The 52120-nt window shown below is 40.0% G+C and overlaps 4 protein-coding genes and 1 pseudogene across 6 annotated transcripts in view; 3 read left to right on the top strand and 2 right to left on the bottom strand.

Moving 5' to 3' along the window:
* Window positions 1-859, bottom strand: part of PFK5 (phosphofructokinase 5) — an 8211-nt gene extending 7352 nt beyond the window's left edge. The window contains exons 1-2 of the mRNA XM_010268069.2: window positions 220-859; window positions 1-78 (exon numbers count right to left, since the gene is read on the bottom strand). The exon at window positions 1-78 is cut by the window's left edge and continues 13 nt beyond it. Of these exons, the coding sequence (XP_010266371.1) occupies window positions 1-78; window positions 220-509 (368 nt within the window). The 5' untranslated portion in view covers window positions 510-859. The remainder of the gene's footprint in view (window positions 79-219) is intronic.
* Window positions 860-23474: 22615 nt separating this feature from the next.
* Window positions 23475-27021, top strand: LOC148791254 (FHA domain-containing protein FHA2 pseudogene; annotated as a pseudogene).
* Window positions 27022-27512: 491 nt separating this feature from the next.
* Window positions 27513-31477, top strand: LOC104603913 (transcription factor bHLH143-like). Of its 2 annotated transcripts, none has more exons than XM_010268080.3 (4): window positions 27513-27794; window positions 28187-28861; window positions 29066-29228; window positions 29345-31477. In XM_010268080.3, exon 4 carries the CDS (start codon window positions 29362-29364, stop codon window positions 30424-30426), a length of 1065 nt encoding a protein of 354 aa, XP_010266382.2. In that variant the 5' UTR covers window positions 27513-27794; window positions 28187-28861; window positions 29066-29228; window positions 29345-29361; the 3' UTR covers window positions 30427-31477. The 2 variants fall into 2 exon arrangements, with proteins under 2 accessions (XP_010266382.2, XP_010266391.2); XM_010268089.3 differs by having other exon boundaries at window positions 27608-27794; window positions 28253-28861.
* A 9221-nt stretch (window positions 31478-40698) lies between these two features.
* Window positions 40699-44772, bottom strand: NPH3 (Phototropic-responsive NPH3 family protein). Of its 2 annotated transcripts, none has more exons than XM_010268110.3 (4): window positions 44432-44772; window positions 44166-44235; window positions 42684-43976; window positions 40699-41454 (listed from the first exon to the last, which is right to left on the bottom strand). In XM_010268110.3, the coding sequence occupies exons 1-4, from the start codon at window positions 44542-44544 to the stop codon at window positions 40894-40896; spliced, it is 2037 nt and encodes a 678-aa protein (XP_010266412.1). In that variant the 5' UTR covers window positions 44545-44772; the 3' UTR covers window positions 40699-40893. The 2 variants fall into 2 exon arrangements, with proteins under 2 accessions (XP_010266412.1, XP_088743708.1); XM_088887582.1 differs by having other exon boundaries at window positions 44166-44298; window positions 44432-44738.
* Window positions 44773-49146: 4374 nt separating this feature from the next.
* Window positions 49147-49872, top strand: LOC148791253 (uncharacterized). Its single transcript, XM_088888135.1, has one exon. It carries the CDS (start codon window positions 49147-49149, stop codon window positions 49870-49872), a length of 726 nt encoding a protein of 241 aa, XP_088744261.1.
* Window positions 49873-52120: the final 2248 nt, after the last annotated feature.

Raw genomic sequence — 52120 nt, 5'->3', positions numbered from 1 at the left:
CTGTCGTTGTTGTTTATATATCCATGCCACTTCTCATCTGATGGATAACCATCTGCAAACTCCTCGGACACGGGGAGCCTGAAACATAAGAAGGATATGAAAAACAGACAATTTCATGATTAAACAAATAAATAAATAAAACGGAGGAAAACCATGGAAGAGGATGAAGGAACTTCAACTGTATTGGGAATTAAGTAAGTAAAAGAACAGAAAGAAAACCTGCTCTTGAGACAAAAGGTAGATGGAATGGGTTCGATATCGTCGAAGAGGTCAGTGAGATGAGGAAGGTTGAATCGTCTCTCGAAATCCCCCTGAAACTTGGTTTTCCAATGAGGGTCACTGAAGTCTATCGCCGGATTCCTGGTCTCAGTAAAGACACGACTTTTCTGGAAAATTCTATCGAAAGATCGCAAACGCGGAAGGCTGGAGCCTGAAAACCCGAAAAAACAAGGAGGTTTCTTCAGTGGAGCGACGAATTTTACGCCGATCGTCGGCGAAATGGAGTCCATCAAAGGAAAAATCTGTCTTCACTCTCTCACTCCTGCAGTTTCTTGACTCTTTTGGTGGAAATTAGGTTACAACCTTTCCAAGGGAACAAAGAAATAGACCAAAAAAAACTCGGAAGAGTATAAGCAGAGAAGCCTTTTCGAGGGAGTGAGAGGGCAAAGCACTACAGCAGGAAAGGAACTCAGTTGGACCGGAACGTACGGCTTTTTCAAGTGTTCGTTTCTTTTCAATTCTGTGCAAGTGTGCAGACTGACTGAGTGAGTAAGCGGCTTCTCTGGGAAAAATGGACGCACAAATTACCACTTGACTTTTAACCAACCTGTGCTTATGGGTAGACACAAGGGTCTGAAAGAAAGAGTGCGGGAAAGCCGGCTATGGCTTTTGCTAAAAGTTGACCTTAGCAAAGTTCGGATTTCCGCAAATCGGCATGCGACGGGGGTCTGACGACACGTTTACTTCGTAAATACCTAAACTCTATGAGTTTGACAGTACACATTGAACTGAAGCAACACCTGTTACAATCTGAATGGAAATCCGGGGAAATGTGTACAACTTGGCTGGCAACAGAATGAAGCGAGAAGAAAGATTCCAATCAAACAGCCATTATAATTTGAAATTCAGTTGAAAGTTGGAAACACGGATGGCTTGAAGTTGCGTGGGAGCAGATGAACCTTCTTTTCCCATGGGCACATGTTACTTGATATCACGTCACATGGGCCTTGCGTGGTTTGTGACGATTTCTATCTCTCCAGATCTAATTGGGCCATCGTTAACCCTCCACGGCCACTTAAGTGGTTTCTTTCTCTTATTCTTCTTTATGCATTTAAAATGATAAAAGTTGACTTTGATTTTTGTACATGTCTATCATTAAGGGAAGTTATTTTTTAAAATTTCCACGAACTATACGACCGTTTTTCACTGTTACACTGATGTGGAGCCTAGTGATGTCTAATTATCATAAACGATTGCAATTATTATCATTTTCGGTTTTACAAACAAATAAATTACAAATATTGAATGAAAAAACGTAAACGAAACAAAACACATACTAAAGAATGATATGCATTGTAAAAACTAGCTAGAAATAACAATAAAAATAGATGCAAGAAACTCTCATTTTATTCCTTTGCAAAGCGGACATTCTCTCTTGACCTTGATTATCTATATTGGTTCAATTTGAAAAGAGTAAAAAAATGCAAATATATATATATATATATATATATATTACAAATACATATAAAATAATACAAAGTATAAGGTTTTGCACGCTATATATTTGCATTTATAATTTGGCAAGCAATTGTTTCTTTTTCTCAGTCTTGGCATTTAGGTTTGTCTTCAGCGAGGGGAGATAGATGATGGTGGAGTTTGGGACCGATGCCGATTTTTCATAAATCGGCACGATGACAGAGCCACATCAGCGATTTAAAAATTATTTTGACGTTTGGCTGGTAGAGATCAACAAATCGGTTAGAAAACGATTATTAAAATCATGCTAAGAAGAGAAACCGGTAAATTCAATGGTTTTTCTTGTGAGACAGATTCCAATTCCTTTTGGATGATGTAGCATCTGACATAAATAAGAGAGATGATTCCCATATAAAACAAAAATCACTACTAATAATCACTATCAAATAAATTCATAATAACTGATTTATGAAAAACCAACTGATCGTGAGAGTAATAGTATCAAATAAACAAATTCTTTGGTTTCTTTCTAAGAAACCAATTATTACAAAAATTAGTGATTTTTAAGAAATATTATCAGAGAAATCAGCATCAGTCCCAAGCACAGGTAAACACATGGTGACACGTCCATAATCGGAGGTGTATATGTTTGTGTACAGAATGAAAGAAAAGAAGAGACCAAAAACCTTTTGGGCTTTTGGGTGAAGATTATGCCAATTTCCCTATTCTGAGAATTGGATAACCCTGATTGTAGTATTATTATTTTTTTGTGGTATTGAGATGAGTACATTTTATACTGGGCAAGGGGTATGAGGGGCTACGACCTCCACTATCTATTCTAATTTTTATTTGATAATAATCAATAAAATTTAAGGTGACCACCCCCTGGACCTCAAGTAAAGTTTGAGGCTAGAAAACAAACCTTTTGGGCTTCAAGAATTACGTGATAAGTGATAACAACGGAGATGAGAAGTTAAAATCTTTCTCTTTCGTTAGATGGCACGGCAAGCCAAATCTATAAGCTTCACCCGTTTATACTTTTATTTGGATGTGAACCGCTACCTATCTCAACTAACCCTACAACTACTTTCTTTTCGTAACATACAAAATCTTAAAAGTCACATGCTCAACTGTTCTTTACATGTCGGGTTGGCCCAACTGTTTTGGGTTCGGGTTTCGGGTTTGTCCCATCGAACTTTTGATAAAATCTCAATCTAACGTGCCACTTAACCAATCAAGAATGCAACATGACTGTTGCCTATACATGAACGTGGGAATCAGGTATTGGGGCCCATGGAGTGGTGTAGTCAGAATTTTTTTACAGTGGAGTCGTTCAATGAAGGGCACTTTTTTTAAATTACCTTTATCATTTATAGTTTAGCTTGTTGATTAATTCTATTTTTACTGTTTAAATATTATCTTAAAAATACCTCTAATTTTTTTTTTTTATAATTGTCTAAACCGTTAATTCCGTTAACGGAAAGGCAGAAAAAGATTATTTTATCCATTATTTTGTTTCAAATTTTTACAATCCCGGTGCCTGTTGGTTGTCCAGAAAACGTCATTTTCTCCTTTCCATCGGTTGTTGTCGAGTCACTGTCAGTTTTGTTGCCATCTCCATTGCTGTTGTCATCTTCCATGGTTGGGAGAGCCAGAGCAAAACGATCCAGCATCTGAAGAGAGGAGCTCTGCTTTATCCGAGTTGCTTCCTGCAACAAGGCTAAAATCTCTCCATCGGTTCTTCTCGGATAAGTTGTCATCGCTGACCATGTTAGGAAGTGTTTGCAACGGTCATCACTGTCACCTTCGCACCTCAGCCCTTCTGTGTCTCCACCTCTGCCTCCATTTCTCTATCAATTTTTTTTTCAATAAAGCGATCATGGATGAATCTTCATTGTAACAAACATTAGATTTACACACAGAGGGTTTGTAGCGGCATTCACTGTCTTCATTCTAATAAGCATTCAATTCAAGTAAGATTTATACACAGACCCAAAACTAGACTTCTCTTGCAACTCTGCACAACACAAGCAAACCAACATTGGTCCTGGATAATCAAGAAAGAAGCAAACCCACTCTAAGCCTCAAAAAAAAAAAAAAGGAAGATTTAAATCAGAATCAACCATCACTATTGTTTCTAGCAAAAAAATCCCTACTGCAACTCATTCAACTATCATGAAAAGACAAAAAGAACTGAAAAAAGCTGGTAAAAAAAAAGAGAGCAGAACGAGACAGAGACCGAGAAACAAGGAGAAGAGATCAGATGAATAGAGTCATTCTTAATCTCCACTGGATTCTCATTAGGAAAAGCCCTCATTGGATTCTCGTCTACCTCTGTTCAGGGCTTATTCGGGGATGTTGGTTTTGCTACTTCGCAAAGGTTGGTCAGTGTCATTTCTCAGAAACGTCCGATGAGGACACCTTTCTAACAAAGATTATGGTTTTCTACAAAGTCACGGTGAGTCGCTTCCTGCAATAAGACTAGCAGAGACAGAGCACTCCTCGGGAAAGACTTGTTCTACTACGTTTGGCACATCGACAAACAAAGCATTCAAATCGATCTCCCTCTATCAATTTGGAACAATAGCTTGACATTAGATCTTTCGATGAATTGCATGAATGAAATCGATGAGAGATTTTACTCTAGCCGTTGTTGAACACAATTCCAGCCATTCCCTAAAGATGGTGATTCCATTTCCTTGCTAGAAAGTTAAAGGGAAGAGTGAGAGAGAGAGAGAGGGTAATATTGGATTTAAAAAAAAAAAATATTACATGGTGTCACATGTGTACGGATGCTGATGGAATATTAAGGGAGGTTAACGAAAGGGGTAGAATAAGTCAATTGTGACAATAGTTACTGATGAAGGGAAATTTGGCCCGACCTCGCGATCGTCCGACACGTGGCAAAGGCAAGCAGCTCGGGACAGTAGAGTGCCCAAAGCGAACATCGGAAACAAGTCCAAGCTCACTACCGAGCCCGAACTCCAGACCGCTGTACTTAGTCCGAGCTCCCTGTTAAGAGCGAGCTCCCTGTTAAGGATCCGAGCTCCCTAAATAAGAACCCGAGCTCCCTAAGTCCGAGCTCCCTACTAAGAGCCCGAGCTCCCTGTTAAGGGTCCGAGCTCCCTAAGAACCCGAGCTCCCTAAAATCCGAGCTCCCTATTGAGCAAGCTCCCTACTGGGAGTCCGAGCTCCCTAAGAACCCGAGCTCCCTATTGAGCAAGCTCCCTACTGGGAGTCCGAGCTCCCTATTAAGAGCGAGCTCCCTACTGAGAACCCGAGCTCCCTGCAAGGAGCACGAACTATACTGGGCCCCAAGCCTCACAAAGCTGACCCGAGCTGGCCCATGGCAGCTCGAAACACTCCAAACCGAACTCAAGACACCTCGCTCGCCACTCCAACACTTCACTTCCGAAACACCAGGCCAACCAAACGTACCCAACACCAAAGACATCCGTATCCAAGGGCGACGTACCTGACTGATTTGGGATCTGACGCCTGACAGCCACATTACAAACGGCTTCCTGCTACCGCCACCTGCAACCGTTGTCACTAGCCGCAGAGACGGCTCCGACAAAAGGAACAGTGGCGGTTCTGCCCGGCTAGAGGAAATGACATCCGAACTGGCAGGAGTTCAGAAGTAATCATGTCTGACCTGACGGAAGCCTGGAAGTGAGTGCGCGAGGTGGTTATAAAAGGCTTCTACCCCCCAGGAACGAGGTATGCTAACTTTCGCGCTATCTGGTTTATCTTGCCTTTGAAGGATTCTAACTTGAGCTTCGGAGCCCTTACGCCGGGTTCTCCCCGGAGCTTCTCTTCTCCCTCCGTTTCAGGTCCCTGTTACTCAGTTCAAAGGCAAGATCATCGACAGTTAAGACCGGCCAGATTGTGCATCATCAATTACCGTATAGAATTAGTCAATTAGCTAAATAGTAAGGGTATCGATAATATTTTTATACATCAAATGATTTGATTAAAAGTAATAAAAATAATTTAATATCACACTACTCCAACAAAAAAAATAATAAATGACATTTTACAATTGTCCTCCACCATTGTATATCTTAAAACAAAAGGCTTAGATATAGTACAAAAGGAACCTATAAAAATATAATTCCCAGAAGAAAAATTTAAAAGCATATAGAATTACTAAGTGAACTAAACAATTATAAGTAAACAAAAAAAAATAGAGAACTCATACTTTATCTTTCTCAATTTTATAATTAATATGATAAGTGTGTTTTTTATTTTAATTTTATAACAAGTCTTGCATAAAAAAAATAAGAATTAAAATTACATTACAAATTCATATGCATAAAATATATGAGAAGACTATTCAATTTGGAATGATATCTTTGTCTTTTATTTTTGTTTTTTTATACAAGGTTAAAATCCAAGGGATTTTTGTCTTTTTAATACCTATGCTTGGCATTTTCTTTCAACTTCAGCCACATATATGTAGCTTCACCCTGGGCCCATGTACAAGGAAGATGTGTTGTTTTTACTTGAGACCACATAAGCTGAATTTGATAGCTGTTTTACTTAGGTATGGGAACAATCACTTTGCTTCTCGCCAGCTATAAAGTGTATGTGGTCCACCACTCAATCTTTCATTTGCATCTGACTGTTGTGGGGAACAAAATGATTGATCTATGAGCCAATAGCAGGGCAAGCATCACACCCTAAGTGCTTGTAGACATAGCCCCTCTTACTTAATTACAAGGTTGGGTCAGAAGAAGAAGAAGGTTAGAAGGATTAAAGGGAGGAGAGCACGTGGCAGGTTAATCGGAAGAGGATACCTAACTTATTTTTGAATTTGGAAGGTTAAAGCCCAAATTCTGTTTAGGTTGAAATTCCAGTTCTTTGTTTTTGTATGAAGTACTTAATTTTCAGTTTTTTTTTTTCTTTTGCTTTGGCTCCGCTTGTAGTACGTGCATTTTATTTGTACCAATATAAAGGCAGAATAGTGCAGATAAAGGTGGATATGAGTCGAGCTTTCCATAAGTTATTTCGGCTTATTTCGTGAAAAACTCAACTTGACTTGGTCTAAATCGAGTTTTGAGTCAAGTTTGGGCCCAATAATCAAGTTTGAACTTTTAGGCTTTTGAGTCGAGTTAAATTCAAGTTTAAATCTCTAGCTTAAATTGAGTTTGAGCCTCATAGTTTTTGGTGAATCAAATTGGAATAGCCAAATATTTGGCTTGTGATTTCTTTTTGATAAATTTTGCTGTACTTTTGCTTCAGATTTTACTTTTATTATGCTTATTTGAATAAATTAATGTAGTCCTTAGCTCTTGTTTTTTTTTACATGAAAAAGAATAGAGGCAGGAACAAGTGAACAAAGTTATCCGTTGGGGACAGAATAAGGTAGGAAGGAAAATGAGAAGTTAAACACAAACAAAATTTGCACTGCTAATAAGTTAGAAATAAGACAAAAAAAAAAATCCAACGTTTTACATAAGGTAAGAGTGCAAATTTGATTTGCACTGCTAATAAGTTAGAAATCTTGATGGTTTCAAATAATAAAATTTTGTGGTGCTTCCTCTACTACATACTGCTGCAAGATCATATGGGGGATGTTAGCCAATATGAATGGCTTTATTTTCTAAATTAACAAAAAAAAGCAATAAATATAAATGCATAGCTGAGTGAGATTTATGTTGTATTTGATAATATTGATATTTCTACACATCTAGTTGAGTTGATCAATACAAATTGATGAGAAATATATTATCATCACACTATACATTAGAGTTACTTCAGCTGAAAAGTGATGGTGGGGTCTTGCAGAACTGATCATTAACATTTATGGTAGGAACATCAAACTGAAGTACTGAATGTTTTATGTAGAAACAACAATTTGTCTTCTTAAACTTGCTTATTAGAAGAGAGGCAAAACAAACTGAAGACATGGGAGAACCTCTGTTGGGCATGAACTGTTGATGCTCATTCAAATTAGTAGTAGTAGTTGAAATAAACATCATCATGCATCAGAGAGATATAATATCATTTGACTAATATATATTGTGAGAATAAGGCCATGCCATGCGCGAGCGAGCATGTGGCAGTAAGCTCTACCCAAGATGGGACATTGAACTGCCTAACAGAGATATGCCTTTGATAGGCTGGATTTGATTTTCTCTCATTAGTTAATTACTTACCAATTTAATTAAAATCGCTATCGGTATTGAATTTTTGGTCGTGCCCCATGTGAGGGAGCTGAATTTGGACGAGAGGGAAACTTTACAAGTTACATCACCCAAGCTAACCAATTACGTCCGTGTCTATATATAAAATAGTTTTTTATAAAATTAAAAAGATAAAGAGATGGATCATTCATCAAACTTTAGCTAGATATAAAGCTTAATTTGGGTTGAATTAGTTGGGTGTGTCTCGACAGCTATACCTCTCATCCCATTGACAATCCTTAGCCAGGGCAGTGCTGATCTGCCAAAAAAATTCTAGCTCACATCCTTCCTGCATGAAACCTATCATGTGAGGGTTCAATGATTCAAATGTGTGGAATTATTGTAGGGATTATGACAACCGAACTAGTGTAATGGTGGTAAACAGTGATTGAATTACCTCTTCTAGGTGTGGATTCGAGTCGAGCCAAGCCAAATATTTGATTATTCGAGTTCAGATTGGCTCAAAGCTCACAAGTTCAAGTTCGACTGTAAGTCATGTTTTCATTAAAAAATAATATATATATATATATATACACATATAAAAAATGTTTTTATTTTACATACAAGAAAAAGAATTATAAAAATTATTTATTATTATACATAAAAAATAAAAATATTATATATATAAAAAATTATTTATTATATTATGTTCAATTAGGCTCGAGAGCCTCACGAGTCAAGCTTCATTGGGCTCAAGTTTGGCTCGATTAGCAAATGAACCTATATCTCAAGTAGGGTTGTTCATAAGAAGACCCAAACCGACCAACCCGGACCGACCCAACCCGAATCGACCGGGTTTTCTTTAGCACCGGTCGGTTTCGGGTTGTAAAAAATCATAAACCGATGGTTCGGGTTGGTTTCAGTTTTCATATGTGAAAACCAAAACCGACCCGAACCGAACCGACTTAATAGTTAGTAGTTAGTTCCTATTTAGTATTTACAACTTACTTAGTTCCTACTTAACTAAGTTGTCTCTATCCTAGTTACAACCTAATTTAATTTCTAGTCTTCTAGTTAGGAATGACATTAATGGCAAGTATTCTAGTTTTTATGGTCTTTTACACCAAATAAGCAACCAATTACAATTAGAATTAGGTGTCCTTTTTTACTTGTATTAGAAGGTTTTTGAAATATACAAATTCCAGTCTTCTTTCTCTAATACAGTTTGACTTTCTATTTTCTTGATAACTTCTATTCTAACTTGGTCCGCCCCTTACCAATTTCAGTCTTCTTTCTCTAATAGAATTAGGTGTCCTTTTTTACATCAAATTTCAGTCTTCTTTCTCCAATCTACCAATTTATTACCATGGTTGAACTTAGATCCGAAACCGACCCAAACTGACCCAACCCGACTCAAACCGACCAGGTCGGTTTTGCTTAACACAGGGTCGATTTCAGTTTCAATTTCAGGTAGCCTGACCAGGTTGGGTCAGTTGAAAAAATCTCAATAAACCGACCCAACCCGACCCATGAACAGCCCTATTCTCAAGATCGAATTCGATTTAAACCAAGAAAAGCAGAACTTTTCACAAACCCTAGCTCGTGAGAAACTCAACTCGTGGCCACCACCACTCTTCCCTTGGCCTAACCAAGAGTGAAAACCTATAACCAATCAAACGCTATCATAAAGGTACGATAAGTAATCATCTGGTATTCGTCAAAATTCACGGAGAGGTAGTTTTGATAATTTGATTGGTCAAAGTTGATCTGTTATCATACCTTCCCGGCATGACAAAGGAAGTACTTAGACCGATCAAAAGTACTTATTCTATAACAAGGGAATTTTAATGAAGTACTAAAAACATAATCATTAAATTGTCATTGAAGCAAATTGTAAAGTAAATATACAACAGCCGGGAATAGCAAGAAATGGTTTTAGGTGGGGTGCAATTTTAATATTTATTCTCCCTTGGATTCGAAAACATATACATCTTTGGAAACTAACATAGATATGATCACAACCAATAAGGAAGAGAGAAATATCTTTAGCAAACATAGAAGTTGGGTATACCTTGAGCCCAAAAACGTAGGCCCAAATCCATCAACGAGAATTGGACTTGAACACAACTTAGTGAGATGATCTCGAGATGGCCCAAGTCACACCTGCAAAACCTGCTTTCTATTGGGCTAACCGTCTCAATGACTCTGACCAAACCTAACTTTATTGAATTTAAAGAAAAAAAGGCTTATAATTACGTTGGTTTTACTAATTAGGGGTCTTGGACTTCTTGAGATGATCGTGAAGGCTGAGTCATTACCTCTCTAGGGATGAAACGTCTAACTTTGTTGAATATTACAGTTCAACCAGCAAAAGCTCTTGCAGTTATGAAGATTATTCTGGAGACCGATCATCTTCTTCGGATAAATGCCTCACAACGAGCAACTGAGCAAGGCCATCCGGTCCTTGTGCATTCAATGGTATTTGGGCTGGTTGTTGTTCTTTTGACCTTGTGATAGACCGGACTGGTTAATTACAAGAAGCTGTACCCGCGTTGTTGGATATGGGTCAGTTTGGTTTGTAGCAGGTTGTTTGACCCGTCGAACCGACTTGATTGAATTAGGGAATCGGTCACCCGAAACTAATAGGTCATTAGTGATTAATCAAGCAACTCAGGTCGTACCATTTTTGTCAATTGGTTTAAAAGACAGTTCAGGACTAATTTGTTAAACTAGAAAACATGGTTTTATTGGATAAAAATTTAAAAACAACAAAATTAATTGATAATCGCAGTTGGCCAGTTTTTCTTTAGTATCTGTCGATTTCGGATTACAAAAAAATATAAACCGATGGTTCGATTTGGTTTTGAAAACCGAAATCGAGCCGACCCAAACCGACTTAGATATATATTATATATATAATATATTTCAGATATTATATATATATATATATATATATATATCTGATATATTTCAGTTTTACTATATATGTATATTTCAGCTTTATTTCAGAAATATACATATTATATATAAAATTTCTGATATATAAAATATCAGTTTCAATCCATCAAATCATTTTTAATTTTTAGACATCCAGCCTTTGTTTTCTTAGATTTGAATCCTTTATCGTTCATACCGAGAGAATCATTCACAAAACCGACCCACTCCAATTCAAATCGACCAGGTCAATTTTACTTAGTAATGAATCGGTTTTGGTTTCATTTCTAGATAAACCGACCAGATTGGGTCGATTGGAAAAATGCCAATAAACCGACCCAACCCAACCCAACCCTTGAACAGCCCTATAAGAAATCATACGGATCACTCAAATTAGGTCAGTCGGGTCGAGTCAATTTACAAGGCTAAACTGAAACCAACCCGATCTCTTGGGTTAAACATAACATAATGCATGAACCGAAACCGACAGAAAAATAATTGAAAGCTGACTAAATCGGATCTGTTTGGTCAGTTTGATCGGTATTATGAACAGCTCTAATTCGTCTAACTTAAATTTTCTTTTTAATGAATCGATGATTTTTGAAATAGGGGCTACGAATTGAATCACCCAGAGGAGAGTCACCCGTCATCTGATGGACCGATTTCATGGCTTCTGACAGATCAGAACTCGGTTAGTTCTTGTTTCTGGACCACTGCAAAACGACGCAAACTGAAGCCTTTTCTTGAACAATTCGTATGCACACTTGCTCAGAATTTTGGCCTTATGAGTACTGGGCCGGGCCGATTAGTATCTGTCACGTTATTTTAAGTTGCTCATGAAGATGATGGCAACCACACAACTGACAACTGTCACAACGCCCACGTGATGCAGCACTGAATTGGTATACCAGTATTAAATTACGAGAACAACTGTAGAGGGTTCCGCTGCATTTTTGCCACGTGGCCATGGAGTATCGAATAAAGGTCGAGAATTTCAAGTAAAAAAACGTGTGTGAAATTTCGCTAAAGCTGCCACGTATAAAATTCCTCGCCGTGAACGCCATCCCTCTCAAGTCTCAACTTCAGGGTAGGTGACTAGGTGGGGATTCTTCCTTCATTCATTTTGATTCTTCTCTTCCCTAATCGGCCAGGCCAGTCACCACAAATACAAGAGTTTTGACGTAGATGGACTAACGCGAACGGGTTCTAGTTCAGGGACGGGCGGACGGCATTAAAGCTGGCTGGCCCACCCCGTGACCAACGAAGGATATCAACCGCCAGATCCCCACCTGACACTGCTTGAGCATCACCACATGTCCTGACCGTACGTTAAGTTAGCATGAAAAACAAAACAAAAAAAAAAAAATCAGTAACATCGAAGCCGCTTTCGTTGACATGGCCCCAGGCGTGAAGACAGCCAGCTCCCTTGAAAAAGACGTCCCCACTGACAGTAACAACCATCAATACTCCCGACCACGACAACAAAAACAACAAAACCAAAATGACCGAATACCCAGAAAGCACGCCGTTGGCGGCTGCTCTTTCTCAGTTCCTCTTCCTTCCGCAATAGCCGCTGATCATGGCCCATGGGCCTCCCTCAGCCCAATACGACTGCCTTCGTCTTCACACGTTTCATCCAATTGGCATCCTCCACATGAGAGAGAGAGAGAAACTCCTTATCACTTCTCTGATCCTCTCCCACAAGGCCACAACCTGACAATGAGAAAGAGAGGGCCCCTCTAGCCTCTCGCGTGCCGGGAGGACATTTAACTATGGTTTGACCGGAAACACCGCTACCCAGTCCCCACCACCACTCTTAATCGATGAGCCAAGCGTGCAATTATGCAAGCGACACGTGTGCATATGCAGAGCTGTCCTATGCAACCCCTCTTTTCACGCTCATCATTGTCTTCTCATCTGTTTTTTATGTTCGAGCCGGCTATCTCTGATTCGTCTACGTCGACGCGTGAAGCGCTTTTTTTAATTCCAGGACACTCTTTTAACATACAACTACATACAGAGAAATCTAGAACCGTTGAATTGAACGACCATTAATGATCAGTCAAACGCAGTACTCTGATAAATCGAATCCTACGGCTTGAGAGTTTCAGCTACGTAGAGCGTAGAATGTAGAGAGAAAGGTTGTTTTATTGGTTTAATAGTCCGGAAGAAGGGGAGTAAAAGTACAAGGAGAGCAGGAAAGAGAAAGACGGCGTGGGTAGTAATAAATTAAGGGAGGAAGGCGTGGGGATGTGAGTCGCGTGAATGCTTTTCTCAAACAAAGTCGACTCTGCGTCACGATGTGTGTTTTTTTAAGCTGAGCGAGAGATTTGGTGGTCGGAGAATCGGAAGATTTTTTCCTTCTAACCTTTTTATTTTTAAATAAAATAAAATAAAATAAAATAAAATATTCTATTTTCATTGACTGAAATATCCTTGTCAATTATGTCATAAGACTCAGTGCTTTTTCTGCCACGTGGAGGATAAAGGCCCTAAACCTTTTAATTTTTCAACGGTAACAGCGAGTCTGCAGCCGCCAGCAAAAAACAACGATAGGTACATCACAGTTTTGTACCACCTATTCTTGCGTCTTTAACATTTTTAAAATATGTGTTGAAGATAAACCGTAAACATGGAAGAATAGCATAAAAACTGGCATGTTCTTAGCCTGGGTTTGTTAGTTGCAGATTGGGGAGTAGGTAACAGCTATAATAGACCCTTAGATATTTCACAGAAATTAAGGACCCTTTTACCACCAACGTGTATTCGTGTTCACACACACCAACATGGGAGGACGTGAGTACCGAGGTGATAAAGATCGGCCCATTGGACCTTAAAAGATAGGCCAATCCTACTGTTATCTTTTTCGATGTGACGGGAGGTAAACATCCCATCGTTACCCAACGGCAACTTTATTTCTTTTCAACCTACCGAATCTTCTTACACTATGGCTTGTATTAATATTTTTCAATTTATGGTGCTCATTTAACTAATACTTGCCTAGAGACTGATTATACTAATTGAATTGTTATTTGACATGGATTATAAGTTCATTTTCCACCAAATTGTTTGATTGTAAAAAATCATTGACCTGAATAATAATTAGGTGACTTAACTAATCAAACTATTGAATCATTTGATGAATTAATGTAATAGACATTAATTTTCTCTTTTCATATTTTTTGTATTCTATTTCCGTCATTTAATAAACATGAAAATGGTTTTACTTCTAATACAGTTTTAAATTTTATATTCCCTTTCTATAATTAATAAAAATTCCTCTTATTTAGCATACTTAAAAACCGGTTTTGTTTCCAAATCAAAGATGCCCCTAATTTGACCCTTTCATGACATGATCTATTTTCTCATAATTGATGATATTTGTTTATTTTTCTTCTAATTTTGCTCTAGCATATGTTCCTGTAAGTTATAATTCAAATAGCAAAAACCCTGCTATCGCACTGATGTTGGTAAGGCTTAGCTAAAGTTAACAAGATCATGATTACAGATAAACATTGTTCTTTTCCTTTTTAAGAAAAGTAAGAGTAGTGAAGATGTAAATGGTTATTGAGCCAACAAATTGGACAATAGAAAGAATATAATTTTGAGGATTTAATTAAGAGTTATAAAAGAAAAGGTATAAGGGCTTGGGCCATGTTTATTTTTTAAAATAAGCACTTATTTTGTATTGGGCATTTGGTAGTATTTTCCTCTATTAAGCACTTAAATTACTTTTGTGGAAGTAATTTTATAAAAAGCACTCTTATGGAAGTACTTTTATGAAAACATTTTTATAAAAGTACTTTTAAGAAAGTATCCTTACAAAAGTGCTTTCATAAAAGTACTTGTATAAAAGTGCTTTTTGTAAAAATGTTTTCATAAGAGTGCTTTTATAAAATTCAACTAGGAATAACTTATAGAAGAAAAAAATTGAACAAGTTCTTATTGTATAAGCACATAGTTTGGATTCATTTCCCAAATACCAATAAGTGCTTAATAACTCAAATAAACACTTATTTTTAAGCACTCCCAAACATAACCTTAATCAAGTAATAATACATATTAAAATGTTGATCATTCTTTGAAAGTGCAAATCAGGTGACATGAACATTCAACCCACGGCCTTGCTTAAAACAACAAAAACAATAGTTGTTAAGATAGCATCACATCAGAAACCCACTAAACATAATAGCAAGATTAATTACTAATTATAAAATCATCCCCATGAATATTACCCAGTTTATTCCATCTAATTCCCACGTTAATGATCACAAGCCATGAAGCCAAACTGACCATCAAACGCATATTAATTACTTTGAAGTTTGAAATTGAACAGAGTGCTCTTGTTTCGTTTGGTTGGAATGCAAATAAATTTGCACTGATGCAAAATCTTGACAATGCAAATGATTTGAGTGTAAATTCTGACATATATTTGTTCCAAATTTTAGCTTATTTTGTTTGGTTGCAGTATAAATAAAGTAAATTAAAATAAAAAGCAGAATAAAATATAATCTAATATAAAATTAAACAAGAATTTACAATTTTTTTTTTACATTTGCACTTCCACGTATTTATAGTAATGCAAATAAAATTGTATTGCAATAAAAAACAGCCTTAAGCTCAATTTGGAAGGCAAATATGTAAAGTAAAAAACCATATAATTTGTACTCCTTCTAAACTGAGCCTTGGCAACTAAGGAAGATAAAAAGTGCAACAATTACATGTTGTACAAAGCAAAAGAGGACGTGTACGCCTGTTTGATAGTTGGTTGAACCTTGAAAGGCAGCTCCGCTGCCTCAAAAGTCAAAACTCTCATCAATGATCATATTAACTCGCTCGGATCAGTTACTGAGGCACCGTAGGCCTGCTGTCACACACTCACACGTGTATGATGATGAGTGATATATTCAAAGTTGGCCCTCATCCAAGCTCATTATCTCAGGTCTCAACATCGAACCCACTAAACTAAACTAATGTCCACAGCTATATAGTACAAAAAAAAAAAGAAGAAAAAGTAACTGTAACAAGCTTTTTTTTTTTTGATTAAATAAATAAAAATATCATATAATGTGGGGATGTGTGGAAGTGGGTGGTCGAATGAAAAAACAGAAGAAATGTGGGAGCAATGGATTCCCTTGGCTTTAGGTTACTTTTGGGTATTTTAAGGGCACACCATGTAATCTTTGAGTGCGGCATTGGCTTTCCAAGCGTGGGTGCTTTTGTTGGAGAATCTACAACCAAATGGCTCCATGGTCTCATGTCCCACCCCCCCATTCAAACCTGTGCTTAATGCTCTCTGTCTATAAAGTATGAACACTATTTTATTTTTCCCCTTTCCATTTTTTGATCACCTCAATGGCACCCGTAACTGGTGGGCTATTTCAGATTTCAGTAAGGTGTTATCATTTGGTTATTGGCAGTGAACGGCCCACGGGCTGCAGCTCAGATTTGTCAAGCTCTTTCTCTTGTATATACCAAATCAATGTTGTCAGACTTGGACGGGACTACTGGGCAGTTTGGCCGTTGAGATTGGTGGACAGTTATATTGGTTTTCTTTTTTCTCACACTTATCAGCCTGAGAATTTTTAGCATTGCAGACTAGTGCAAATATGTTTATCAATTTGGTTTAAAATGAAATCACCATGTTGGCAATTCTCTCTTTATTTTCTGTCAAACTAAACATTGGATTTCTTGACCAGGATGATGATACCCTGTACAGGATCATCATTTACATTTTCCCTATGGTTGTGTTGGCAAGCTTGGTTTAATTTTATTTTTTTATTTATTTATCACATTGGGCCTTGAGCTTAGTGGCCAAGGCATAACAGCCACCATTCCCTATTCATTGGGTTACTTACATATAATATATACAGGAATCAAATCTTAATGAACTATTAACCTATTGATGAGCTAAAGAAATAAACAAAAAAAAAAAAAGAGTAAAGGTGGACTTAAGATTTAATAGGATGGTGTAGACTGTAGAGAGAATCTGTTACTCTCTAGATGAGTAGATCTCTTCGGCTAAATTTAGGGGAGGTTTTAGTAGTAGTGCTGCCAAAAGTGTGGACCTTGTGGGAAGGGGGAACTTGATTAGGGTTGTTGCTTGTTCCCTCCACTATAAACAAGAGGGCATGACTCGAAGCTTATTATTTCCATTACTTTGTACCATAATACTTAGATTATTGGTGTTGGTAGATCTTTCCTTCTGTGCATAAGATCTCGCAGGTTATGGAATGATGATATCGCCTCTCTCTTTTCTGTTTTTTATTCGTTTTTGATTCTTACCTATCCACCTTGTTTAAAGCTGTATCGTCTGACGGCGGCAGTGACTGAACTCACCCCTTCTTTCTCTAATTAAACAATTAAACATTCCCAACCAAAGTGAAAGGGGCCAAGAGGAAAAAAAAAAAACCTGTTTCCTACCTCCTACCCATTAGTATGTTAATGTTGATCAAGCTTAATGGTTGTCTAGGTGGGCTTCCCATGTCTCTATTTATTTATCTTTTTTGTAGGTCCCATGTTCCTTTACTGGGCCTTACTGGGTCACCCTTCACTTGACCAAAACAAACCAAACTTTTATTCAGGCCATTGTTCTGATAGGGCACTCCCACGTGTTCAGTGGCCTAATACAGTACAGATGCTCTACACCTGCCGTATATAGAGCATCCTATGGCTATAATCTTATAATTCTATATATGGGTCGAGTGATGGTAGGGCAGAAAAAAAGGTAAGGAGTACAGAGAGATTGTACCTCTCATCTATTCTCTCCAAATAAGTGCATTCAATTTCAGATGTTGACCTGAAGCATCAGCAGCAAGAACTTAAAAGCGGAGCTAGGGTGGGTCACTTAATGGTCTACAGATAATGAAAACCCCAAGTACCTCCTTTGGCGGGGTGTTTGGGCAGCCCACTGTGTGCAAAGGCATGGAATTGGGTGATCATTTGATCACCACAAGCTCTACTATGTGGACCACCATTCGTTCGTTCGTGTGCCTTTAAAAAGGTGATGGACTGATAGGCACCATTCTATTCTCCACCCTCGGTCCAGGGTTTGAACTTTGAACGATTAAAAGAATAAAAAGAATTATTAGGGCTTAAATTAAGCATTGGATGCCAACGCAACGTTCCTATTTTAATTTATTGTTTTTTAATGCCTTCATACCACTTCAAAGACTAAGGAGCACTCAAATTCTATTAGAAATATTGGAAGCAGATGAGAGATGTGGGAGAAAGATTTGTTGAAGGAAAAAAAAAAAGCTGAATTTGGGAAACATTGATTATTAGAAAAATCGTTAATTTGTAAAAGCACTTTTGAGTTTAGTATATGCTAGCTCTTTATTCTTTCATTATCCAAACCTAAGAAGATTCTTCCTTGTGTGTTTCTTATTTTTCCATTGACGATTCAAAGAACAAAGTCGAAGGGAAAGACTTGTACCAATAGTGATGCAGTTAAAACCGGCCACCAATCAAAGACCGCCACATGGCACCAATCACCTTGAAAGACGATCTAATGCCCTCATTGCAAGTGAATAGACCTGCTCAGGGCCGGGTAGCCCGACGGCCCGGCCCGGCCTGCACCCTGGTCAGGCTTGGTCATGTAATTAGGCCCTCGGGCCTAACACAGTAAGTCCAACTGTGTTTCGGGCCGGGCTCAGGATTTGTTGAAAAAGCCTGGTCTGGGCCGATTCAGTATTATATATTTTATAAAATACATATTATGTATTTTATAATAATATAATACTTATTGAAATATATATATTTATAATTTAATATATATACATTTTTTTCTTTATAATCTCTCTCTCTCTCTCTCTCTATTCAGCCGCTTCAGCAATAGTAATAGTATGGGCTAAATTCCGGGCTCGGGCCCAGGCCCGGGCTTCGGGCTTTTATGAGGGCTGGGCTCGGGCCCAAATTGTAGGCCCGATGATCAAACCGGACTCAAGTTCGAGCCTTAGAAAAATCTATTAATATGAAATGAAAACCCAACCCAAACCCAACCCAGCCCGACCCATGAACAAATCTACAAGTGAACATAGTGTGGTGGTGCTCCTTTCAACCAGGTAAACAACACGTAGACAATCATGTAGAGGCATTAGGGGAGCAAATGGATTGATCCGAAATCCGATACTACTTGGTCGAATTCGGATTACCCTTGTTCGGATCTTTGGATCGGATCGTATTCAAATTATTCTTATCTGATTCGAGAAAAATCCAATCTGATATATTATATATTTATATTTATAAATATATAATATATATGTTATTTATTTATTTATAAATATATATTTATAATTTTTTTATAAAAAACATGTATATATATGATGAAAATAATTAAAAAAATATTTATATTTTTTATTTTTATTTTATTTAAATTAGTATATTCTATTTTTCTTTTAATAATTTATTAATTTTTAAAGAAAATAAGTCGGAACAGATCAGATCCAAAGGTCCAACTTACTGATAGGATTCGAATTCAAATCAAGTCCTATCAGATTTGATCGAATCTGACATGAATAGTATTGGATCAGATTCAAATATACTTGGATTCGAACCCGATCCGATCCGTTTGAATCCCTAAGAGGCATATTGTTAAAAGACTAGATATCACGTGCAGAATTGAGACCATTGGATGCTACACCTAGCTCAATTGTTCAAACTGGTAATGCCAATGCATTTAGCATAGGCCCATTGCTAACCATATGCATGCGATGTGTCAATTATGGATATGATAAGTGAATCACGCTTTGACTATATGTGTTTGGAACCATAGGTGTTTACTCACTAAATGTTAGTACTTGATTTATTTGTAAAACAGAGAAAAGCAATAATGAATCCATTTATTGACACTTAGGTGAATAAATGCCTACCCGTTGGGGAAGCACTAAAATGAAGTTCCCCCAAACGGTAGGCATGCATATAAATCAATGCTTTACTTTTGCCTGTGTCTATGCATACAAATCTGCATAATTAGGAAAATATTGGAATGACACTTATGTGGCAGCATTTATTCAATAAACACCCACGATTCCAAACACAGCCTACATATGAAACGATATGTTATCTTTGGATGAATCTCCCCTTTTATAGACAGGTCAAACCCCATCCATTCCGATATTCTAGATAATCCGACAACTTGCTCTATGACCATCTTGACATATCTCACCTCATACTACATTTCATACACCTCATGCTAACCAAACATGTGCAAAACTGAATCAGAGTGTATTAAAGCACCCATTTGACGTTTGCATCATAACGAAAATGCAGCTTTAATTATCAAAACCTAATGTTAGTTTTGTTTTTAGGAACAAGTGCATGGAATTGGAATTAGAATGGTATATTTCGATTCTTACTATTTGTTTGGCCGGAATAGGATTCCCATTCCCACTTTTGGGAGATGAATTTCCCCTATATGGGGGAATGGCCATTTTAGGCCTCCTAGGGGATGGAATTTTATTTCAGAGTCTGTCAAGAAATAAAGAGCTAATGACAAAAAGTCCCCCAATCATAATATTAATAAAATAATAAGATATTATATGAATAATAATAATAATAATATATAAATAAATAAATATATTAGTAAAGTAATAATAATATAATGATATATTAATAAAATATTTATAAATTAATAATAAATATATAAACCTCCCCTAAAATTTCTGACAATCATAAAAACCTCTCCTATAGTTTTATAATTTTATTGTAACAAATACCCATTCTCAATTTTTGAGAAACTCGATAAAAACCTCGACTAGAATGAAAAATATATACATTTACGAAATTACCCCTAAAGCATTATTCAAAGTTATCACAAAATACCATATTTGCCCTTAATCGACCAGCATCTCACTCACGATGCACAGATGTTACGGTTCAGCACAGGCTTAGCCTTGCCTACGCTTGGCAGGCTTACGTTAGGGACATGCCCGTCATTTTCGCCTGTAAGATTTTTGGGAGAACTGATGTCATCTTCAGGCAGACCACCAGAAGCTTAACGTACTCTTTGAGGAGGGGTGGTCGACCTCCTTGGGTGCCTAACCTTGGCACTCCTAGACCTTCATCCCCTTGCGGGGCGACCCTGGTTAACGGCTAGCATGGCTACCAGGGTTCCTCATGGGCGCACACTTGCTCATGGGGACAGTGTTGGACCGGCACTGCGCTACCGATACTCAAGGGAGGCTTGGCATGCGGGCCTGGCTCAAGCATGTCCCTTTACCTCGCCAGCCCCTTGCCCAAGCTGATTGAGCTATCCCGTTGCCCTTAGCGCACGGGTGTGTTCCGGCCCAAGCGGTTGCCTATCATCAGGGCACACAGGTGCCTGTCATCATCGGCATACAGGAGACCCTTCACATCGGTGCCAAGTCACCTTATCGGCGCATGGTCGCCTTCCATGATGGTTGTCCCCCTTTAGCACGTAAGCGGCGCCTCCCATGGACCGGTCTGAGCCAGGAGAGTGCCCCGGCCATTGGACTTGAGGTCATGATCCAGTGCTACTGACGTTGGTGGAGCCATCCCATCGGGCAACTCCTAGCCTCTAAGCACAGAAAGGCTTGTCCTGGCCTGCCTTGGTCAGGACGCCGCACGGGTTTCTTCCGCTGTAGAACTACCCCCGTGACAGTTGGTATCAGAGCCAGGTTGGCTAATTGCAACAAGCAGTTGGTTTTCAGCAGATTAGCCCAGAGCCAGTTGAAACGGTCATTTCGACAAGCAGCATTTTGTGGGGTGCGGTCCCTATTCACCTCCACCCAGGATCGAGCAGAATTCAGATCAGGCCTGACAAGAGGCCATTTCATTGTTCGTGTCCCCATTCCATTGACATTAAAACAGCTTCCCTTGCGGTTGCAGACGCTTTGGTTGTTGTCCTCATGCGGTGGCAGACGCGTGAGCCTTGATAGGAATGTGGGTACACTACCTGAGCAGAACTCAGATCAGGCCTATCAAGAGGCCATTGAATGTTCGCGTTCCCATTCCAATGACCCTAAAACAGCTTCCCTTGCGGGTGCAGACGCATTGGTTGTTGTCCTCATGCGGGGGCAGACGCGTGGGCCTTGTTAGGAATGCGGTTACGCTAGCCGTTGGAGCATGGCGGCCCTACACCGGCAAAGTTTTAGGTGGACATGCTCAGTTTTCAGGTTGAACACTTGCAGCAGCAGAAGCTCATCTTAAGGCGAGTGCATGTTCGGCAACTCATGGGTAAAAGTTGCCACACTCGCGTTCGAAGCGGTCAGGTCTCCTTGAGGCAGTAGCAGTGGGGCCCCCTCGGAGTGTCGGCGTGGCGAAGCGTAGTTTCGAGGGCCCAGAGAGCATAAGCCATGGCTAGGTTTGAGTAACCCGCGCAGGGCGAGGTGAAGTCGGCAGGCCAGCATGGTGAAAGGGTACCCGTGTCATCGCCAACATGAGGAGTAGACCTATCAACGTGTTCGGTAGCATCACAGAAAAGCTACCATGAAGACGGTTGAGCCTTGAGGTAAGATGATACATGGGGCGGACCTCCGCGAAGCACCACACACATTTCTTCGAGGGCCCTTCTTTCACAGTCAACGGCATAGCCATTGCGCGGTTTGAGTAACCTCGACACTGGGGGTGAAGTCCAGGCAGGCCGGCATGGTGAAATGGTTCCGTCCTCATAAATGGACACCAATATAGGCAAGACCCGGGTTGGCCAGGCGAGCCCCGAACTGGCAGAAGAGTGGATGGCGTGGGACTCAAACGCCCATTCACGGAAGGAGTCATTGTCGAGGACGACAATGAATTGAGTGGGGGAGCCTGTTACGGTTCAGCACAGGCTTAGCCTTGCCTACGCTTGGCAGGCTTACGTTAGGGACATGCCCGTCATTTTCGCCTGTAAGATTTTTGGGAGAACTGATGTCATCTTCAGGCAGACCACCAGAACTTAACGTACTCTTTGAGGAGGGGTGGTCGACCTCCTTGGGTGCCTAACCTTGGCACTCCTAGACCTTCATCCCCTTGCGGGGCGGCCCTGGTTAACGGCTAGCATGGCTACCAGGGTTCCTCATGGGCGCACACTTGCTCATGGGGACAGTGTTGGACCGGCACTGTGCTACCGATACTCAAGGGAGGCTTGGCATGCGGGCCTGGCTCAAGCATGTCCCTTTACCTCGCCAGCCCCTTGCCCAAGCTGATTGAGCTATCCCGTTGCCCTTAGCGCACGGGTGTGTTCCGGCCCAAGCGGTTGCCTATCATCAGGGCACACAGGTGCCTGTCATCATCGGCATACAGGAGACCCTTCACATCGGTGCCAAGTCACCTTATCGGCGCATGGTCGCCTTCCATGATGGTTGTCCCCCTTTAGCACGTAAGCGGCGCCTCCCATGGACCGGTCTGAGCCAGGAGAGTGCCCCGGCCATTGGACTTGAGGTCATGATCCAGTGCTACTGACGTTGGTGGAGCCATCCCATCGGGCAACTCCTAGCCTCTAAGCACAGAAAGGCTTGTCCTGGCCTGCCTTGGTCAGGACGCCGCACGGGTTTCTTCCGCTGTAGAACTACCCCCGTGACACAGAGGCAATGTAAGGGTTAGCAGCCTGAAGGTCGGTAGCCCTAGCCAAATGTAGAATGAGAATTAAGAATTGTGGTTCCATCCCAACAAACATTGCACAGGTGGTTGTTGGCTTACCATTCTCAATCCATTCTTCACCAACTTCATATTATCAGACTCATAGTCCAATGTACGAATTGCTTACAAGCTGTATCCATGTTTTTCATGAACACCGACGTGGACAATTCCAGAGCAGGTGCAAAATAGGCAATTCCGAAAAGAGGACCCAAACCATAAGAACCACGAGCTCCTTGTAGCCGCTCTTTTATATACCGGAATCGTTGGCAATGCTCCTAGATCGGAGCTCCTCATACAAGTGCTCATAAGTCATAAGCAGCAGGGATATGAGGGACATGCCATCGCCAGTGATGGATCCGGAAAAAACTCACCTACAAGGTTCTCACATTGAGATAGAGTTCCGAGAGCGGCTTTGAATCCTTTGATGTGTCGATGGCAATTCTGGTGAGATCAGAGATATAGAGGTAAAGGTGTTAATGGTATTTGAAAATTTGATTTTGAATTTGATATTCGATATAATCGGATTGAATTTGGATAATTTGAATATTTAATTGGTCGAATTTGGATATCTTATTCGCATCGAATAGTTAATCGGATTTAAATTCGGATATGACCTGATTCGATTCGATAAATATCCAAATTCGACCAATTATTTAATTATTATATATAATATATAATATATTTTACATAATTTATATATATAATAATTAAATTATATAAATAATTTATATATTTATATACTTTATATCAATAAAATATTTATTTTATATATTTATTAATTATCTAAAATAATTAATTAATCGAATTTGAATTGAATCGAATCGAATATTCAAATATTTAATTTCAATACCTGTCAAGTATCAAATCGAATTCGGATATCAGATTTGCTAACTAGATTCGAATTCTGATATTGCCTAATCCGATTCGAATTCAATCCGTTTACACCCCTACATATTGTCTTCTAGGACCTGGTCTAGCAACTCCATGTTGGGGTCTAGCTCTGGAACGATAACGTGGTTCTCCAGGTCCACCTTGGTTCGAAGATCGAACCCATTACATCTCCCGATTCTCCACACTCTTTCCTCGCTGGCCACCAACATTTTTTTAGGGTAAAATACAAAAACCTCACTTGTGGTTTCTAACAATCATAAAAACCTCCCTTCAAGTTTTACTTTAACAAAAACCTCCGTTGAACTTTTGGAAAACTCTACACATACCTCCCTTTCGTTAGTGAGTCAGACGGAAAACACTCAACGATGCATTAATTTTTGGGAGAATTACTGATAACCCCATAGTCAGAATTTGTAGACTCAAAGTACATTTGGGATAGGTGCCAACTCGAAATTGATGCCAATTCACAGGTAGATATGGTGAATAGAATGTGGTTTTTTGACCTTCTAAACGTTTGTAGCTTTGTAGTGAGAATAAAAAACCTGCACTAGGCCTATCCGTACTTTTCCATTAATTTTTTCAAAATAACCATCCTACCCTTTAAAGGATTCTCGAGCCCAGTTATCATTCTCACATGACATGAAAACGTCATTCCCACAAATTAAAGATTTGAAGTATGTTAGACTATAGGCAATAGCACCAATAGGCTAAATTATGTGCAATGCAAGTTCCTCATGTTGGTAATCTAAGAAATATGTAGACCATTCCTGTGTGGTGGTGTCCCTCTTTCTTTCAACCTTCTTCCTTTTTTATTTTTTGAGAGAGATGTTGAGGTCAGCCTTGCCAAGCTCCAAGGCAAAGACTTCGAATACTACATGCAAATCTATTCCATAATCCGTGGCAAGAACAACAAGAAATCAACTATGGACGTCGACCTCGCCAGCCTCAGCGGCATCATGAACATCTCCCACATCTTCTACGATTTCCAGCGATGCCGCTTTGCCCTCAGAGTTGTTGGGAAGAATGGATGCTTCATCAAAGGCATCCTCCACCTCCCCAGTAACCATCCCGTCAAGCTTGACTCCCAAGACCTTCTCTAGATTGGCAACAAGAAATTCTACCTCCTCTTACTGTCTACAGCATCCTTGGAAGTTCTCTGCCCGCCACACCCCTCACGCTCCTCCATCCCTTCCGTCATCCGCTACACATCTGCCCTCTGCATGGGTTGCGCTGCCTCCACCACCGCATCACTCTTTCAAAAAGGGGCGGGGTAGGGCGTCAAGTGATTATTTGGGCGATGACGAGGAAGAGAACAATAACACTGTGGTTGTTGGTGCTAGCAAGAAATTATGGAGAGAAGGGCATGAAATGTTTGGATATGGCGGATCGAGAGGAAAGACAAGGTCATTTGGACAATTAGAGAAAAAGTTAGAAATTAGGTCAAGAGCTACTATTCTTTCTGATCTTTGTGGTCCAGGAGAATAGATGCCCATGGCAAAACTTTATTTTGATCTTGTAGAGCAATATGGAAATATCTGGCATCAAAGGACCGGCCTCTCAATGAATCCAAGGGAAGGCTATGGTTTGGACTAAGGAATATCCAAAACATTTTGTCATCAATACACGGTCCAAGGGGCGTGTAACGTTAGAGTTTGTCTCCTTGGTGTCCTTGCTTTGTTGCCTTAACTTGCATGGCCGAGTATTTCCAATGTGATTCTTCCTGAGGCATGGCATCGGTGACCCTCAACCCCTTCTCTCTGTTTTTTCAATAACTGGTATTCTTAATTTATGGGTTGCTTAAAGGAAAAGTCTCCTCCTCAAAAAAAAAAGTGTAATTAATTATGATGGGTAGCAAAACCACATGTGATAAAGATAGTAAGAAATCATCATCCCTGTTCTCCATCTTGAGCATCTTCAAGTGTTAGAAGCTGCACAGCAAGGATGATGTAGGTGTCGAAGCAAGAAACAAGGCACAGCTGCATCGCAGTGATGAAGACAGAGGGCATTGGGTGGGTGAACCAGGTATAGACGAGAAAGCCACATAGTTCATTACAAAGTTGTATGCAACCCACATCTCATATATCAAACGACAAATTGTTAAAGTTCGATAGATTGACTCAGCAATCAAGGATGGAAGATTGAAAGAAGAGGAAGAAATTGGCAAAGAAATAACATGTCGATAGGGGTATTTCAGTAAAAACAAATGTAAACCATTTGTAAAAGGGGAAAGTAGGTATTTTGGGAAAAATTGATTCACCGGTTTAACATTTTCCGAGAAGGGAGGTTTTTGTTGTATTCTTTAAAAATCTAAAGGAGGTTTTTGCTAAAATTAAACTACAAAGGAGACTTTTATGATTATCAGAAACTTTAGGGGAGTTTTTTATATTTTACCCATCTTAAAAAATGAAACAAAAAATAACGTATGTAGATGTTTATGGCAGTGCAATTGTTTCAATCTTTTCAGATTGTAGTCCAATTTTGGGGGTTTTATCTTATTGAGACGATGGAGTTTAACAGGGTTCCTCTCTCAGAATAGATGAAATTTTTGAATAGGATTCCTCTCTTGGGGATGATGGAGTTTAGGAATAGGATTCCTCCTCTACTTCACAAGCCTCCACATTGTTCAGAAGACCTTTGAGGACTGCCAAGCTATGAGCTATGAGATCCATACTAAGAGGCTTTCGTGTTCCCATCAACAAGAGAGATCTGTCCATGGACTTCGGCTTCTTGTATGTAAAAATAATTTACAAAAGGGGAAAATTGATATTTAGAAAAAATTGATGAAGGAAGGTTTAAATTTCTGAAAATTTCAGGAAAGGTATTTGTTACAGTGAAATTATAAAGGAGGGTTTTATGATTGTAGGTTTTTGTATTTTAAAATTCCTTTGCCATAAAAAATTACCCCCCCCCCCCCCCATTGTAGAGTTTTAGGAGGCCAATATCAAGAGTCCACCCAACTTCTTTCTTATTATGCTACGCTGCTTCTAATGTCACTTCACTGTCTCTCAGAGATTAGACAACTCTTCGAAAGTGAAAACAACTCTTACTTCCTCATATTACAGGTAGTTTGAGCCTTGGAGGTTTTAAAAATATTTTACCAATCATATAAACTGGTTCAACTTTCGAAGGGACAAGGGGATGTATGTATGTGAAAATTTGATTCGAGGGGGTTAAAAGCATTTTTAAAAATTAGGGGAGGTCATTACTTTTGCAATGCCAAACATAGGCGTGATGAATAAAAATTTTACACTATAAATTAACACATCTGTGCTTAATGCTTATACCATTATTAAAATCCATGTACAGCCGTACAGGACGATTACTTGCTTTTTGGGTTCACCGAGTCGCTTTATAAAATCTTCAGATCCCTGTGCTCTGCTTCTCCACTTCCGACTGTGGCTTTACATTTGGTTTGGAGTCTGCCTCTGTTCCCTCCTTTGGTCTCTCCTGTCTTCCTCGGCTATCGTTTTCGTTGGATCGCTTCTTTCGTTTTTAAGAGAAGGAATCAGAGCACTTTTCTTTCATATTTTTTCTCGGAACCTGGGTTTCTCCTTGATTCTTTTCATCGTAAGTCGTTTGATCTTGTTTCTATTGTTCCTGTGCTTTTGCAATGTTTTTTTTTTTTTTTTTTGTTAGTTTGTTCAAAATTTCGCTTTTTTTTTTTCTGTTATTGCAAGTTATTCCCTCCACCCCCACCCCTACCAAAATAAGAAACTGGCATTTTTCTTTTTATTCCTTCTGAATATATTGGGAACTTTTTTTGTGAAAGGTTTTCGCTATACATGGTGCTTGATCTTTGAGGTTTTTTGGTTAACTAGATTACTTATCTCAATTGTACTGGTTTCTCTTTTCTTTTTCTTTTTTTTTTCTTTTTTATTCAATTCTTAGATAAGGTTTTGCGGAATATAATTTCTCATAATTTTTTTTCATACTTACATTGGCTCTTGATGTGTTGCTAGGGAAAAAGATCTGGCTTTGTTCCCAGGATTTGCTTTTGAGATCTGATTCTAAGAGTACTGGAACAGGAATTTCGAATGGTAGTAGGAAGAGGACGACCAGAATAAACAGACGTGGCTACTTCTGTTAATCAGTTTTCCAGAGAGGGAGAACAGCATGCGGTGGCTGAGTCTGTCCGTCGATGTGTTCCGGAAAGTTGTCTCTTTACACCTGTATTGTAGAGTTATTCTGTAAATCTTTCCCATAACTAAACCCTAATTTAGCTCCCTTACCTTCTTTTTCACTGTCCATGGCATCCGATCTCTTTGTTGTCCTCCCAAGCTATATCCGTAAGATTGGCTGAGCAAACATCCTCCAAGAAATTTAAAGACAACCTTTTGCTAGTTTCATTCTGGGTCAACCCATTTTCTTTTAAATCTATTCTGTTAATCTGTTCTTTTTAGTTTGGCGTCTTTATTAGTCTTTCTGTCTCTCGCTCCGTTTCGTTCTGTTCTGTTCGGCTTTTATCTAGTATTGGGGTAGGTTGAGGGATTCTTCAAGGGTCGAGAGAAGTTATGGTGTGCCAAGCAGCTAGCCAAACACGATTCCGAGCGTTGAAACACGAGAATGGGATTGCAGGGAGCGCGACCATTATTGTTAGAGTCATAGCTTGCTTTCAACCTTTGCAGGATTGCCAGGTTAGTGTATATATATAATCGTTTTTCCCCCTGTAGCCAATTGAGCTGATTTTGATATATTTTTTTAACCCAGTAGTTCTATGATATCTTGTTAATGGTCACTGGTGACTGTAAATCCTTGATACATTTATCAGACTGTAATCTTCTCTATTGATGATGGGTGTTCAGACTTTGAATCTTACATTTTCTTTCAATGTTTGGCAGGCCGAATACTTCCGTCACCTGCTTAAACCTGTTACGTAGATTGCTTCCTCGTTTGCTTTCTTTAAAATTAAACTGGAGGCAGTAGATATTTTCTGTAATCTTGAAAGGTGGCACTATTAATCAAAGTTGCTGATAACCTGATACCGTTGTCATCTGTCTTCTGGTGCGTTTTGCAATGTTTTAATTTTAGAAAAATAATATTAATTGAATTTGGCTATTTGATCTTTGTGGTTTTCGCAAGTAGAAACAAGTGATGATGTATTGTGTTTTGTACCTTAGGTGATTGCTTCGTGTGAATGGGAAAGGACTACGATTTTTGGCTTCTCCACCAGCATTCTGCTTGGCAATCACCTAATCTGAATTGCTCTAGCATTCCGGTGGATCCCAGCCAACAAAATACTTTCCCATCTTTCATAAACCCTTACGCGTATATGGTTTCTGCAAATGGAGCTTTGCCAGGATTTGAAGTTTCTGGGTTACCTCACTTGAAGATAGCCCAGGCAAATGAACGGCATGGGTGGTTTTATTGCTTACCACGCTATCGCCAGGCCTTTGTTCCAAGCCCGAACTATGTTTCTAAAGACAAGTATTCTGCTGATCCAAATGGAGCCAGTGGTGACGCCACAGCCAATGTGGTATCTGGGTCTGTTGAGAAGAGATTACTTGTTATTGATCAGTCTAGTAATAAAACGAACTTGATTTTTGGTTCTGTGGTTGGTACTTCTATGCACCATCCAAGTACCAGGACTCCCAAACCTGAAGAAGCATTAACTGAAAGAAGCCCTATCTATAACCCTGGTCCCCTTGTCTCCAGTGGCTTGGATGGCAATCAATCAAGTGCTGACCAAAGTGAGATGCAAGAAGATACCGAGGAACTTAATGCGTTGCTATATTCTGATGACGAGTATGAAGAAGAAGATGATGATGATGAAGTGACAAGCACAGGTCATTCCCCTAGCGAAATGACAGTTTATGAGAGGCGGGATAAAATTGAAGGAAGCACAGAGGAAGTGGCTAGTTCAGCTGGACCAGCTAAAAAAAGGAGGAAGCTATTTGATGGAGAGTCATCAATCATGGACACTGCAAGTTCTGTAAAACCCAATGGATCATGGGAGTATGAAAGTGATGCTGAATCAAGCCGTGTAAATAGAACAACAGGCAACAAGAGATCATGGGAAATGCACCACTTATCAGGCGATATGCAGTTGAGGAAGGAGAAGATAAGGGAGACAGTGAGCATTCTGCAGAGCATAATTCCAGGTGGGAAGGGTAAAGATGCCATGTTGGTTCTTGACGAAGCAATCCAATACTTGAGGTCTCTGAAACTCAAAGCCCAAGGTTTGGGAACTAGTACTCTTTAAGTAGAAAGACTTAAACCAGTGGTGGCTACAGAAATTGTGTTCGGTTTGTTCTTTGTAGTGTCTTAGTAGTGGGAAAACTGGTTTGTACTTCGTAGTTGTACAAAGGTTATGTAGACTTGAGGATGGTTCATGGTTGTGGATTGGATTGTGCAGGATAAGAATTCCCAATATGAAAGACGAGGGAGGCAGAAAAAAGGGAGGCGGGAGTGATGGATTTGTGTGATTGAGTTTGGAGTCGGTTGTTTTTTGTCTTGGAGATCTCCATTCCCACTCTGCCTTGCATTTAGAGCATGATTCGTTGGGAAGAAGTTAGAGAAGGGAATGCTGTTTTATTGTTCACCGAAGAAGGAAAAAAAAACACCCTTTGTCGTATGCTGTTAGAGTTTGAAGGATGGAAAGAACTGAGGGACTGAAAGTGGTGGCAAAGTTGATGAGGAGTCGCCGGCGACCGAGGAGAAGGGTGGGGGGCCGGGTATGGAATATTAGTATTAGTGCATGCGTGTTTGGTAAGTCGGGACCCAGTGTTGTCAACCTCTTTTTGGGGCCATGTCGGTCATGTTGAACTGTCCGAGATTAGATGGCCTTGGTATAGAAAATTAGGATGGTGTAAACTGTAAAGAAAAAAAGGAAAAAGCGATAAAGCAGAAAGGTTTGTGTTTATGGGTGACGGAGTAAGGAGGGCACAAACACAAACGCGAGGGTTGAGGGGTCTCCATTGTTGTGCGGGGCTCACCAGTCACCACCGACGTCCCGTCCGACCATCAAATTATGCAATTTACAGTGGTATCCTCCATCGATCATAAGCCTTATCAGTATTCTCCGTGGTATCACGTGTGACCGTGGAATGAAAGCGCCAGCTGCTGCTACTACTATTGCTAATGTTTAAAATGGGTCTTCTCTTTTGCAAGGGGACCCAGCCCTAGGAGTCTGAATGATGTCTTTGATGTGTTTTCTTTTGGTGTTTTGTGTGTTGTTGCTAAAGACTACTGCCGCATGTGGTTTGTTGGGTCTGTGGTAACACTAATAATAATTAACGCGGGTTGTGTTAAAATGGTCATTGATGGATGATGTGGTGGACTCGTGGGCTGGTGGGTGGTGGGTGGTGCTGATTGGAGTGTTGATGAGACAGCGGGGGTTGTGTTGGGCCATGGATCACACTATTCACTGGGTTTGGGATTCCTCTGTAGTCTGTGTACGCATTCACTCTTTAGCGTTGTCTTTATGCTTCTCGCATGCACGCTTACGAGTTATGAGCTTGAGAAAACGATGTATGAGATTTTCTCTTTTTCGTCTGGTCGGAGTTTGGAGAGAGAAATCACAAACCATTTGATGCCTTCCACTTGATTTCACTAGTCTTGTCTCCTATGCCCGAACCAACACCCTATATGGTCACGGTGTATTACCATTAATTGCAGTTAAATTGTGCACCCACCGGTAATCTGAGTATGCAACAGACATTATGATCGAAAAAATTGAAAATTTTAATCAATTCCAGAAGTTCGTTGGACAACCAATACCAGTTTGTTGGCCGCTCCTCTTTTTCTTAGTTAGGGTCCCGCACATTACATCAGTCATCAGGTAGAGACTACTATGGAGAAAATGGACACGAGAAAGAAAGAAAGTGATCTCTAATTTCAAAATAGCTCAAAACTGGTAGCCCGTAACATCAACGAATATTTCAAGTATCAAAATTCAAAGATAGATTTTTTTTTTTCTTCTGACAATTTGATGAAAGTTGTTTAGCTAGTGCGATTAGCACTTCAGAACAAATAAACCTTGTTTTATGTCAACTGGTGGCAGCTAACTGGCAAAGGGTACATGGGGAGGAGTCTTATCGAGGCATTATCTGTGCGTAGTGATGGTAGCAGGGTGGGTTGGGCAATGGGGAAGGGCTTTGTAGATTCTACACCTTCAAAAACCGCAGTTGGCTGGATTTTCGAATCCAAACCCTCCCTTCATTTTAGGGTGCAGTAGGTTGGTCCATAACCTACATCTAATTTTGTTATTTTTTCTTGTATATAAATAATAAATCAGAAAAAAAATATATGAACAAACATTAAGATTTCTAATTATTTGATAGAAACATGTAAAATACATATCAACTATCAATTATCTTGTTCAAAACATTATTAAATTCAATATATAATACATTAGCACTAGGGGTAATAGGGGTTATGTATTAATAATTTAGGTATCGTTTGACAAGTCTTTCTTGAAAGATCTGTTAAAAGACATAACGGGCTTTTACATAAATATTTTGACAGCCCACAGAGCGTTTGGTTGTAGATATATCTTTCCGCGTGAAGATGAAAAAAAAAACAAAAGTGAAAGCTTTATTTGGAGTTTCCCTAAAATAACCTCCCATTTTCGAGTCTTTTCAATACAGTCTTTTGATGGCTAGATCTTCCCACAACTAGACTAGAAAAGATGAAAATATGGGCTGCCATGCTTCTAAACAGCCAACAACCCGTGTGAAAAAACACACCAAATGGGACCTTAATTATAAACAATAAGGGTATCTCAGTAAATCTAATATATGAATACCCGCCAGATGGATGGCATTCCTATCTTGCCAGCTCGAAAATTCATATAAGATTCAGAATTTTTCATTGAATGACCGATCTAGCAAAAATTTTCGGGGTAATACAAGTGAATAAGGTTACAGAAAATGGGGATAACCTAACACCTTACTTCATGGAAAATTGTCTCGGTAGTAATTGTTTACCAAAAAGAGGTTGTAATTTCCCATTACTTTTTTATTGTTACAGGAGAGCAAGTGCTACAAAATTCAAAAATCTGGAGATATACTAATCAAATGTCTTTTCACACGTGTTGTTATTCAAACCTTTTTTTTGGTAAGTTGTGTTACTCAATCTTCAGTTCTTATCTATGCATCCATCATTCTTGTCTTCCCTTTTGTTATAAAACCTGGTTTCCTTCTCTAAACTGGTTGGTTATAGGCTATACTTATTGAAATATTTGCATTTCTTGCTTTTTTTTTCATGTGTCTTTAGCAAGTTGGGACGAATCACTACAAAATCTGACTCATCCGACCCAATTATACATACATCTAAAACATTAAAATTTATATAAACTATTATATTTAAGGCTGTCAATGGACTCAAAAGTCCGGTTTCCCATTCAACTCTCAATCCAATTGCTTTTTGATTTAGACGTTAGAATTTGCATCCAGTCAATAATCTGTGCACTATGGACGTGATCTTAATTTTTCAAGATTAATTATTTTTAAATTTCATTGCATCAGAAATAGCAAAGGTTCCACTAGAATCTTTCATGGGCTGTGTTACTCTAAGGTCAGGTTAAGGGTTTGGTTGGGTCTAGCCCTCGAGGTTGTGTTTGGTTTGAAGGAAAAGGAAGGGAACCTCTTCATTAATTGACTTAATTTCCCTTCCTTTCTTTCAAACCAAACACAGACTAGGGTTCGTGGTACCCTTACCTCATAATGGGCTTGGGTTGACCGCACCTCAACTGAACCCGGCCCAAATTGTTCCCCTTGATTTGTCATGGTGGTGGTGCAATCGTGCCTGGCAAACACTTTACGTTGATGAATCTCTTTCCAGATAAATGTTGTTGAAGTTATGATAATTGCCTAGTTTAGCAGCTTTCCATGCAGCAGGAAAATAAGTAAATAACTTTAGCCACGTCAACTATCTTGATTCTTGAATCACAAAAATCTTGGTTGGGTATCCCACAGGTTTCCCCTAGAGAGTAGAGGCCAGAGTCACACACCACTACGTAGAGCAAACTCACCTAATGCGCCAACTTTATCTTGACCTTTGATTGCTTTTCACATAACCATTATGGTATTGTTTTGTTTGATTTAATTTCCTCAGGCTGCATTTGGAAACAATGCAAATAAGTGTGAATGCAAATATGTAGAGTATAAAACGGTTCATATAAATTATAAAATTGGGTTAGTTTTGCACTGATAAATTTATCTTCTTACTAAATAGATTTAAGCTCAGTTTAGAACCAGTACAAATGCAAATATATACAACATAAATGCATACAAAATAATACAAAGTATAAGGTTTTGCACTCTACATATTTGCATTTGTACTCCTTCCAAAAATCAGACTTGGCTATAATGGATGCAAACATGAATTCCAATAAAGCATATGCTTTTGTTCTTTTATCAAAGGCCCACTTGAATGCAAATTTACTTCTTTTTTATTGATGTCCTTTTACATCTTATTGTCAATGTAAATATGCATTGATCTGTCATTTGTCAATGCATAAATATAATGTTGCCAAACACAGGCAAAAGTGAAACAGAGTGCAAATTTACCCTGAACTGGGATTTACACTCCATTTGTATTGTTTCCAAACGCAGCATCAGGATCATTTTCATGAATTGGGATTTGCTCCACACTCCGACCTCACAGCCTTATCCCATCGTGTACGAGAGATGTTCCCAATGTGCGAGACCAAATCTGCTCCTCACACAGGGCACCTTACACCGACCTCACACACACATCCTCCCATGCATTGGGCACATCTTCCGTACTTATAAATTATTATTCATGGGAGATGTTCCCAATGCACGGTGGATGTCGGTGTGAGGCGCCCATATGTGAGGAGCAGATCCTATCTCCTGATGTGCAGCCAGGACATGCTGTGAGGTTGGTGTGAAGACAAGATCTGGACTCCATTTTTATATACTTTTACATCAGGTGAGCCTGTGCAAGGTTCAAAAAATTGTTACGTATCGGCCTGTATCGGCCGATATGTATCGTATTGGGCCCTTCCCGATACGCCCCTATAGGGGTTGTATCGGGTCAGGGCCTGGTTCAGAGGGTAGCCTGGACTTAAACCGGCTCCTCTGAACCAAAACTGGAAAAAAAAACTGGAAGTTAAAAAAAGGGCCGATACTAGTCAATATCGATACTTTGAACCTTGAGCCTATGCGATGTATGGAAAAATCTAATTTTATGTTAATTATAATAAATTTCTTTTAATTATATATTCAAAATTAATAGTAATAAATTACATAACAAATTCAGTTAGTTGAATTAATTAATGAAAATTACTGTAAAATAATTATATTTTTAAAAAGAAAAATATTAAAAAATAGTAAGAGAAAAATGAAAACAATAAATCTAGGAATTAAGAATTATATTTTATTAATGGCAAATTACTTTAACTAAATTGGTAATTACAAATTAAATTTAAATACAGTTATATTAACATTAGTGCTAATTATATTTGACCCAACCCACCAATCAAAGACCCGATCCACCAACCTAGATGACTTCATTGTCCTCACCCGACAACGTTGCTATAATGTTCGCTGTCTCGCTGAAAGCAATCACAGTAGCATGTCAGGGTGGACCATCATCGCTATCCAAAGGGATGTCATTCCCATTCAAATGCTCCGTTCGAGCCAATAACCAACCCAGCGACCCGCCGACCCGGATATCCTCCTCTTCTTCACTTGATAGTTGAGGCCTATTTACCGATTAGACTTCAAATATCCAAATAACTACTTCATTGAGTAATGGGAGTGACAGGTAGCAATTTGGATATTGTGAGAGACATATTGTTGGGATCGAAAGGCAGCACTCATGGAGCAGTAGGAGTGGGCAATGGGAGAAATATTATTGGGTTTGGAATGGTGCAATGGCAGAGTAGTAGAGAGTGACGACCGACGAGCAGCGGTTTGTGGTATCTGAAGTTGTCGGAGGGAAGAAATTGATGAAACAAGTGCTAGAAACGAAAATTAGGAGCCGTGTGTCACTACTACACAGTACATTTAACAAACTAATATCGATTCCCATAAAGGATCCAGGTTCTTTTTACCATCTTCACACGCACCTATCAATTTGGACTTTGGAGCCACAAATTAACTATGAAAGAATGAGAAAATGAAGCTATGGCTACCGATCCTTCTCGAAATTGAAATTGAAATCTTTATGTTTCAAGTTTGTTGTTCCTCCTCTGAACTGATGGGTGACTGGGTGTATTCCGCTAAAATTTATAGCAATTTCAATTCAAACATAATAATAATAATAATAATAATAATAATAATAATAAAAGAGCTTTAATTTTGGATAAATTTCTTAAATTACCTTTATGATTTAGTTAATTGACTAAGTGTACCCTTACTGTTTAAAAATTGACTATTGCTACCCCTACTGTTTTCGACAATTAACTAATACTTCCCTTACCGTTAGGACCGGTTAACAGAAACACTAAAAAGACTATTTTACCCTTTATTCTTTTTCAAATTTTCAAAATAATATCAGAAATATTTACTAACTCGAGCAATTTATGCTTGTTCGCCGATTTACTTGAATAAGAATGAATTTGTGGGAAGGTGGTCTGTGATTGAGGGACTAATGCCCTAGTTGAGAAGGGTGCGGTTGTACGTGATGGGTGTGGATTGGGGAACACGGAAGCGACAACCATTTGCTCCCTGGTGGTGGCGGTGGCGGTGGCGGTGGCGGTGAGAAGGAAGATAGGAGATCTAATCAGGGAATACGCCTGATCTAATCCGAATCCAACGACATTACTGAGTGGAATCGTTTTACCAGAGTATGTGATATGTGGCGTAGGTGGTGGAGGAGAGTTTCAGGATTTCCAAAGGTGAATGCTTTACTTACGAAGGGACCTAAATGTTTGAAGCTGCAAATAGCGGAGGAGACGAGGAGTTGATCAGTGGCATACTGAGATCTCCGACAGTGAGTATCTGATCGGTGGCGATTTGGGTTCGAATATTCCAAACCTACTGCTGAGAATGTTGTGAGGATGCCCATGTTCTGGTTTTAGCTACTAGGAAGAAATCAAACGGTATTGCTACTGAGATCTTCATCTCCATTGAGTGCGAGATAGGTTTGGGAAACAAACCCAATCAACATTCCCAGTGGCGCCAATGCATTCTTTCTCGATTTTGCAATGATTGAACTTGAATTAACAGGACCATCCACTCAAGTCAATCAACGATGGCCTTTCGGAGAAATCTCTTGAAATGAACTCTTGAAGCAAATAAGAAGTTTGGGCATATATTGCTCTGTAGCAAAGGACCTACAGTAGATAAATTCTTGAAAAGCAGAAGAAATTTCTAGGGCTTTCTCTATTCTATTACTATTAGAAGCGTGTAAGAAGTTTCGGCATATCTTGATTTGTAGCAAGGGATCTATAGTAGATAAAGTTCTTGAAAAGCGAAAGAAGTTTCTAGAGTCTTCTCTGTTATATATTAACAAAGTCGTCGGTGTTAGGCTTTCCATATCATTTTTTTATTTGGTTTAATGTTTTATATGCTTAGAAGTTGTTCATATTACGGTTTCGATTGAAGAACGACAGGGTTGATTTGGTTTAATTAAAGGATGAACATTATTCCACGCACCGGAGGTGAAGATGTCAGCGGCGAAAATTGTGCCGCCAGACTTCCAAATGTGGATTCCGGGTCTCTTGCTCACCGCATACTAACGAGTATGATTCTCTTTGTTGCAATGGCATTAATTTGTCTTGTTCTTAGTGCGGTGATCAATCCTGATAGAGTTTCTTTGTCTTTTTTCCAGGCCAGTATTCTTCTCTGACGCAAGTCGATATAATCAGCAATCTCAGTCTTTCAATCTTTGAGGTTAAATCTTTTGTTGATAGAGATGGAGGGTAAAATTGGATTTTTAAAAAATTTATATATCACATGCAAATGAATTTTGATGGAATATTAACGGACCTTAACGGTAAAGGTAGAGTTAGTCAATTGTCATAAATAGTAGGGGGAGGGTTAGTCAATTTTCAAACAGTAAGGGTACACTTAGTCAATTAACTAAACCATGAGGATAGTTTAAAAAATTTACCGTTTTGATAATTAACAAGTTGGAAAGAAAACATGAAAAATTTAAACGAGAATAAGAAGATGGTGGATCCCCTGTCCACAAGAACTCTACCCATGTCTACCCACAGAGATGTTCCTCATGTGTGTAGACATGGGCAGGAGATCCGGACTCAAATAAAAGTTTTCGGAGAAACTGCAATGAGCATTGGTTAGAAACAATAATTTAGGAGCATTTTTAGGGGTAGGAGATATTTTAAAAAACATTTAGGTAATTGATTCTAATAAAAGGGAGAGGGGAAAAGAGGGTGGCATGTTGAGAGAGTTAGAAAAGGCATAAGAGATATATGCTAGGAACGCAGGGTTGGAGAAGGGAAGAAAGAGAGGCCTATGTTAATTTGTCTTAATATATAGTAATAGATAATAGATTCCCCGTGTACATACTACATACACTAAACGTTCTCAATTATACTCCTGCAGCTTGGACTCAAATCAATTTATTTTTTGAGAAAAGTAGTCATTTTGTTTCTTTTAAATTATTCCACATTGCCAAAGCAAGAGGACTGTTTTATATGATTTTTTTCTCTATTCCCCTTTGTTTTAGTGTTTGTCCACCTTATACTAATTGATGAATTCTCTCTTATTCCATATTGCCAAAGCAAGAAAACTGTTTAATTTGCCCATGATTTTCTCTCTATTCCCCTTTGTTTTAGGGTTTGTCCACCTTACACTAGCTAATTGATGAATTCTCTCTTCTAGGACTCCAACATCTAGCCTGGATGAGGATCCATATTTGCCTTTGGCATGTTAGATAGTGTATAGATTTGCAAGCAATCAATGTGGAGGTGTCTCCTTTAATTTGTGTCTGCAGACTGCTGTTGTGGAGGTATCTATATATCCTTGTGGAATGCGGTGAATTAAGTCGGTCCTCCAGTTATAGGTCTCGGTTCTGAGTGGCAGAGTGGGCTATGATACCATGGAAGATTAGGCATAGTTGCGAAGTTCCTCCTGGTTATGGTTTCTTCTCGTTTCATTCTTACTTCTTCAGATGTCTTAGCTCATTCTTTACTCGGCACTCAGCCATGTAGCCAACTCCACTTGATATATATTCCCACTACATTCTATACTCTTGATTTGTCCTTAGTGTTCTAGTTATAACTTTCTTTCTTAATGTAATCCGCATTTTTTTCAAAGACTCTTAAGGTCATGTTTGGTTTGAAGGAAAAGATAGCGAAAGGAATGGAAACATTGGAAAACCTATGCAAAGTTTTCCTACATTTCTCTTCCTTTCCTTACTTTTTCCTTCAAACCAAACACAGCCTTAAGTTTACTCCAACTAGAAGGGTGGCCATCTTAAAATTTTATTAATCAACTATTATCAAAAGGGAGGAAGCTAGATTTACAAAGAGGAGGACCTTGTATGGGTCTTTAATTTTCCCTTTCTTTTCTTACATTTTTCTTCAAACCAAACACAGCCTTTTCCTTCAAACCTTGTATGGGTCTTCTTTCAAAAGCTTCATTAGGTCACATGTAAGGATCTCATTGTTAATGTAAGCTACTATTTTCATTTAACTCAATAATTAGTGAATTTTAAGAAAAATGGGTAGGAAGAAACTAGATATTGCGTGAACAAGAAGCTGCATGTATATACATCTGATTTGTGCTGTGTGTGGGAAAATTCAGGGTTGAACTGCCTTTTTTTTCACATTTGTTTTTTAGGTTTTGTTTGCTTGCAGCAAATCTGAATCAGATACAAATTGTGCATCCAATTCAGTTTTGCATCCAATTGTTCATAATTATAATTTGTGCTCTAACAGTTGCAAAATTTGTATATTTTTTTTCTCATTTGCACCCACTGGTAATGTAAATTTTGTATGGTAAAAACTGATGCAAAAAGTTTCACCCCTTTCTACTTTTCTCCCAAACAAATAACCCCTTATTCTCTTTCATATAAGGTGAGAAGCACATCTTTGTACATCTTATTTTATTTCTTACAAATAAAGACGTAGTCTAATCTAAAAGATAAAGTCAAATATGAAGAAACCAGGATTTACACCCAACCGATTCATGCATTTACACTGGTGCAAATGAAATTCCCGAAACTGTGTCTTAATAATAATTTGGGAACTTCTGGTACGGAGGTTTTATTGTTGGGAATAGGGACCATAAGACTCGACATGTTATGGGCAAATATTAAATCCAAACAGTGTTAGACTCATGGCAATTGCCAAATTGCCATTCATGGTCATGGATTTTCTTTTCTAATATAAAAAGTAGTGGGTATGGGACCGGTTAGGTTGGGGGAGTGAGAACATGGTCCATCTAGTGGGCCCCCCACCATTGGAGAAAGCTTCAATGCAAGGTTGGTACAGGACCGACAATGGTTGGGTTGCTTTTGGAGTGACAACTATATTTACCCATCCAGATGGTCCTCTCTCTCTCTCTCTCCAACTGCAAGAATTTTGTACGTACAGTTACCAACCCATTCCTTGAACGTTTTGTTTATTGATGAAAAAAAATCTATTTAATTTCCCTCAAAAATGAAAAACTAGGGGTGGGGAGGGGGAGAAAGGAAAAGGCAAAGCAGCTGAAGATCTAAAGAAATTAAATGAAACGTAAATGGCGTCATTTTCTGTATGCTTCGTTCAATAATATTTCTCATTGCTCGATCAGGAAATAGAATTCCTCCACCTTCTGGGTCCCTTCCTTGTCTGTTCAGAAGAGGCTTGTATTTGGGATCCAGCATCCTGGATCTCTGAAGATGTCATCTTTGTGAACCTGCTGAGCTTCTTCCACCCATTAGTCCATGCTGATGAATGTTTCTTGTTTGACATCTTATCAAACTGTCTCTGCAAGCTATCCATGTCATTTTGTAGTTCAAGGTACTTGGCCTTCATGCTCTCAAGCTCGAACTTAAGTGTGTTGATATCCTTCTTTTCTGTTGCCCATCCCTCCTGGAAGGACTGAGGGGTCCCCTCCAGCAAAGCTTTTCTAGTCGAGACCATGGGCTGATAATGTTGAGCTTCACCCCCACTTTCCTTCAGGTTCAGGGTGCTATTGGCTATGGCATTGCTTATCTTTACCTGTTCAGAGAAGAGTACTTGCACCACCACTCTCAACGGGAGCCTTTCATTTTGGGCAGCATGCATGCAGGCATCCATAGAAAGTTTCTGGCAGTCCATCACGCGACAGAGTCGCTTCCTTTCATGCTCTGAGAGCGTTGGGTGAGCCTGTGAATTTTTGGAAAAGATTGGAAAGTCCAATCAAATTGGGAGATTCATCTATATATAAAATTTGCTGCAATTAATGTATTGTATAAAGACTATCACTTAACCGTTTGAATTTGCAAATGGGCAGCTACCTATAATACATACTATAGTGATAGTTAATTACATTAATTCCCATGTACGGATACCCAATTCATCTTGTTGGTCAATATTAGCATGTAGTGGTGGAAAGAGTTGTCACTGCTAGCTAGTTGACAGGAGGAATATATATACTACTTCCTCTATATATATCCATACAGGTTTATGCTTCTCAAGTAAGTTTCTCTGGGAACCATTCATTCTGGTAAAAACAGAACAATGTGTACATTTGCTACCACCATCACACAAGGAGAGCTCTCTTGACAGCCCAGGCTGTCGAAACGTAAGACAGCCAAATTAAAGTTTTGTCTCCTATTGGCATTAACTGTTAGGCTTTTTTTTTTATTTTTTTTTACAGTACAAATTTTTGCACCCCAGTTAAGTTTTGCATTTATCTGTTTATAACTATGATTTGCATTCATAGCTACTTGATAGAAAAATTAAGAAATTTGTACTTTTTATCTCATTTGCACTCATTGGCAGTTCACCTTTTGCATCCCAAAAATTGATGCGAAATTTTCACCACCTTCCCCTACATCAATTCCCTCTCATATAAAATGGGGTCCCAACATCTTGCTTCTTACCTCACTCCTAAACAAATAATCCTCCTCCTACCTCTATTGGAGATAACATCATTTTATTTTTTACAAACAAATAAAACAAAGTCAACACTGAAGCAGAAGGTAAAACAGAATTTACACTCAGCCTATTTGCACCCCCATTCATTTACACTATGCAAATTAAATTGGCACTGCAGACTAACTGAGCCTTAGTGAAATGTTTTATTTATGTATATACAATTTCAAAGCATTCAACTGTTATTGTTATCATCTACACTTGTTATTATTAGCATCACCAATGGTTATAGAATGTTCACAGATGAGATGATTAATATCCGCGCATGATAAGTTATTGTATGTATGAATGGTTTCGAAATCATAAATACAATTAAAATATGGTTAGGGAATAACAGTTAGGCTATGTTTGGTTTGATAGAAAAGAATAGAGAAGCAGAAAGTTGTTAAGGAACTCTCTTATTTTCTACCAATAAACCAACACAACCAAAAGGTGAAGAAGATTGAGATCTAAATTACCTTAAGGTAGGAATCCACTGCTCGGTACAGCCCATCATCGCAGGTTCTTGCCGATTCTGGTAAGGCCTCTGCCAAGACCTGGAACTTCGTCAGGGAGAGGTTTCTGTCTCTAGACACCTCTGTAAGATAGCTGTCCACAAGTTTGGCCACTCTCGTCTTTGCATTAGGAACATTATTCCTAGGCATTCCTTCAAATCCGTTCTTCTCGGAAAATGATTCGCCTGGACTAGAGTGTTCCATCTGTTCCTGAACCAGAAAATGCTCCAGAAGCCTTTGAACAAGATCCACATCGTATAGGGTCTCACCGTTGTAAGAAGGAATGAGAAGGTCTGACAAAGTAGCCTGTTCGAATTGCATTCCCACCCGTTTCTCTAACTCAGTGACGAGAGCAGGAGCAACCTTCAACATGTTTGCCATTCTCAGAAGCTGCAGAAGGAAACTGCAGGAGACACTATCCTTCTGTGGAGGAATTACGCTTATCAGGCTCTCCACAATCAACCGTTGCTCTTTGATTTGAGAATTCCTTTGCTCTTCTTTTGTGCCTGCAGACACGACCATGTGCAGTCCACCTATCCAGCTACTAATACTGCTACTGCTATTACTGTCTTTGCCGCTGCTACCTTCCTCTCCAGTACCTTCTTTTGTCAAGCTCAAGCCCGGAAGCCATTTTGATGCATAGTGCATAATTGCTGCTCCGATCAACTCAAACCTCATTCCTTTAACCTTGATTGCTGTAATAACCCTGACGAAGTGGTCGATCCTGAGGATTGAGACATCCTCAAACCACCAATCTGGAGGGACCTGTTGATTCTTACTGGGGCTTGATTCCTTCATCTCATTCCATTTTGGGCTGGAGGAGATATGTGTAGGTTTCCCTGTGTATGCCCATTTGATATCTTTTGGGTTTGCACAGGCCTTCCAAGCAATGGATTCGCTGCATCTACGAACAATTTGCAGGTTTTCTGCCCATGGGGACAGCTGCTCACTGCTTTTTAGTACTAGAATGGAATCTCTCCATGACGACAAGACTACGTAGCTGAGAAAGGCTTCAGTCTTGAATATAAGGTTGCCTTCTTCCAAATCCTCTGTCATCTCAAGGTACTCTGCAGCGCATCTCAGACCAGAGATGTTGGTGGCAGTGAGATCAACAGCAATCCCATAGCAGAATTTGGCTACCAGTTCAAATGCATCAGCACCTCCTGGAAGATCGTCCAAGACTATCTTGTTGGTATTCCCATCTTCCAACTGATATATGATTCTGCTCATCCTTCCACACCGCAAAAGCAGGGGATACTTGAAAGACACACAAATACAAGCAACCAGAAGTTAAAAGAAACCTTGAAATTCGAAAACTCGGTTGATAATTTTCTAGGATTCAACTTCAAGCCACCAACATATCCATTTGAAGCTTGGAAAAATAATTGGAGGCTCTGGGAAAACTAGAGAACGAAAGCTTAGACTCTGGAGCAGAGAATTAACTACCTTGTGTAAGTAGAAACTAACATCTTCGACATGAACCAGAAGGTCACTCGGAATATCTGTTGCAACAAACCTAATGATAGAGCAACCCCACCAGTTAATTAGCAACTTGCTTGCTCTGTCGATGTCAGATATTCTAACAATAATAGATGGAGAAGAAAAGGAAATCACGTACAGAATCCAGTCATATACGAGTTCATTTTCAAGCTCTAACAAGACAAAACAATGTATTCAAGCATGAAAATTAGAATGGAAGTGGTCTAAATTACCATGACTGATCTCTTCGTTCAAATCCATTAGTCTGGACTCCATGTTTGTTTGAAATTACGACTCCATTTGTGTACTTCCTCTGTCCAGCTGATTCGCTCTCCAACTCCCACATGATGGAAACCTGAACCCCAATAACCAATTAAGCTTCTCTTAATGGAGAACCCCAAAGAGAGAGGAAGATCACGAAACTGCACAGAAACACGGAGCAGGAAGCCGGGTTGGTGAAGTAATCAAAAGAGAAGAAGAAGAAGAAGAAGAAGAAGAAGAAGAAGAAGAAGAGCACATGGGAGTGCTTGGAATTATATCAGATTGTCGGGTTCTTTGAGATTTTTCAGTGCCCTTACAGGCTGTAGAGTGTGCAGTCTCAACGACGTTTTGGGATAATTTTCACTGCATCGTTATTTGTTAAATTTTCACTTTAAGTCTAATGCAAGTATAAAAAAAATGGTGGTATCTTATTGAACGGCATAGACATGGAATAATTTTTCATTGTATTCTTTGAAAACTCATACAGATAAAAGAATTATGCAATAATATGCACACTTAATAGGTTATATGAAGAAAAATATTAAAATCAAACAATAACGAGAAATGTTATACATCATACAATAATTATCATTCTATTTTAATTTTTATTTTTAATTACAATATTGAAATGTTGTATTTATTTATTATTTTTATATAAATAATAATTATTAATTTTTCAATAATAAATACATTTCGATGATAGGAGATTAAAATTGAAGTAAAAGAGCAATCTAAGTATTATTTTTGTTTGGAGAAATAGAAACATATAAATGCATATTGAGCCCTATCTTTTGATATTTAATATGATGAACGACACCTTACCATGGTTTTTAAAACTGAAACGGTCAGGGGTCTGGTTATCGGGTCAAACAGTTTGACCGTTTGAATGAAATGCTCTGCCAGTTCTGATAGAAAAATATAAAAAATAAAAATAAAAAACAGTTAAAAACCATTCAAACGATTAACCGCCCAGTTCAATGGTTCGTTGACCAAAATCAACAGTTTTTTGGGAAAATTTGGTTTTTGAGAAAAACGACTGACCAATTCCCGATTTTTCTGGTCCGGTCTAATTTTGAAAACCATGCACCTTACACTAGAACATATCTTACCAATATGCACAACTACTAGTATGATACATACCCAGTTATAGATATCTATCTACTATGGCACAATATGCCCATAGCACTTGGGAAATATTCTTGGCCTAAAAGCTTACAAAATCGGATTTACCACTATCATTAAGCTGAAGCTTGGGCCACTTGTGAGGCCCACAATATAGCAAGCAATTTCAGAAACAGGTACATCATTATAGAAGGTGATTCAAAGTTCGTTATCCACTGCCTCAACGACAAAGCCAAACCGCCATGGAGATAAAAGCATATAATTGAAGACTGCAAGACCATAGATATAGCTTAAAAGGAAAAATTCAGTATCAATATGTTTTCAGAGAAGCAAATATAGTTGCAGATTAATTAACCAACAAAGCTCGTAAAATTTCTATTTTGAATCGGCTGATTCCGAGACCTTTAACATTAATTTCTTGCTTAGATTTTTGAGATGTGCTACCCCAGAACTGTATAGCCCCTCTGTTATTATCCCGTTTTATCAAATAAATAAATAAAACTTAGTCTAATGTAGAGAGCGGAAATTGCGCAACTTTGATTTGTGGCCTTGTGTTCTTTATCTCTTTGGATGCGCATTTCATGATAAAGGATTTGTTTTTCCTTTTGTTTTTTTTTTTACAATCCCAATACATATGCCTCGTTTGGTGAAAGGGAAAAACGGATTTTTCATGCTGCAGATCTGCGTGGCTAGTGAAATTCAGAGTTGCGAATAGACAGTATATACGAGGCAGCTAATGGTGGGTGGTAGGTAAGTGCAAAATATAACGTGGAAGAAGGAAGGAATGCTCACCATTAATGGAGCCCCCGGCATTCTAAGCATAGAGCACGTTCTCTACCTGTAGACGTGTTAACCAACTCGTGTACTCGGTCCAAATAATAAAGGCTAGGAGGTTGGTTCGTTGAATGGTTTTGATCTTTGAAGTGGGCCAGTATCTCTTGATTGCATGCTGGCCCATCTACCAGGCCCACTTGGTGAGAATGTGTACACACAATGTAATAAAGAGTTGTATAGTAACCAGATCAATAGGCGTTTGCACATTGCACCACTTCATAAAGAACCTTTACTGTGTCAGGGCAGCCTCACGTGAAATCGTCCTCCCACAGGCCACAACCATCTGGCTGAAATAGGTGGGTCTAAAATGATTCTGTCTCATTGAATATTGATTTCAATTCTCACGAAGGGTGATTTGGTGTGACCTAGTAAAAAGGAGACATGTGGACATGACCTGATTAAGAGGTGATAATTCAGACCGGCAAGCCTATTTTGAAATAATTGAGCTCGAGTATTCGGTCACCACAGCACAAGGGCCGCTTCGGCATAAGGCTTACCTCAGTGCAGGGCCACCTCGGCACAAAGCTCACCTCGGTATTCAATCCAATTCGGAACTAAATGACCGAAGTATTGACTCGGGACCAACAACTCAAATCGCCACGTAACTGATTCCCACGTAACCAACTCCAGAGGTCTCTCCAACAGATCCTGAATCTCTCAAGATCACGATGAGCTAACAGATCCTGACTTTTTTGAGATCACGATGAGGACTCATCCCGACTCAACCGGAGTCGGAAGTGGAACGATAAGCCTTACCTGTATACTGCTCCTTTGGAAGCGGAACGAACTCTATCTCCACACCCCGGATATCCCGGGGCTCTTTCGTGAGCTCCAGGCTACGTCAGTAGATAAAGGCACCAAGCCCGATGGTGCAAGGTACGCATGATTTTTCTACTCTCTATCTCTCTAAACTCTCAAAGCTTTTAAGCTCGCATCAGTTTACTAACTTAAGCATCGAAGCGACTTCGTCGGGCTAGCCACCCCGAGTTCTCTGATCTTTTCTTGCAGATTCACCTAGCTCGCCGTCCAACTGGAAGTCAAATCATCCTCCAGCAGGGAGTAGTCAGATCGTGCAACATCAATTGGCGCCGTCTGTGGGAAATCAATCAAAAAGTCATCCCTCTTACAAGCTATCAACTTTCTGAATCAATGGCATCTTCCACTCACGCCGAACAGAGTAGCAAGATGAACGTCTCCGGGGGGCAACCTCAACTTCCTTCAGTGTGCATTGGCTAGTTCACCATCCCGCTCACTGTGCCCCACCTCCCCCAGTGGTAAGCACAACCATTTCTGAGCCGTTTGTGGTTCCCCCTGGAGTTGGACGGTCATAGTTCGATGACCTGGTGCAATGTGTGTGGGCCATTCAGGTCCAAATGCAGCAGGTCCAGCAGTTTCAACAAAACCAATAGTACGTATTCTACCAGCAGCAGTTCCCCCCACTGTCGTAGAGTCAGCAGCCGGTTCCACCTTGACACCCGAGGGTCCAACAGAACCAGAACCGACCACGCGTGAACCAGGATATCACTCGATCTCCCCACCGAGTCGAAGAGACTTCCCAAGTCTCACTTCCTCCTAGAAGTCAAGTCTCACCTCGCGTAAGGAGAGACGGTCAGATCACTCTGCCTGCTTCACAAGGGAACCTCGGAAACAGATCCGGGGATACTTAGCTGAACAGGGCTAATCTTCCTAGGCGCTCGCAGCAAGATGGGTCACTTATAGGTAATTGGTTCAGGGTTCTGAGTGTGAACTCAAAGTAAGGCCTCTCTGTCCATGACAGCCAGCCCCAGAATCCCACGAGGAACTAGGAGTTACCTCATAGAAGAACAGTACCGGAGCATACTGAGGTTAGCAGCACCAATGCTGAGCCGATGAAGAAGCAGCAATGGAGGCGTCGCAAGGCACGCCGAACTTTAGCCCAGAACATCCAGCTTGCGACACTGAACCAACAACAAGAACAAGATAAAGGTAAGGAGGAGGCGAGCTCAGTAGCTACAAAGGCAGCTCCTCCCCTACTTTCCGGGTCGTCTCCCCTGTCTCCCGAACTCTTGGCGACCTCGATGCCCAAAGATTTCAAGATGCCTCCCCTGGACAAATATGACGGATCCTTTGATCCTAATGATCATGTGGACTCCTTCCAGTCCCAGATAAACCTAGTTGGGGCTGACGAGTCTTGCATGTGCGTGGCTTTCTCCATCACTTTTAAGGGGGTAGTTCGGACATAGTACCGGAACCTCGCGCCGGGATCGATCAAGAGTTGGGTGCAGTTTGCAGAGTTATTTACCTCGCACTTCATCACCAGCAAAAAGTGCCCGAGGTCGCAGGAGAGTCTCCTCAACGTAGTTCATCGACAAGGGGAGTCAATTAGAAGCTACATCAAATGTTTCAATGATACCTGCCTGTAGATCCCTGACTTAGACTCGTCGGTAAGACTAATAGCAACCAAGAAAGGCAAAACTCAAAGAGAGTTCAAATGGCATGTGGTGGCCAACAAACCTAAAGACATCATAGAATTCCTCAAGCTAGCTGACCTGTTCATCGGAACCGAAGAAGAGATGAACCAAAAGACTAACAACCCGGCAGAGAAAAGAAAGAGAGACAGTGACAACACAGGTAATGACGAGCATAAAAGAAGAAAGAGTAAGTCCCCGAGTAGAGAAGGAAACAAGTCTAGTGCCGATCTCCTTCGCGATCTCGCAAGTCAGGTCGGCACTCCAGGATCCCACCTGTTGAAATGGCAAACTACACACCTCTCAACGCAAAGCGAGGAGAAATCCTAATGGCCATTAAGGACTCCTCCTTTGTCAAGTGGCTTCCTAGGTTGAGGGGAGATCTAGCAACAAGAAACAAGAACGTCTACTGTCACCTCCACAAAGATCACGGGCACAGTACGGAGAACTGCAGAAACCTCCACGACGAGAAAGAGGAGCTCATCCGCCGCGGGCACCTGAAAAACTTTGTACAGCGAGAAGAAAGAAATCAGTCAGATCGGCCAGCAGATCGGCAAGGAAACCAAAGAAGGAATGCTTCCGAGTCCAGTAACAAGCAGAACGAGTTGCCGCCAGGGCAGTTGCCCGAAGAGAGACCGATCCATAGGGTAATCAATATGATTACTGGTGGATCCATCATCGCAAGGTGCACTTCAGCAGTCGAACGAAACTCAGTCCGCGAACTAGAAAGCGAGGAGCAGAACCCGCCAAAGCGACCCCGACTTGAAGACCTGATTTACTTCACGGAGGACGATGCACGCGGGATCCAGCATCCTCACGACGACACCTTGGTGATAAAGCTGAGGCTAAACGATTTCGAAGTCAAGTGCATCCTGGTGGACTCGGGTAGCTCGACAGACATATTATTCAAGGACACATTCGACAAGTTGCAGCTCCGGGAATGCGACCTAAAGCCGACAGATACTCCCCTGGTAGGCTTCAGCGGCGAGGAGGTCAGACCTCTAGGGTGAGTTTTGGTACCCGTAGAGGTCGGCACGTAGCCGAATATCGTGAGGTTCGAGCACACATTTCTGGTGGTTGTGACTCCCTCTCCCTACAATGCCATAGTAGGTCGGCCCATTACATACGCCCTACGTGCGGTAGTATCCACCTACTACCTGGCAATGAAGTTCCCAACATATTATGGAGTAGGGGTTGTGCGAGGTGACCAGCTCAAATCTCGCAAATGCTACGTAGCCGCCCTCAAGGGGAAAGCCAAACTAGCGGCTGACATCGAGCTCGAACGACCAACGGAGTATGCTGACGAGCGAGCTACACCAACAGAGGAGATGGTCTACATCCCGGTCTCAACTGATGATCCAGCCAAGACTCTCCAGATCGGTGTTTCGATCGAGGAGCCACTTCGCTCTCAGCTGGTAAGCTTTTTATTAAGAAATTTAGATATATTTGCTTGGTCTGCGACAGAAATGCCTAGAATAGACTCTAAGATTTTAACTCACAAGCTAAATATCGATCCCTTAGTCAGGCCAGTTAGACAGAAAAAGCGCAACCTCGCCCCGGAACGCTAGAGGATAGTCGATGAAGAGGTTGGGCAGCTCTTAGCAGCAGACTTCATCAGGGAAGTCCATTACCCAAGCTGGGTAGCTAACATAGTTCTGATAAAAAAGACCAATGGCAAATGGCGCATGTGCGTCGATTATACTGACCTAAATAGAGCCTGGCCAAAAGATAGTTTCCCGTTGCCCAAGATCAACCTCCTAGTGGACGCAACCTCAAGCCATGAGTTGCTGAGCTTCTTGGATGCCTACTCTGGTTACAATCAGATCAAGATGGACCCCGCTGATGAAGAAAAGATGGCCTTTATAACTGAGCTCGGGTTGTATTGCTACAAGATCATGTCCTTCAGGTTAAAAAATGTCGGGGCAACCTTTCAAAGACTAGTAAACAAAATTTTTGAGTCGTTAATTGGCAATAAAGTTGAGTGTTACGTTGATGACATGGTCATGAATACCCAGTATTCAAAATTTTTGTTAAATAATTTGCAAACTGTTTTCCAAATTTTACGAAAATATAATATGAAACTAAATCCCAACAAGTGTGTCTTCAGGGTCACCTCGGGTAAATTTTTGGGCTACATAGTCAACCGACGTGGCATCAAAGCCAACCCCAAAAAAATAAAGGTCATCTTAGATATGGGACCACACCGCAAATTAAAAGAAATTCAGAGGCTGGATGGCCGAATAGCCGCCTTGAGTCGTTTTATGTCCAAGTCGGCAAATCGCTGCCTACCTTTCTTTAAATCTATAAAAAAAGAGTAGAGACTTCGAGTGGACTGCAGAGTGTTAGCTCGTCTTTGACGAGCTAAAAAGATACTTAGCCAGCATCCCAGTTCTGACCCGACCTGAGGAAGGGGATATTTTAAAGTTGTACCTCTCCGCGAGTGACGAGGTGGTCAGCTCGATACTAATCAAAGAGGTAGATCGGGTCCAACAACCCATCTATTATGTTAGCAAAGTTTTGCAGGATGCTGAAACAAAGTACCCAGAGATCGAGAAACTGGCGTGCGCGCTAGTCATAGCAGCTTGCAAGCTTCGTTCGTACTTCCAAGCCCACACCATCGCCGTCTTCCCTAACAAGCCTCTGAGACAGATCTTGCTCAAGTCCGAGGTGTCTGGCAGACTGACGAAGTGGGCTATCGAACTAAGTGAGTACGACATCCGGTATGAACCTCGGATGGCTATCAAAGCCTAAGCCTTGGCCGACTTGGGACGAGGAGCCCTGGATTCTCCATGTCGATGGCTCGTCCAACCAACAAGGAAGCAGTGCAGGAATAATTTTGTATGGCCCAAGCGAGGTGAAGCTGGAATACGCACTCCAGTTTGGGTTCACAACATCAAACAATGAAGCAAAGTACGAAGCATTAGTCGTCGGGCTCACCCTAACCATAAAGATGAAGGCAAAGCACCTTGTCATATACAACGATTCTCAGCTCGTAGTCAACCAATTCAGCAGCGAGTATGAAGCCCGCGACCCCACCATGGCTGCTTACTTGGCCAAAGTTAGGGAGATCTTACGTGGCTTCATTTCTTACTTCATCAGATAGATTCTGAGGTCCGAGAACGCCGAGGTCGATGCCTTGTCCCAACTAGCCAACACAAGCTCCAACACCATGCGGACCGTGTATATAGAGGACTTACCTCGGCCTAGCATTCTCGGGGAGGCAGGAGAGGTCACTCCCTTAAAACAAGCAGAACTGAG

Source organism: Nelumbo nucifera, chromosome 5 (genome assembly GCF_055504915.1).
Source record: "Nelumbo nucifera cultivar China Antique chromosome 5, China Antique-T2T, whole genome shotgun sequence".
Lineage (NCBI taxonomy): Eukaryota > Viridiplantae > Streptophyta > Magnoliopsida > Proteales > Nelumbonaceae > Nelumbo > Nelumbo nucifera.
This window is presented reverse-complemented; position numbering and strand designations above follow the sequence as displayed.

What these genes read in the sequence shown, in the direction of transcription:
- LOC104603913 (XM_010268080.3), top strand. Translation starts at nt 29,362, where the DNA reads ATGGGAAAGGACTACGATTTTTGGCTTCTCCACCAGCATTCTGCTTGG.
- NPH3 (XM_010268110.3), bottom strand. Translation starts at nt 44,544, where the DNA reads ATGTGGGAGTTGGAGAGCGAATCAGCTGGACAGAGGAAGTACACAAAT. An exon ending in TTAGTTTCTACTTACACAAG is followed by an intron (nt 43,977 to 44,165) that starts GTAGTTAATTCT and finishes GTGTCTTTCAAG; the next exon opens with TATCCCCTGCTTTTGCGGTG. An exon ending in CAGTGGATTCCTACCTTAAG is followed by an intron (nt 41,455 to 42,683) that starts GTAATTTAGATC and finishes AAAAATTCACAG; the next exon opens with GCTCACCCAACGCTCTCAGA.
- LOC148791253 (XM_088888135.1), top strand. Translation starts at nt 49,147, where the DNA reads ATGGCAAACTACACACCTCTCAACGCAAAGCGAGGAGAAATCCTAATG.